The sequence below is a fragment of the Lactuca virosa genome, chromosome 5, assembly GCF_052849685.1.
Source record: "Lactuca virosa cultivar CGN04683 chromosome 5, Lactuca_virosa_CGN04683_v6, whole genome shotgun sequence".
Taxonomy (NCBI): Eukaryota; Viridiplantae; Streptophyta; class Magnoliopsida; order Asterales; family Asteraceae; genus Lactuca; species Lactuca virosa.
Genome location: NC_136430.1, coordinates 407,186,482 through 407,258,570, shown reverse-complemented (window position 1 = coordinate 407,258,570; position 72,089 = coordinate 407,186,482).

Below are 72,089 nucleotides of genomic sequence, written 5' to 3'. Positions count from 1 at the left end.
AAAACGTCTTGTCAAACAGCCTGTTCGTTTATCCCAATAGAAGTGTAACCGTCATGAACCTTCGATGTTAAGGTAAGTCTCTTTCGTCTTTGGGTTTAGAGACGAAGTCATTTGCCAGACTTTCGAAATCATCAGCCTGATTTGGTAGTACTCAGAACCTCAAAGATTTTGTGAGTGCAGTGAGCCAAGAGAATAAGATGAGAAGCAAATTAACGAAAATTTTGGAACGGTGATGTCGAAATATAAAATTGCGACACAAATGCAGTTAAACCCCGGGCAAAGGTTGCTTCGTTAATTATCAAGAGAGATAATCAACTACTTGTGTATGTTCCCGTGAATTTCAATCGAATACTTGTAGAGAAGTATCGAAGGGCTTCTTTTTCAAGGCTTCGTGGGTGGCTTAACTATTTCGTTACATATCAACCTAAACATAAGGTGAGTAATTGTAACCGAAATTACATGTTTGACCAGTGTAGTCAGTGACAAGTATGCTTTGAATTATTTTGAATGTGACAAGTGAAATAGTTGATACTCCAACGAAAATCATATTCAAAGAAAAATTAGATTCAGCTGGATCCTGTTGGGAAAAAAATGGCGTGGGTTTCGACCATTTGATCAAGACCACTCAAAAGAATTGAATATGATTTGAAGCATCGAAGATTGGTACTGAAACAACTGTTTCGTTAAAACTGGAACATAGTTCCCCGTCAATTCCTTAAATGATTTCGTATATTTGGGTTTCACTTTCATCACGGTCTCATGATGTTAGATCATTAACACAGAAGTTTGATATGCCGAAGTCATGATTGGTTTGATCGATGACCTCTCGGACATATGTCATTGTGTGTGAAATGTGTTACAATTTTGAGATGAAAAAGATTGGTTCACGAAATCAATTGTACCTCTGTTATGATTGGACCAAACAGACAACTCGTAACTCATTTGAGAAGAGTAAGGTAGCTCAGGAGACTAATGTGAATGCAAGCCTGATTGGGAAGAAATTTTCATAATGAAAATTTCATTAAGGCTTTCGAAATCACACATTGAGTCAATGGAGGCTTGGGTCGACATGCTGCAGCATGCTTCTAGGGACAGTCTAACTAGTACAAAGTTGTCGAAATTTTACCTTCCCATAGAAACGCAAGCATGACCCTTGTAAACCTTTCGTGAAATCTGTACGAAGAAAAGACAAAGAACAAAATAACAAAAATCTTTTTGATATTTTTGATTTTTCGAAAAGAAAGAAAATATTTTTGTGTTTTCAAGATATTCGAAAAAGAAAACAAAAAAAAATCTTTTTGGAATTTTTGATTTTTCGAAAATAAAATGACAAAACAAAAATAAAATCTTTTTGTGAGTTTTTGATTTTTCGAAAATAAAACTAAGATACTAACTCACGAAAAACATGTGACCGACTGACGAAAATTTTTGACAAACTAACGAAAATTTGATAAACTAACGAAAATTTGTACTCCAAAACAAATTGCTCTAGATATCGAATTCGAAGCGTGTCGAAGCGCTGAATGTGAACACTAACCTCTGAATGGTTAATACTATCAGCCTCTGAATGAAGCAGGTTTGCCTCTGAATCGACCCTTTTGCATAACACTTCATTGTTATTCTTTCGAATTTAGTCCTGGAATAGAATTTGCCTCGATCATTCCCAAACCTGTCAAAATTCGAACAAATGATTTTTCGTCCAATGCTTTTGTCAAAATATCAGCAAGCTGGTCAGTTGTTTTTACAAAATAAACTTCAATGTTGCCATCTTCCACATGATCTTTAATAAAATTATAACGAAGTGCAATATGTTTGGTTTTCGAATGTTGTACTGGATTATGACAAATGCGTATAGCAATTTGAGAATCACAATACAGTGAAATCTTTTTCATATTAATGGCATAATCACGCAATTGACTCTGGATCCAAATGATTTGCGAAGTGCAAGCAGCAGCTGCAACATATTCAGCTTCAGTAGTAGAAATCGAAACACACGTTTGCTTTTTCGACTGCCAACTAACCAACTTTCCATCCAGGAATTGACATCCACCACTTGTGCTTTTTCGATCTAAAGTACATCCTCCTAGATCTGCATCTGAAAATGCCTGAATAAAAAATCCTGATTTCGAAGGATACCATAATCCTAACGAAGTTGTTCCCTTGAGATAACGAAAAATGTTTTTCACTGCAGTCATGTGTGGTTCTCTTAGATTTGCTTGATACCTAGCACAATTACATACAGAAAACATGATATCAGGTCTACTTGCAGTAAGATAAAGCAATGAACCTATCATGCTCCTGTATAAAGTAAGATCAACCGCAGGTGTTTCTAACGAATGATTTAGCCTCGTTCCAACCGACATTGGTACTCTTAACTTCGGGTTGTTTGTCATTCCAAACTTTTCGAGCAAATTCTTTGTATATTTTTCCTGATTGATGAAAATTCATTCTCTGCTTTGATGAATGTTTAAACCCAGAAAATTATTGATTTTACCCATCATGCTCATTTCGAATCGGCTTTTCATCAAATTTTCGAATTCACTAGACAAAGCAGGGTCAGTCGAGCCAAAAATAATATCATCGACATAAATTTGAACAAGCATTAGATGATTCCCAACTTTCTTTCAAAATAATGTGGGGTCAATTGATCCTTGTTTAAATTTCTATTGTTTTAAGAAACTGGTAAGAGTTGCATACCATGCTTGTGGTGCTTGTTTTAACCCATATACTGCTTTATCTAAAATATACACATGATTAGGATATTCTTTATTCACGAAACCTAGAGGTTGTTCAACATACACTGTTTCTTCGAGTTCACCATTGAGAAAAGCACACTTCACATCCATTTGATAGACATCAAAATCTTTGTGAGCTGCATAAGCCAAAAATATTCAAACAGCCTCGAGTCTTGCGACAGGGGCAAAGGTTTCTTCATAATCAATACATTCTTGTTGCGAATATCCTTTTACGACTTATCGTGCTTTATTTCGTACAATATTTCCATCCTTGTCGGTTTTGTTTTTGAAAATCCATTTTAATCCGACAATCGAAACATTTTCAGGTTTAGGAATTAATCTCCAAACCTTGTTTCTATCGAATTCAACCAGTTCGGATTGCATTGCAACAACCCAATCTGAGTGTTCCATTGCAACCTTAACTGTCTTTGGTTCAATTTTCGAGATGAAAACATTAAACATGCAAAATTCTTGATGAGTATTTAATACCTCATTCTTTGCACGAATTTGAGCTCTAGTCAAAACTCCATCTTGTAGAATCCCAATGACTTGTTCTTTCGGATGATTCCTTGTCCATTTCTCTAACGGTGGATATGATGGATCAAAATCCAAAGGTGCATCTTCGTACATCTCTTCATTTTCAGATCCTGCAACAGAAATATTATCATTTAGATCATGAAATTCATCATTTTGATCAAGATTTATTGTTTCAGTATCATCATGCTCCCCCTCGAAATAATTGTTATTTTGATGCTCCCCCTCAACAACATCATTCAAACTGCTCTTCTCCCCCTCGAAAGGATGCTCCCCCTCAAGAGTTGAAGGAATATTCAAGTGCTCCCCCTCCACTTGAGCTTCGCGCATACTTTCGCCATCAGCAGTTGTATCGGTTGTTATTGTCGAATCATCAGTATGTTTCGAAGATTCAGGAGTTTGATTATCAGCATCATTTACTTCAGCATCAGCAGCCCTGTCTGGAATACCAAAAATTAAATCATAATCAAAATCTGATGAATTAGAACTTTCAGACTCATCATTCGATTCATTAAGAATTGGTTTTTGGTCGAAATGTTTTTCTACTTGTTTCACAAAGTAATCATCAAAAGTGAGATTAAATGTCTCTTCAACTTTTCGAGTTTGTTTATTCAACACTCTGTATGCCACTGAATTATTTGAATATCCCAAAAATCTTCCTTCATCAGCCTTAGCTTGAAATTTCGAAAGATTATCTTTGAGATTCATGATAAAACACCTGCAACCAAAAACATGAAAGAATTTGACATTAGGTTTTCGGTTATTGATGATTTCATACGGAGTTATATTAAATCGACGATGAATAAAAGATCGATTCTGAGTGAAACATGTTGTTGAAACTGCTTCTGCCTATAGATATTGAGGAAGATTCGCATATGTCAACATAGTTCTTGCTGCTTCGCAAAGTGACCTATTCCTCCTTTCAACCACACCATTTTGCTAAGGTGTATGTGGCGAAGAAAAGTTATGCGAAATTCCTTTTTCCGTTAAGTACGAATCCATCACATTGTTTGTAAACTCAGAACCATTATCACTTTTGATTTTTCGAACGTTCTTCTTTAGACTCAACTCAATTTTCTTGATAAATTCGATCATTGTTTGAGCGACGTCAGATTTTAACCTGAGAAAATACACCCAAGTGAATCGTGAAAAATCATCAACAATAACCAAAATGTACCGTTTCTTGTTGAGTGTTTCAACAGTTGATGGTCCACAAAGATCAATATGAAGAAGTTCCAACGGTTCAACAATTTTCGAATCAATGACAATTGGATATCCTTTGCGATGATGTTTTCCTTGTTCACATGCTGCACACAAAGTATCATTATCAAACTTTAGTACAGGTAGACCTCGAACAAGATCATCAACGACCAATTTATTCAAATTTCGAAAGTTTAAATGTGATAAACATCGATGCCATAGCCAGCTGACGTCAGAGGAGGCTTTCGAAAGTAAACACACTTAGGGTTTGCCGATGATTGGTTTGATATCAAGAGTAAACATGTTACCATGTCGTTTGGACTTGAGCAAAACTTCGTTAGTTTCAACATTCGAAATGATGATGTCTGCTTCGTTAAACACCACTTGATTGCCAGTGCCCACAACAAGTTGTGAAACACTTATCAAGTTATGTTGAAGACCTTCGACATAAGTAACACGATTAACAGTGAACTGTCCATTCGTTACTTTCCCATATCCTTTTACTTGACATTTGTGATTGTTCCTGAACTTCACAACCCCAGCATTTTCCAAACTCCGATAATCTCGTAAATTCTCCTTTCGTCCAGTCATGTGACGTGAGCAACCACTATCGATGTACCATTTCTCATCATATTGCTCGTTGCATAAAACCTGCAATTAATGAAAGAATTTAGGTACCCAAGGCTGTTTGGATCCTTGGTTATTAGCTTTGAAAATCGAATGAAATGAAGAACCTAAAACCAAATTACAAACTTTGGATTTGAAAGAGTCAATTAAGTCGACATCATTAGGTAAAGGAGTAGAAACATAAGTTTTCGAAGGTTTAGATTTGTCACTGACATTCGCCTTTTTGTTCTCAGTTTTATCTTTCGAAACTTGTTTCCATGTTTTCACATGAATATTTGATTCTTTGGAAGAGAAACTACCATTTGAAGAATCATTCAAATATTTCTCATATGCTTCGTGAATCTGTTGTTGGGAATACTGACGAGATTGAAACATCTTCCCTTGTCCTTCAAGCCAATGATCGATATTCTTCACATTTGATGAACCCTTTGTGTATGACACTTTCGAATTCTGCTTTCCAGAAGGATTTGGAAAATTCGGTTTTTGAGGAGTAAACTTTGCAGATTGCTTGAATTTATCATTAACATTTGTTTCATTGTCTGCAAACTTTCGAAAATTTTCGACTTTTCGACCGTTCTTAAATTTTCGGACATTGTCGAATTTTCGTCCATTCTCAAATTTTTTAAACATTGTCAAAAGGTCGATTTGTTCGATTTAAAGAAAATCGATTTTGATTGTTTGTTGGTTTTGAAAAGGATGAATTTGAAGTTGAAAACTTTTGCTGGCTTTTTGAATGAAAAGTCTTTTGTGAATCATTTGATTGAAAAGTGTTTGAATTTGAAAACTTCACAGACTTATTTTTAGAATCAGACGAAATTGGTTGAGCGGGATTTTCCTTTTTATCCAAATGTTTTGAATACTTTGTTTGTTCAGATTTGGACAACTTATTTTCAAACATTTTGGATTCCTTTTCATTTGACACAACTTGGCAAAAAAATTTCTTTTGTGCCTTTCTTTTTCAAATTCCGTTTTCCTTTGAAAATTTTTCAACACGATCCTTAAATTCGTTTGAATTAAGTTTCACATTCTCAATTGTTTCTTTAGAGTCATGTTTCAAACTTTCTTTTGGATTTTCTTGTTTTACAATCCATTTTCGTTGAGGTTTTTGTCTTTGAAAAACATACGAATTCTTTGTTAGATTATTTTCGACAGTGCTTTGATTTGAAAAGAATCCTTCGTCTGTTGTTTTCTTGTTGTCATCTTTGACCATTTTGTTGAATTCTGGTTTAATGTTTTCAACATTTCCAGTAGTGACAAACACTTGATTTGGAAATACAACATCATCTGAACACTTGAAATTTGGATACACCACTTGATTTGTTTCCAAATAATGGGCTCCTTTTTCAGACAAAACTTTGTCGAAATTTTCAGTGTCCCCAAACACTTGATCAACAACAACACGTGGAATGGTTGGTTCGTTTGAAACAGGTTTGTCAGGCTTAGATTCATTCGAAACTTGGGCTTCATCCTCATCATCACTACTATCTGTTTGACTATCTTTGACACTCACATTGTCGAAATCAAAAACTTTCGATGTTGAGGGTTTGTCAGTTTCAATCTTAACCAACGAATCATTACATTTTTCTTTTCCTTTAGACTTTGATGTGACATTAATGACATACAACTGTGAACAATCGACACTTTCCTCTTCCTCAATTTCACTGATTTCGCTAAAACTATCAGAATTATCATCGACATCAGCAAAATTGGATTGAGAGTCAAGTTTCGAATTCTCAGTTCTTTTCAAAATTTTGATTTGTTCAATTTTGGTTAAGGTATCATTCACAATCTCAACAAGTTCATCAGCATTCAAGTATTCATCTATCTTAACAATACCATAAGCAAATCGATTATCAGGCACTTTATCGAATTATGCTATGGTTTTTTCACAATCATAAGACACGCTATCAATTTTCTCTCTTTCGAAAGCAAGAAAAGGTAATAACTTCCTATTTTGTTCTTTGCTAATGTCAGATGAATGATGCAAAGCAGTCAATTTAGCATATAACCGTTTTGCAGAGTTACAGTAAATGTTTCTTTGTGCTAACAACATTTTAACATCACTGCTTAACGAATCCCTATCACACATGATATTTGTGATCTGTAATTCCAGATACTCTACCCTGTTGCGTTTCGAATCTAACAATTTTTGTGTCTCTTGCAATTGGATGTTTAGTTTCTTAGCTTCGTTACTAGCGGACACCACAATTGAATCAAAGTAAGCAACAGTATCATCAAATGCAATTATTTCAGAATCATAAGCTTGTAAAGGAATGTTAAAAGACTGAAGAATAGCACATACCTTCGTTGTCATTGGAGATTTATCAACACTTTTGGTCATGAAGCAATGACCAGTCACCTCTTCGTCAGAATCTTCCTCCAGCTTCGCGAACATAGCACAATGCGTAGGATTACGCATCTCTTCGTCATCGGATCCGGATGACCAGATCTGATACGTGCCATCTTCCTCCTGTTCACCTCTAGCCACTAATGACAAATTTTTCGCCTTCGTACGCACCTCTTCCAATCTCTCCACATAATACGCTTCGTCCTTGACCCTATTCTTTTTCTCCTCTTTCTTACGAAGCATGCAATCATTTGCCAAATGATTTGCTTCGTTACAGTAATGACAGTCAACACCCAAATCTCCTCTCAGTTTCTTCTCGTTCTTGACCTCAATAACCTTCTCATCATTCTTTTCAAACTTCTTCTTATCTTCTCCTGTAGACTTGTTCACGAAACTTCCTTTTCCCTCACTTTGCTTCATCTTCAGATTAAACGGTTTCTTGAAAAACTTTTTAACTCTGTTGTTCGAGTAAAAAGCTATTGCCTCATCATCCGAATTCATTAAAAACCCCTCTTCACCATCAGAATCACCTTTTTCAACAACTTCTTTTTCATATACTTTTGAAACAAGAGCTAATGGACCTCCCAGACTGAGATTCGACTCTTCTGCCATCTCGTTTACTTCACTTTTGTGAGTTTTCAACTGATTATACAGATCATTTAGAGATGATGTATCGAAACTTTGTTGATTCTTCACCATCATGCTTACACTCCTCCATTCCTTACGAAGTCCCATCACGAAGGTGAGATTGAACTCCATAGCAGACCTTGTGATTCCATAATGATTGCATCGATAGATTAGTTCATTAAGACGATCATAGTAAACTTCAATCGTTTCACTCTCCTTTTGTCTGAATTCTTTCAGCTCCACAAGACATTGCTTAACAGAGTTTATCTTCGTTTTCTCGCTTCCCTGATACTTTTCCTTAAGAGTATTCCAGATATCTTTTGCAGTTTTACAACCACGGATGTAATTGTAAACAACAGGTGGCAAGGCACCTCGCAATTCTCTGAAACAACGCTTTTCGTTGTTCTTCAGCCTGGTGGATTGATCGCCGACTGCAGATGCTGTTCCAGATGGTCCAATTTGTTGAACATTTGGTGGAGGTTGAACAATTCCAGTAATGCAGCTCCAGAGCTCCTCGTCCAAACCATTCAAATAATCCTCCATTCGATCAGCCCACTGATCATAGTACTCCGGAATCAACATAGGAATCTTCGTAGAAGCTCCTAACAGATGAGAGAATGAAGTCATCGTGTTCATGTTGAAATTCGCCATGAATGTACGGATGAGATTTTTCAGAAAAACTTGAAGAAATTTGAATTTGAATGAACAAATCGATTAGAAATTCAAAATCGATTACTCGATTATGCAAATCAAATGCAGAATTAAATCAAAACTGTAGATCAGAGATGATTTTCTGAGTCAAACAGTGGGGAAACTTTTGAGACAAACTTGCGACTCAAAAACTAGAGATTTAACTGAAAATCAGATCACGGTAATGATTCCTGCTCTGATACCAATTGAAGAAGTGATAATCGAGTATGAAACAAATCAGAGTAAATCAAATGTAATTTGAACACGAGAAGTAAATATAATCTGGTTTCAGCTCTATTACTTCCGATGAACACGAGTACAAAAACGATAGTAAAAAGGGTGAACTCTTACAATCACTCTCTGACTCTTACTATCTACTCAGTGCTCAGCTCATATTTATAGGAAACAGGAAGTACAAAAAATACTAAGGCTTAGACGTTAAGCTTCATACAAGAGACACCTTAGCAAATACATAACAAAACATACGAAGAGAACAAAACATACGAAGAGAACAATTAAACAGACTTCGACTGATTACAACATATTTCGACCCTACAAAAAGTATGAAAGTTAAAGGCGATGATGGATGTTTAAAGAATTTCATGGTCGACAATAAACCATAATTCGAGAAGGCGGTTGTACAATCTATTAACCGACTAATATTAGGATCGAATGATGTGTCACTTGCGAAAAAGATGTAAAAATAAGAAAAACTTGTTTTTATCTGAAGTTGCAGAGAGTAAAAGATTTTATGAGATTTGGAATCAATTTACAAATCATGTACTTTGTTATAAACACAAAAGTCTTAATTAGTTTGGGTTTGTATGTTATTCTAACCCAATTTTCAATTTGTTGGACATATATTTGCCATGTTAAAGTATATTCTGCAAGAATCATCACTCTGCAACATGTTTAACAATGTGATATTCTTGACCAATAAATTTACATGTGGGGCCAACAAAAAGTGTATTATATCATAATCATTCTTTGAAAAGTTATCATAATAAACTTTTATTACACTTCTACATTCTAAAAGAATTGGTTTTTTGTTACAAATTTTTTTTTGTATTTTTAAAATTCATGGTACTAAATCATTCACTCTAAACCATGAAGTCTTAAAGAATACTTTAGTAAATAAGCCCAGCACGATAAAAAAATCACTATACTAGCACGTCTATTCTTACACAATCATGAAATCTTGCTTTTACATATTTCATGAAAACTTGTTAGAAACACTTATTTTTGACATAATCATATTCCACCATCTGCTTTTAATGGAGTAAACAATATCCGTATGTCATTCTCCAGGAATACATATACATTCTAAAAGAATATATGATACTAAACATATCTATCAGAAAACCCCATTTATATTATGAAACGAGGAGCAATCATTGACCAAACTAATGTTAGAATTAAAAAAAAATCTTTATAAACCCCTGAATTCTTTTTTTCTTGCATTCTGAAAGAATAAGTCACAAAAATTAAAAGATGAAAACCTGCTTGTGGGGGAGCGACAAAATAATCTCCGTCCACAATTCTTGAGTCTGAAACGCATCTCATTATTCAATTCTGAGTGGCACAGTTGTTGTGGTTTGAATCTTGAGCTTGAAAGGCGTCTCATTATTCGATTCTTAAGTTTGGAGTCGATTATTTCCTTTAATTCTAACTCCTCCATTTCTTCTTCTTATATGTGTATCGTGTTTAAAGAATTGGGGTTATGCTGTCTTTTATACTGGATACTTGATTTTTTTTAGAAAATTGTATATTCATATGATAAATCATCAATGGTTCCCCTGCTAACATGGAATGATATTAGGTGATGGAAAGAAAGAATTGGGGTGTAAGCATGTAAAATGTTGACTTCCATTTTTAACATAGAAGAAGAATGACTCAATTGTCCCTAATAACGTTATTATCAGTCATTTATGTTAAAATTTAAATTAGAAATTAATAAAATCATGATCAATTCTTAACCACCTGATTTTCTAATCCAACAGTCCAGATTCAGTTATACATTCACATAATATTTACCATTCACATTTAATCCTAACTATATATATATATATATATATATATATATATATATATATATATATATATATAGAGAGAGAGAGAGAGAGAGAGAGCGAGAGAGAGAGGAAGGATCATTTGAGAACTCAAAGTTTCCCAAGAACCCGAGAGCTAAATAATAACCGTTAGATTAAAATAATAGAGGGTTAGGATGCTTCGTCGCACTTTCGTAAATATCTGAAAATAAAATGGGGCGGGGGCATCTTATTAAAATAAATCAGGGACATTTTAGGGACATTTAATCACGTCAACTCTTTATGCTATCTCTCTCTCGATCCTCTCTCTCTCTCTCTCTCTCTCTCAACCCTTCATCACACATCCGATCTCAAATCGTCGGATCTCAAATCCTGAAATCATCGTCGAAGTGTGCAGGATGTGAGTATAGTTCATCGAAACATCTACAATGAAGCATTAGGTCGGTCGTTTTCTTCTGGATCTGATCTTGACTTGTCGATTTGGAGAAGATAGTCCTATCGAATGTGCATAGAGTGGAATCGATCATCTACAATGAAGCATTAGGTTGTTTTCGTCGATCGTCTCCCTCCTCCCTTCATCGGCGACTATCAATCCACATTTATTGATCTTCGGCGGTTGTTGCATCATCTCCATGTCCTCCGCGGATCGATCGCTTATTGACTCTCCTAATTTTCCCCAAAATAAACACCACCGTCCACCAGATCTGGAATTAATTGCTAAACCGTAATGCCTTGTCGTCTGAGTTCGTTTCCAGCCTGTCTTCAACCTCTTCTACACCGGATTCCAAGCTGAATTTCCGTCCGATCATCGGAATTCGAAGCCATCAAGGAATAGCTGCCGCCTGCAACCGAAGAGTAAGCTGCAAGAGGTGGAAGACGATGACAGTTACGAAAACGAGACAGAACGGTAGCGGTTACAGACGCGTTCATACCACCAGAGAAACACTTTAATTTCATGTTCAACTTCTCCAATCGTATTTCTAATTGTTTTTATGTTAATATTTGTTGTAATGACATTGAATGCTAATCTCCTCGGAATCAATCAATCAAGCGATCAAGTACCTCAATATTTTGTATTCTAACAGTTTCATAGCACAGTAACAAATGACTGGAGGATTAGTTTCTCCATGGATTCTGGGTACTTTTCTTCCTTCCTCATCCGAATTCTCAACATCGTCGCCTTCTCCGGCTATTTGTGTGTGTCGATCTCACTTCAGAGCACCAAAAGACCTTAAATTTGTTCTCCATGAGGCGCTCGATTCTGCTGGATTCAACACTACCTATGCTAGGGTATTTCTTTTCTATCAATTCAATCTTTTATTCCCATTGTTTTCTTATACTATATAATTCTCCTTCACATCATTTGGCATGACTTTCTTTTCCTTTTGTTATTATACGTTTGAAAAATCTGTTCGTATGGGCTCTGTTAATCGTTAACAGTGTTTTGTACCCTGATAGGTGGCAATTTTCAATCAAAAGTCATTTTTTACAAACTTGAATTTGATACAAATTAGTAAAGATTGTTGATGTCTTAACTAAGTTCATACGGGTTGCAGAAGTTCTAGGTTGGATTCTCAATAGTCAAAGTCAAATATATGATTGATTTTATGATGTGATGAGTATTAATGAGGATCTGTTACATTCATTTGGTTACTTGGGGATAGAGAATTGTCTGAATGCGATGTATTTCCAACAGGAAGCAAGAGAGGGTTTCTGCTCACAAATTCAGAAGTTGCCTGGAATAGAGAGGGAAACAAGCATAATCATCAATAGAGGAGTAGACTTAGGGAAAACAGCTCTTTACATAACAGCAGAAGATGATTCACTCATCTCTCACTCTTTTGTACCACTTCATGTGGATGCATTTATTGACAGATTAGATGATCTTTCTATGGATTACTGCTCACGTTACAGTTCATCATTTAGATCATCTCCTGATAATTTCCTTGAGTGCTTAGAGAGATACATGTATGTTGACAAGGTATATCCATCCATTCATGCTGAAAGTAAATTATATCTTTTCTTTATAAATTGAACCTTCAATTTTTGATTTTTATTTAGGGCTTTCGGAGGAGCAACTCGAGGAATCAGTTGGAGCAACGAGCAGTTTATCTTAATTCAGTAAAAAGACTTGTTTGAAACTTTCTACTATTTATAATATATCTACAGGAAGACTAAGGTGTTATTGTGTGATCAGGTTCTGACTCATCGTGTGGGATCAATGTGTATGCTTTCATTGATATATTCTGAGATCTTGAAGATGCTTCGTATGTGGGGTCTTGTAAATTTTGATGTTGAAATATCTGCACCAAATGATTCTTATGGTTCTCCTAGAGGCTATCTGAAACAGAGAAGTACAGAGTCTGATCATCAACATATCATGACAACTGAATCACTATTACTGAAGGTGGGTTCTGTCTTTTTTGTTGAGATATTCACTTGCAGGTTCATCTACTAATTTTCAGTTCTTTCTAATGTTAGTAACCACGTATATCAATGGTATAATTAGTGTATGGAACTTTGACTTTTTCACTGTTATTTTTTTTAACTTATCTATCATATTGGTTAAGTAGAAGAAAATCTGTAAATATATTTTTGAATTTATGCATATTACACTAGTCTTTTTGTTGATTTGGGAAGTCAGCCATACTATATATATATATATATATATATATATATATATATATATATATATATATTATTCATATAAGTTATTAATCTTTTATACAGATTTTGAGAGACTTGAAGCATGCTTTTTGGCCTTTTGAAGTTGACCAAAGTAAAAGCCCATTTCTAAGAGCAGCAGAGGCTGCTAACTGCTCTGATAGATCAGCATATATTGACAAAAGGTCTCCCTACTCTTTCTCTTAGATAATAGATTAACATTTCATCATATGATATGAATTCCTCAACCTTGTGTTTTTTTTGTATAGTGGGTTGGAGGTTGTATCTGCAAAGGCTGCAAGGCATAGGTTAGAACGTGGTGTTTGGACAAGTGTTCGGTTTGGGGATATAAGGCGTGCACTCTCTGGTATGTACTTTTTTGATGAATTCCATGTCAAATTCCAATTCTAAAATTTGTACTATATGGCTGGATGGAATGGAATGAGTCATTACATTCCCCATTATCATGTTTGGTAGGCTTGTAGGAGTAGAATGAGTTTTCATATAGCTTTTTAAATAATATGTAGATACAAGAATTTCAACACTATTCTATATATTATTTATTAGAGCATCTCTAATTGGAGGCTATTCTATAGCTTATTAGTTATTACTATTTCAATAAGTTTTTGTTGAGCTTAATACCATTAGAGTTAAAGAATATTTTGGTATTTTCTTCAACCTCTTAATCTTCTACTGTGTGATCACATGTTACTCCATCATCTCAATATAATTTCCTTTTTGACCACCATATATAATTTCCTTTTTGACCACCATATTCATATTTTACTTTGTTATATTTCACTACTTGGTCTGTTTTCTTTAAAAATAGAAAATGAATTTGAACAATTTTTATCATCTTCTGTTTATTAAAACTACATACTTGATCGATATTAAATATGACATGTGTCCAAAAACGATAAATCAGATGAGGTGTCTTTATATATATTTTAAAAAAAATAGATGGAGATAAATATGTAATTGTTAAAAGAAACGTTTGAAAAAACTTTTGTGTTGGAGTTGATATGTAACGATAGGCTTTTTTTAAATAAATTTGGTGGAAATTAATGTGGCAAAAATAGTAAGCTATAAAAAAGGTTAACCATTAAGGATGGCATAGCTATTATGACTTATTATCTACAAAACTAGAAAATCAAACATAATAAAAGCTCATTAAAACCCAAATAATATTATAATAAAAAACACTTTCTATTTATTTTTTAGAAGATAAAATTGTAACTTATTGTTAAAGTCATAAAATTCTTAAAAAGATTTGCGTCATAAAATAAAAAAAAGGTTTTCATTCCACACCATGATGGAATAAAAAGGAACACCCCTGCCCTGCCTGAGGAATGAAAGTTAGCAAAATGGAAGGAATCAGATTCCCTCAGGAATGGTCAATTCCATTCCATTACATCAGGCAATACACAAATATTTGTTTAAATGTAGTTTGATACATGTCATTTATAATAGTGTGATTTGTTTTTTTTTCTCTTGAACAACATGTGAGCGGCTTATTATTCTTGAAGCTGATTGTATGGGACTAAGAGATTATGGTGCTCTCCTTTATCACTGTGGATTTTACAAGGAATCCTTGAAATACCTACACTTATATCAGGATTCACAGGTACACCCTACACCACCATATCAAATTGCTACAAAACCCCTTATATTTTCCCTCTTTCCAAAAAACAAAAAAAAAAAAAAAAAAAATAACCATCTTGTCATTTGTTGACTTTTCCATGAAAGCCACTTGATTTTAAATAATAGCTTTTCTGGAAAGTTCATAAATCTCAAACAACTTTCATTGAAAAATCTATGGAAAGTTAATAATTTATTTAAAGCCTTTTATAGAAAGTTACCAAATCTCAAATGGCGTCATATCATGGAAAACTTTTAATTAATCTTTAAGATATTTTTTGTTCCATCATTGATTTCTGATTCGGTGACCAATAAACTAATCCATTAGTATAATATATAAATGAAAATATAATTTTATTGAAGTATTTTGGTTGCAAACTTTACATATGAATTACATGTGATTCACATGTAAATCACATGTAATTTACATATGATTCACATGTAAATCACAAGTGAATCACATATGAATTACATGTGATTCACATGTAATTTATATGTGATGTAAATCACAAGTGAATCACATATGAATTACATGTGATTCACATGTAAATAACATGTAATTCACATATGATTAACATATGACTCACATTTTAATCACATGTAATTCATATATGATTCACTTGTGATTCACATGTAAATATGAATTACATGTGATTCACGTGTAAATCACAAGTGAATCACATATGAATTACATGTGATTCACGTGTAAATCACATATGAATTACATGTGATTCACATGTAATTCACATATGAATTACATGTGATTCACATGTAATTCACATATGATTAATTTGTGATTCACATGTAAATTACAAGTGAATTACCTATGAGTTACATGTGATTCACAAGTTAATCACATATGAATTATATGTGATTCACATGTAATTCACATATTAATCACATGTAATTCACATGTAAATCACAAGTGAATCACATATGAATTACCTCTATATGCACACATGCATTTTGTGTAAGTGTTCTTCGTTAATTATTTTTTAAAATTTTCTTGTGAATTTCACATTTAAATCTTAAAAGATACAATCACATGTGAATATCACATTATAAAATCACATGTGAATCTTACATGATATATACATGTGCGTGTTCTTGCATTAATCAATTTTTTTTATTTTCTTGTAGATTTTGAAGAATTTTTGGAAAATATTGAAAAGGTGAAAAGTGATAAATTGAAGATAATATGGAAATCTTGATATGAAGAAATGATAACACTGTGAATCTTTGTAGTTTTTTTTATATTTTATTTTGTATCGAATAAAATACTTGTATTATGTTTATAGATTGATTAATAAAAATGAGATTTTTTATAATTTACTTACGAATATTATAGTATAAGAAATATGCATATATGCATTTGAAAAATATGCATATATACATTTAAAACGTTGATTTTTTTGTTAAAAAAATGCAGTTTTGAAAAAAATTGCATTTTTTTATAAAAATCGCAGTTTTTTTTTTTTTGAAAAAAATGCAGTTTTTCTGAAAAAAAAAATACAGTTTTTTTTCTAGAAAAAATGCAGTTTTTTTTTAAAAAAAGATGCAATTTTTTAAAAAATATTTTTTTTCATTTTTTTTGAAAAGTTCATGTTTTTTGAAAAAATTTAAAAAATATCCATTTTCTAAAAAAATCGAAAATTATTATTTTTTCTTTAATTAAATCCGAATTTCTGAGCTATTTTGTTAATTTTTAGACATTTATATTAATATATTAAATAACACAAAAAAATTAAACATTAAATGAGATTGGTAAGATGACGATCATGTCCTTAACGAATTACTTTTGATCGAACGCTTCACTTTTAGTTCTCGGGTTCTCGGGAAACTTTGAATTATCAACCGATCCCAACCCTATATATATATATATATATATATATATATATATATATATATATATATATATATATATTAGTCTTATTTTATAGTTATTTCTATAACATGACCTACTACGATTACAATAATCAACTGTTATTAATGGATTTAAATATGATAACATAGAAACAGTGATATTTTTATGAAATCGATGGTACCAAATATATTAATTCATAACTTTAAATAATATATCTTAATGTTTCAAATATTCAAATATTAAAATTTACATATCCAATAAGCTACTAGCATAAAGAAGTCTAATTTATAGAATCATCATCATGCACGAGACATGATCTTTGTAAATGGATTTGCTAGATTTTGATTTGTATGAATTTTAAAAAGAGTGACAAATTTGGTTATGCTTTTTTTATTGACCCTCTTGGTAAGTTTGATAATGGCTGCCGGTGAAACTGTCCTAAGGGCATCCAGTTTTATAAAGTTGAATGCATTGAGACATCATTTTTATACCTTCTATATAATTCTATTAATTTTTTTCTATACTACATTGAATTCTATAAAGTTCAATAGAAAATTACAAAAGCTAATTTATAATATATATATATATATATATATATATATATATATATATATATATATATATATATATATATAAAAGAATAAAATACATTCATTTTTTCTATTGAATAGTTCAATGACTATTGAACTCCAAATCCATTTAATACCAATGTGGCATCCTATTATTGTAGACTTCAATCCATTGAATGACAAATAGACATGTCATATCATTCAACTCTTCCATTGAACTCGTCATTATGGATTCTCTAACTTTTATTTGGTGCATTTGGTCTTACTGAAACGCTAAAGTGCATTCCAATTTTGAGACTTCGCAATCTTCGCTTCTTCAGGATAATCAATCTCTTAGCTATCTATGGATCATTAGTCGCAAGAATTTTGGGTCTCAGTAGATGTGGCATAGGTGGTGTAACCCCGTTATAGAAAGATTTGCATCAAAACTACAATTTCGGAATGTAACCTTTGTTTGATTGCCTGATGTCTTTCTAGTTGTATTTTAATAAAGCTTTGCCGTTATAAGAAACATTTGCATCAAAACTACAATTGAATATGTGGTATAATATATTATAAATTAGCTAAACAAAATAGATGAGATTCATTGTTCTACCACATTTATTTTAAGCAATGAAATTATAAGTTTGATTGTATATTTGCACCGTCCCATGTATAACATAGGACTAAAATTTGTAAAAGTTTCATAATATACTAAATCGGCTGGAGCGTGGACTGAAAAGTGAGTTGTCGGTGTTGGGATAAGCGGTAGGAGTATTGTGGGGAAAAGAATTATGTTGGAGATGATTAGATAGATACGGGGAGGGTGGTACATCATCGAGAAAATCATAAGATGAGGGAGGATAGTCACACCCCCAAACCTGAACGGCGAAAACGTTCGGGGGCGGAGGACGTCATGTGCAGTATCATAACAATTGAATAGTAAAGAAAGCAAACACAACCATCATATACATAATTGAAAAAGTTACATCATTGTAAGCTTTTACATGTTTCAAAAGTCAGTTACAATATGATGTCAATAGTTTTGTTTAACGCCCTAGCATCAAATCTTCAAAAGCTGTTGATAACCTGTTTTACTGGTTTCCTGAGAATACAAGTTATTTGAGAAAAAGTGTTAACATTTAAGTTGGTGAGTTCATAAGTATTTGCATGAATAAAAGTATGCCATTCATTGAAATGAAATCACGTTTATTTCCAGAAAATTCGATATTTTCTATAAAATGAGTTGTAATTCGTTTGTTTATAAAATGAGAGTGTTTATCCCAGAAAATCATATATTTTCCATAAAATTGAATTGTAAACTGTTTGTTTGTAAAGTAATCATATTTATCCCGGAAAAAAACCTATATTTTCCATAAAACTGAACTGTAGTCTTCTACGTTTCCAAGACCGAAAGGTGCAAGTATATATGCCATACTTAGTTTTGTAACATATAGTTTTATTCGTAAATAAAACCGTTTGAAGAACTGTGTATTTATGTAAAATAGCGTACTATCGATTTCACGTAAAAATAACGTATTGTCATTTATCATGTGAGTTTTCATAACCGTGCTGAAAATGAATTGCCTGTCCCGACATTCTTCAGACGTCGAAATGATATGACGTTTGTCACCCATAACCTGCCGGTCGTGCTATAGCTAACAGCAGGGTGGGGGATCATCAGTCACGTATAGATCTATACACAAGTATCACGCTCTCCGAGAGGAGACTCTGGTTATAAAACATGACTTTCATGGATACCTTTGGTAGGTACATTGAAGACGAATGACTCACAAATTTCCAACGAGATACGTGTTTTGTTAAAGAAAATATTCATGCATGTATTTTTATATAATCGTTTCATTGCCCTGAAGGGTAAAATAATGTGAATATTTCTCAACTATACCTATTATAGTTTAAAAGGTATTGTTTTGTTGAAAATGATAACCGTTTCGTTTTAACGTGTTTTGCATATAACCGTTTGTAATTTGGTAATAACGTTATGTCGCATGTTTGATATTCTTACGTAAAAGATACTTAAACGTAATGAAATATAAACCATAAGTTGTATATTAACACAAGTATCTTGTGTTTTACTTGTATTCTCCCCCTTAAAACATAGAAAAAGTTATGAAAATGTAGGGGTATGAACTCACCTCGAATGTGATAGCGGTTTAGTTTACGGGATAGGAGCGGTGAACTTCGATTTAGAACCCGAGACGATAGTCGTATCCTAATGTTTAAACACATATTAATGTGTGAATATTTGAAGAATCAAGAATTTATGTGTTGAGTAAACACTAAATCAATGGAGAATGCTTACCAAAACTTATAACTATAGCTATATGGAAGAAGATTATCTCCTGGAGTTTGTTAACTTTTAATCTTGAGAGAAAAGAAATGTGGTTTGCTATTTCAGAGAGAATTGAGATGATTTCCTATACTTGATGTGTGAAAGTGAAGGAATGATCTTATGTGTGACTTATATATGAATTAAATATGAGAAGGTGATGTGATACTTACGTTGGTAAACACAATTATCTTCTTGGAAAGCTAACCTACTCAATCAAGTGGCACCACATGGCTATAATTAAGGGTAAATTCAGTTTCAAGGAGTAGAATTCGGCCATACATGACCGAATTCCCTTGAACTTATTCCATAAGGTAAGGAATTCGGTCCTAGGAGAAAAGAGAGAAAGGAATTCGGTCTTAAAGTCAAAGAGAGAAGGAAATTTGGTCCTAAGGTCAAAGAGAGAAGGAAATTCGGTCCTAAGGTCAAAGAGAGAAGGAAATTCAGTTTTTGCTTTATTCCAAAGAGTGAATTCGGTTTTGAGTTTGGGATAAAATTCCCCAAACCGAATTCTATATATACATGTGATATATTATGATTTTAAGTTAAGTATTATACCATAGCATGCTCATATACATATTACTTGAATTAGTGTTGACTTCTTTGAGTCCTTAATATATTGTTAACTTGTATTAGCTTATAATAACTTAAACTAACATGGGTTATTACCACACATACTTAAATAAAACCCATAAGTATGGCTCATGAAAGTCATATTTCTATTGCATCCAATTACATTGTAAATCAATTGGTACATGGTTGTAGTTTTAGACTTGAATTGTTCTAGGAAAAATTCCAGTTGTGACAGATAGGAAGAGCGATTTTGGTAGGGAAAGGTGTGTTCTTCAAAGTTAACATGGCGTGAAATGATGGGTTTGCCATCGGATATAGTGTGAAAAAGGTACCCACGATGGTTAGGGGGTACCCAAGGAAAATGGAGGGAATGGATCTGGCAGCAAATGTATTTGGTGTAGTGGCAGAAATATTAGGGTAGCAAAGGCATCCGAAAGTGCGTAGGTGGAAATAGGTTGGTTTTTTTAGGTATAGAACCTTTGTGGATGTTTTATTGAGAATGGTGGTAGTGGGTAATGATGGGTTTTAGGTAAAACAAATAAACTAGAAAAACAATTCCTAAGTTCACATGCAACCTACTTTGGATCTATGTTTTAACTATTGAACATATAACTTTGAATTGCAAAACAAGAACCCTAGAGGAGAGAGGCTAATTTCGAAATTAACAAACTAGGGTTTAGGAGTTACATACCTTTCAATTGTTATAGTAAACAATTGATAATCCTCTTGACCTTGATCTTGATCTTCTTGGAAGCTTAGCACCACAAATGTAATGCCTCTAATGGAATCACACCCAAGAACTAGCAAGAAAGAAACTAGAAGGAGAGAGGATGGAGAGAGTATGCAATTTCGGCCTAGGTATCTTCCAAAGAATAGAGTGGTCCAAAATATGAGCCAGGAGGCTCCTTATATAGCTGAGGGAACTAGGGTTTTGGGAAAACCCTAATTATCCTTTGCTTAGGGCCTAAGCAAAACCCAAGGGCCTTATCTGGAACCCCTTGGACGAAATCTCTAGGGTTTTCCTTATGGATTTCGTCCACCTCCTTCCAAGGAGGTTCTGGAGTCTTCCACTTAACTATCTGATAATTGCAAACTAGTCCCTGCACTTTATAATTAATACTTTTAACCCCAAAATTAATTCTGATTAATTTCTGGCTAACTATTAATTAAACATAATGATTTCTAATTAATATATTAATCTTTTAACATATTAATAAATCATTTATATTAATTTATTAATCTTATAAATTAATATCTCTCCTTTCATAATTTCCTTGTCCAGTTGCTAGGTTGAGGGCAACCCAAAAGGACTGTGCTGCTATCAATTCAAGTACATACCAATTATAGTTATGGGCTTAGACACCTAATCCAACAGTCTCCCACTTGGATAAGTCTGTAACTATAATTGCTAGTATGCCTTCTAAATTCGACCAACAAATTGTAGCTTCCAAAAGCTGCTGCCGAACTCTGACCCAGTCAGTTACGTGTCCTAAGATAAGTGATCATATAATCCTTCGTTCTGCTAGATATCCCTAGACAAAAGACATGAAATGTAATCAATCTCTTTGTCCAGAATCTATGTTTCCCGATTCCTGATTTGTGATGATGTAGGACTTCTAATTGAACACATCAATTTAGTCCTGGCTGGGCCCATCACATAAGTCAACACCAAATCATCGAGGGGCCCACAGATATCGCTTTTCCGGTTAGGGAAAAAGGAACGAATAAACGTTGACTCATATGCTTGTATCTTTTACTCATCAAATTATACATGACAATACGTTTTATAACACCAAGTTACTGATGCGTTTTCGTATCACCAATGTATAACCGACTTTGTAAATTACAACTCATATATCTTCGTTTCAAGATTATAAGATATTATCGTCTCAGTATTACTCGTGATGAATTCCATGAAGTGATACTCTGAGCGAGGGTTTATCCAATACTCAAATCTCAATTTCGGAGTACTCATGAACATTGCAGCAATTCTATTGCCATGTCTATCCTCAGACAATCTACAATCTAGTTCATGACAGTCTTAATTCACTACTTACTTCCAAAAGTACGAGCGACTGTGGAGTTTGAATAATTAAATTATTCGGGAAGTAAAACATGCAAAATATGAAACACAATAACAACCAATCGACAAAAGGCAGAAACCAAACTTATAAATAATACTTTATTATTTAATCACCAAAAGTCAATTACATTTACTTTGTTACAAGTTTCAGAACAAAACTAATCTAACTACTAAAACTAATATCATCTTTCAGTCCTATGCTCCGAGCATGCTGAATATGCTTAGCCCTACTTAGACCCTTTGTGAGGGGATCTGCTGGGTTATCTTTAGATGACACCCTCTTTAATACAAGATGGTCTTCTTCTACTCTATGTCTGATGAAATGGTACTTTCTGTCGATATGTCTGGTTTTACCATGATCTCTCGGTTCCTTTGTCAAGGCAACCGCTCCTTCATTATCGCAGAACAGTTCCATAGGCTCCTGGATGGTTGGAACAACTCCGAGATCTCCGATGAAGTTCCTCAACCAAGCTGCTTCTTTCGACGCTTCACTCGCTGCTATGTACTCTGATTCACAAGTAGAATCAGCCACCGTATCTTGCTTGGAACTCTTCCAAGTAACTGCTCCTCCATTCAGTAAAAATACCCAGCCTGACTGAGAACGGAAGTTATCTCTATCCGTCTGAAAGCTGGTGTCACTGTAACCATCTACTCTCAAAGTATCATTGCCACCAAGCACAAGGACCCAGTCCTTTGTCCTTCGCAAATACTTGAGTATATTCTTAACCGCTATCCAATGAGCTCTACCTCGGTTTCCCTGATAACGACTGACCATGCTCAAAGCAAATGCCACATCAGGGCGAGTACATGTCATAGCGTACATGATCGATCCGACAGCGGAAGCATAAGGTACACGACTCATGTCATCTATTTCCTCATCTGTACTCGGGCATTGAGTCTTACTCAATTTGGTATTGCTCTGGATAGGTAGCTCTCCCTTCTTGGAATTTTCCATACTAAACCTCTTTAGTACCTTATCCAAGTATGTGCTTTGACTAAGTCCAATTAGTCTCTTCTTTCTATCTCTCAATATTCTAATCCCAAGAATATAGGCAGCTTCTCCAAGGTCTTTCATGGCAAAACACTTTCCAAGCCAAGACTTAACTTCTTTCAAGGTTGGAACGTTGTTACCAATGAGTAATATGTCATCGACATATAACACCAGAAAAGTTACTATACTCCCACTAGCCTTGATATACACACAAAACTCATCTTCACTTCTAGAGAAACCAAACTCTTTGACTTTCTCATGGAAGCAAAGATTCCAGCTGCGAGATGCTTGTTTCAATCCATAAATGGATTTCTCAAGCTTGCACACCCTATTGGGAAACTTTGTATCAACAAAACCCTCTGGCTGATTCATGTAAACATCCTCAGCCAACTTCCCGTTAAGGAAAGCAGTCTTGACATCCATCTGCCAGATTTCATAGTCATGAAAGGCAGCTATGGCGAGCAATATCCTAATAGATTTAATCTTAGCTACTGGCGAAAAGGTCTCATCATAGTCAACCCCTGGGGTTTGAGTGAAACCTTTTGCAACCAGTCGAGCCTTGAATGTATGCACATTCCCATCCATGTCTGTCTTCTTCTTGAATATCCATTTGCACCCAACTGTCTTACGACCTGGTGCACTATCAACCAAATTCCAACTTGGTTGTCATACATGGACTTAATCTCGCTGTCCATTGCCTCTTTCCACTTGGAAGCCTCTGGGCCTGCCATTGCTTCCTTATAAGTGACTGGTTCATCTAAGTTAACCAGTGTTCTGTCACTTATGAATGTTTCACCATCTGAAGTAATATGAAAACCATACAACTCAGGTGGCACACTCGCCCTAGTGGACCTTCGAAGAGGTAATGAGTTATCAACTGGTTCAACAGGAACTGTTTCCTCTGGTTGAGTGCTAGTGTCATCTAAGGTTCCTTCATTGGCTAACTCTTGAATTTCTTCAAGTTCAATGGTGCTCCCACTGTCCTCTTTGAATATGAGCTCCCTTTCTAGAAAGACTCCTCTTCGTGCTACAAAGACCACGTTTTCACTAGGCCTGTAGAACAAATATCCAAAAGACTGCTTTGGGTAACCAATGAAAACATATTTCTCACTTCTAGCTGCTAGCTTGTCATGAGTCTCTCGTCTTACGAAAGCTTCACAACCCCAGACTTTAATATGTGCCAACGAGGGAACTTTCCCCGTCCACATTTCATGAGGTGTTTTGGCAACCTTCTTTGTAGGGACAAGATTGAGGATGTGGGAGGATGTCTCTAAGGCATACCCCCAGAAGTGAATAGGAAGCGAAGCACGACTCATCATAGAACGAACCATGTCTAACAAGGTCCGATTACGCCTCTCAGCTACACCATTTAATTGTAGTGTCCTAGGAGGAGTCAATTGTGAGACTATCCCACATTCTTTCAGATAGTCGTTAAATTCGATACTAAGATACTCCCCGCCTCTATCGGATCTAAGTATCTTTATCTTCCTGCCCAATTGATTTTCGACCTCATGCTTAAACTCTTTGAACTTTTCAAAGGTTTCTGACTTATGCTTGATCAAGTAGATATAACCATATCTGCTATAATCGTCAGTGAAAGTCACATAGAATCGATTAGCATCTCTTGTAGTTGATCTGAAGGGCCCACACACATCTCTGTGTATGAGATCCAACAGACCTTCACCTCTTTCACAAGACCCTGTGAATGGTGATTTTGTCATCTTTCCCAAAAGACAAGATTCACACATATCATCTGATTTTAGGTCAAATGATTCCAACACTCCATCCTTTTGGAGTTGGGCTATGCGTTTCTTGTTAATGTGTCCAAGACGACAATGCCACAAGCATGCCTTGTCTACACTATTAGACAAGTCAATATTAAGTACACTATTTCCTAAGCTATCAACACAAGTCACTGTTTCATACACACCATCACAAGGTAAAGCTTCAAACATAAAAACACCATTCTTATAAACAGAAATTGAACCATTCAAATCATTAAAAGAATATTTAAAACCTTGTCTGAACAATGCATGAAATGAAATAATGTTTCTCGTCATCTCAGACGAAAAGCTGATAAACTCCGATCTTGGTTACTGGTGAAGACTTTCTGTTTCCCATGATCAAATTTATCCTTGCTCGCTCTATCTCCTCACTTTCCTTTAGCCCATGCATATCAGAACATATATGAAAACCACATCCTGTATCAAGGACCCATGAACGAGAAGATAATGAGTTATTAGCAGAAATAGTGTAAATACCTGCCGAAGATGGCTTCACTTTGCCATCCTTGATATCTTGCAGATATTGTGGGCAAGATCTCTTCCAGTGCCCCTTTTGATTGCAGTAAAAGCAAACGGCCTCTTTTGGATCAGAAACATGGGGAGTGGAACCATTGGGCTTAGCCTTTGGGCCATTGCTAGATGACCCAGCTTGAGCCTTGCTCTTCCAGTTTTTCTTGGGAGGACCTTTCCTCTTTTTCCCCTTTCCCTGTCCAATAGCCAAGACAGGGGCACTTGCAGGTGTGGAGGGTATACTTTTACCCTTCATCCCTGCTTCAGCTGTCTGCAACAAGTTATGCAATTGGGCCAGAGTCTGCTCAGTATTGTTCAAATGGTAAGTTAGAATAAACTGACCATAACAATCAGGTAGTGAGTTCAAGACCATGTCAATGGCCAATTCCTCATCAAAGTGAATGTTGAGCTTGACCAAACGCTCTATGTAGCGTTGCATTCTTTGCACATGTGACACAACCGATTCCCCTTCTTTCATCTTGCAAGCCATGAGTGACTTGACTACTTCAAACTTTTCTTGACGAGCTCGCTTATGGTACTTTTCCATAAGGTCCTTGTTCATCTCGAAAGGCCAGTAGTCCTCATAGTACCTCTGCAGTTCTGGGGACATGGTTGCCACCATGATGCATGCCACTTTGGTAGCATCATCGTAATGTTTCTTGTAGGCAGCATATTCTTCAGGAGTAGCTTCAGACTCATCAAGCTCTTTGAGCTCCTTTTCAAGAGCATATTCTTTGTTCTCAAAACGAAGCGCCATCTTGATGTTGTGCATCCAATCGTTATAGTTAGAGCCATCCATAACGACTTTGGAGCAGATATTGAGCAAAGAGAAGTTTTGGTTGGAGGAGGATGAAGCAGAAGTGTTTCCAGGAGTAGACATCTGAAAAGAAGGAAAGTTTTAGTTAGATTTCAAGATACCTTAATAAAATAACCCAAAGATATAATATCAAGGTTAGGATCCAACTATGAAGATTCACAACTTAGAAATGGGATGCCGAGATCCAAGAGTAAATTTCATAAAGGTAGGTGAATGACGATTCACCAATTCCACCATTAGACGAAACAAACGAAGTGAAATTCCTAATTCTTCTGAGATACATTGAAACTATTCAATGGCATGTTTTAATCTCAGATTATGCTCTTCTATTTGTGACTGGGATGCCGAGGATCACAAATAAGATGTGAATAACCATGCAAATGTGCTTGGTAACCTCATTGTCTTTATCATTAACTATTGATGTGCTGGTAAAACACACACGCTCCATCAAAATGACAATTATGAGATACCCATTACTACTCTTTATTAGTGCCTTTTAGTGTGCTGGTTAACCACACACGCTCCAATAACGACCAATAAAGCATAATGTGCAATTTCATGGATTAGCATACTTTTCACATTTTTCCTAAAGTAACTAGAGTTGGGATTTTGAAAATAATGTTCTAGTACTTTCTTTAATAGCATTATACTTTTAATGAGAAGTAGTTGTCCTATCAAATCCGTTCTGATAACGACCCTCCACTAATCAAGGGAGCGGTGGGTGAGAGTGGACACCCATTCAACTACCATTTTATAGGCAGTTTCCTTATACCCCCCTTATAGACTAGCTTCGTGAATGAGGCATACTAGCGATTTGACTGACCATATTCTTATACATATATAATATTAAACTTTTAATTATAATACATATATAAGGTGTGTTTTAAACTTTTTAAAACTTTGAGGTTTATATAAATTTCAAAATTCAAACTATTAAATTTAAATTTAAATAAACCAATTAACTAGATTTAATATTTTATCTACTGATTAACTTTTAATCAATTTATTAAATCTTGTAAGGATTATCTAATCAAATTAATCAATTAATTTAATCCTAATCCTTATCCCTCTAAATTTCGAAAATTAGGGTAAGGATAATTATCCAATTAATCTAATCAAGTAACAATTATCCAAAACAAGAAACCCTAAAACTTCTAGCATATTTCGAAATTTACAAGGGAGGAGGCTAGGGTTTTCAAAACCCTAACCCTAATTTTGATTAGGGTTCTTTGGAGGCTAGGGTTTTCGAAAACCCTTTGATCCAAAACCCTAAAACGAAAATTTGGCCTTTAGGGTTTAATAGCTATAAACCCTAATTTGCAATTCAACAATTATAGCAATTCAATTTAAAACAAAACAATGGCTCTGATACCACTGATGGGTTTTAGGTAAAACAAATAAACTAGAAAAACAATTCCTAAGTTCACATGCAACCTACTTTGGATCTATGTTTTAACTATTGAACATATAACTTTGAATTGCAAAACAAGAACCCTAGAGGAGAGAGGCTAATTTCGAAATTAACAAACTAGGGTTTAGGAGTTACATACCTTTCAATTGTTATAGTAAACAATTGATAATCCTCTTGACCTTGATCTTGATCTTCTTGGAAGCTTAGCACCACAAATGTAATGCCTCTAATGGAATCACACCCAAGAACTAGCAAGAAAGAAACTAGAAGGAGAGAGGATGGAGAGAGGATGCAATTTCGGCCTAGGTATCTTCCAAAGAATAGAGTGGTCTAAAATATAAGCCAGGAGGCTCCTTATATAGCTGAGGGAACTAGGGTTTTGGGAAAACCCTAATTATCCTTTGCTTAGGGCCTAAGCAAAACCCAAGGGCCTTATCTGGAACCCCTTGGACGAAATCTCTAGGGTTTTCCTTATGGATTTCGTCTACCTCCTTCCAAGGAGGTTCTGGAGTCTTCCACTCAACTATCTGATAATTGCAAACTAGTCCCTGCACTTTATAATTAATACTTTTAACCCCAAAATTAATTCTGATTAATTTCTGGCTAACTATTAATTAAACATAATGATTTCTAATTAATATATTAATCTTTTAACATATTAATAAATCATTTATATTAATTTATTAATCTTATAAATTAATATCTCTCCTTTCATAATTTCCTTGTCCAGTTGCTAGGTTGAGGGCAACCCAAAAGGACTGTGCTGCTATCAATTCAAGTACATACCAATTATAGTTATGGGCTTAGACACCTAATCCAACAGGTAAGATGTTGAGTATGTATGTGGTTAAAGATAGAGCATGGTGCCAAAAAGAAGGAGGCAACGATGCATGAAGGAGATTGATCTGTACCATGTTGTTGATAGTGCATATAATAATTTCAACTTTTCTGTTTTGAGGATATGTGTATGGGAAAGTGAAATGGTTTTTTGTGTGTAAAGCAAAAGTCCACAGATAATGAGAAAAGTCGTCAAGTAACACAAGATAGTAATCGTGACCAAGTTTAGATTCAATAGGAGAGATCCATAAATCAGCATGTATTATATCAAAAGGAGCAAAAGTAAGAGTATGAGATAAAGAAAATGGTAAACGACAATGTTTCCCTAAGGAACATGCATTACACTTTGTGAGAACAAGATTCAATGCGCGGACAAGGTTTGAAAACTCAAACCTTGAATTAACTTTTAGGATCAATGTCGGCTTCTAATAAGTTGGTCCAATCAAGTCTGGTAAACTAGTCGAGACTTGAAGATAATATTCAACAAAGTATTCAAGTAAGTAAAAATGAAGTAAGATCGAGTAAGATCAAAGTAAAGACGATTTTAGAATAAGTAGAATGTAAGTGAAAGAAATTTGACTTGCAAGAGAGTTAAAAATTGATGAGAAGAGAATATTTTGATTACTTGATGTTCTTGGTATTAAATACATGAAACATCAACTCCTTAAATAGTAAAGAAGAGACATGGTACAAAAAGAGAAAACATTCTAAGGTCTAGATAATACAAAGTGTTTGACAATTCTGACACTTAAAAGATTTACTGAGTTTTTCCTAAGAACTGTTCCATCAACAAAAAGAAAAAGCATCAAATGCTTGTACAGACTCAATCACATCAAAATACTAATCTCGAAAACTACTTCATTTCGGAATTGAACAAGCTTCGAAACATCTTCACATCTCGAACTGAAGTTGACTTCGGATCTGCTTTGGTTCAGATTGCTAGAGGTTCACTTTTTATGAATTAACACACTTGTGATTGAACTTGGAATTAAAATCGGAAAAACTAGACTTAAGCAGATTAAAAACAAGTTCCCGGGTGACCAAAACGATTATGCCAAGTTGACATGAAGAGCAATAGCTTGAGGTGCAGACGTGGGTGAAGTGAACGGATAAAGATCACTAGTGTTGTTGTGCCTCGTGAGGACCTTCTTCGTTATAAAGTCCTTCACAAAAAAACTAGATGGATCAATATCAATAGAGAGGAGATCATCATTTGTAAATTTACGAACATAAACCAAGTTTTTAATGATTTTAGGGACATGAAAAACATTTGCGTAGGTGATAAGAATTATTGGGAAAAGAGATGGTTTCGAAACCTCGGCCACGTGATGGAATATTTATGCCATTACCAACTTGAATTGAATGATGATTACTTAAATGAGATATATGAGAAAATTTACCTGGTTCGTTGATGAGATGAGAAGTAGAGCCTGTGTACATGTACCAGGCGTTGTCAAGAGGATGTAAGTGCCTAGTGTTGAAGGCAGCATCAAGTTGGGTCGGTGTCATAGGCGTTCCATAATAGTTGGAGTAATGAGACTGAGACCCATTTTGTTGCTGTCGGTTTGAAAAACATGGACAAGGTCCAAGGAGACCCGCTAGAGAACTGAGAGTAGTTGTTGGATAGAGGCAGGGAGGAACAGACCTTGGTGTCATTTGATACCATGGTAATGGCCAGCAGTAATTACCGGGTCCAGAATTGGAGAAGCGCCCAGGTCCCCTGCCTCGTCCTCGTTGAGTACCTCGACCTCGCTGATTTTCGCGGTAGTTACCCCAACCCCATGAAGCATTGCCGGTATTATTGTTATCCGGTGAGAGAGAGATGTTGTCAGAGGAAGAGTCAGTCATCTTCTGAGTAACCATGGCTTGCAGTGGAGGGGTGGCATGCTTGCCGCATCGTTTTTCTTCTAAGAGAAGTTGGGAACATGCTTTATTGAAACTTGGAAGTGGGTCGCTTTGTTGTATCAAAGTTGCAACAGTATCATAAGCACCCTATTTGAGACCAGAAATCATTTCAAGGACCATTTTAGTTTATTAAATAGGATTAGAGAAGTTCTTGAGACGTGAGTAATAGTCCTGAACATTGGAGAAGGATTCAAGTCGAGTAGAATTGAACTGTTCTTCGAGGTAGATAGTGTGTGTGGCTCAGTTGTCTTGGTAGATCTCCTGGAGTCAGTTCCATAAATCTTGAGCAGATGCACCCGGTAACATGATCGATTCCCGAAGATCGTAAGAGATAGTGGCATAAATCCATCCACGAGGCATAGTGACCGTCAATTCGTTCAAGGATAATCGGAATGGAGTTTTTGATGTTGTTTCAAGTATAGAAAACGAGAATTGCAAACAATATTTAATCAAGCTTCACTTTGATTAATTGGAAAATAACTCAAAACCAAATTGTAATTACAATCTCATATCTCCCTATCGGCTAAACAAGATGTGTGTGTATGTGTATTATATATATATATATATATATATATATATATATATATATATATATATATATATATATATTCTAGTTTACCAACTTGTAAATACAATTGTATTAGGACTCTATAACCAACTTGTCAAAGTCCCAACTTTACTTGGTCTCCAAGCCCTACTCGACTTAGGATTCCAACAATCACCTTCGAATCTTTAAGTCCTTCTAGAGACTTCTTTGATCCCGATCAAGCTCCGCATTTCCTTGAACTTGGTTTGAGCTAGTGGTTTTGTAAGAATGTCTACCTTTTTTTCTTCACCGCGAATATACTCCACCTCAACTTGTTCGTTTTCAACACAATTAAGAATGAAGTGAAACCTCATGTTAATGTGTTTACTCCTTCCATGAAAAACGGGATTCTTCGTTAGTTCAATAGCCGACTTGTTATAAACTCTTAGAACCACCTTTTCTTGAGATTTGTTCATGATTTCTCCTAGAAAATCTTGAAGCCATATTGATTGACATACGGTTGCCGTGGCCACCATGAAATCCACCTCACGAGATGATAAAGCAACGGTATCTCGCTTTTGCAAACACCATGCTTTCGAAGATGACCTGTAGTAGAAAATGTGACCAATTGTGCTTTTTCTGTCATCTGGGTCAACGTTGTGACTACTATCACTATAACCAATGAGTCGGTTTTGTCCCATCCAATCGCGTATTCCATATCGGGTTTTGTTTACAAGAGATATCTAAGGCATCCTACCACCTTTCGATATTGTGTTGGGTCAATTTTGGGTTCATCTTCGTCCTTCGACAATTTATTTCCTGGTTCCATTGGAATGTAGGTCGGATTGCAATCATGTAAACCGGCTTCTTTTAGAATGTGTCGAGCATACGCTTCTTGATTTATAGTAATCCCTGATTCTTCTTGTTTAACTTCAATGCCAAGATAGTAAGCTAATCTTCCAAGATCTGACATCTCAAAGTTCTTGGACATCTCTAATTTGAACCTTTTGATCATGTTCAAATTTGTACCTGTGACAAATAAATCATCAACATAAATTGCTAAAACCAACAAGTTAGCTCCTTCATTTTTCCGGTACACTGATGGTTCATTCATGCATTTTTTAAATTTCATACTCTTCAAAATCCCATCAAGCTTCGTGTTCCATGCTCGAGGTGCTTGTCTTAGACCATATAGTGCTTTCATAAGGCGATACACTTTATGCTCATTACCTTTCTTTATATAGCCTTCCGGTTGTAACATATAAATGGTTTCTTTCAATTCTCCATGCAAGAAAGTTGTTTTAACATTTAAATGATGAAGCTCCCACCCATTAGTAGCAGCTAAGGCTATAAGAAACCGGATGGTTTTGATTCGAGCTACCAGAGCAAACACTTCTTGAAAATCAATACTGGTTGTTGCACGTAACCTTTACCAACCAACCTTGCCTTGTATTTATTAATGGTGTTGTATGCATTTTTCTTCAATTTAAACACCCATTTAAGTCCAAATGGATTTATCCCCATAGGCTTGTTCACGAGAGTCCAAGTATTATTCTTGTTTATCGAATTGATTTCCGTTTCATGTCTTTGACCCACTCTGGTTCTTTCTTCGCCTCTTCAACCTCTACCGGATCGTCATTGGTTGTTAGGAGAAGTTCTTCGAGATTATCAAGATCAAGCCCATAATCTTGAAATCGTTTTGGATGTACTCTTGGTCTCTAGGGCCTTCGGTTTGCAACTCCTTGTTGAACATTATTATTAACCGGACTTAGTTGTTCATTATCTTGTACTTCTGCTCCGTCTTCAAGCTCGTGATCCGATTCATTCAGTTCAACTGGATCATTGTTCACATCATTTCCTTAGTTGTTGTTCGACTCGTCTCCTGGTTAGTCCCATGGTATTATGAATGAGCCCGGTTCTTCATTGTTGGTTATTGCTTCTTTAAACCAATCCCACCCTTTGGTTTCATCAAAAATAATGTCTCGACTCACGATTATCTTTTGTGTTGTCGGGTTAAATAACCGATAAGTTATCGTACCCGGTACGGAACCAAGATGTACTAGTGGTCTTGATCTTGCATCTAACTTCTTGAGATTTACCAGTTCAACTTTTACATGTGCTAGACACCCAAATATACGAACATTTTCTAAATTCGTTTTTCTTTTATACAACTTCTCATATGGAGTTGTATCACCAAGGACTCGTGTGTAGACGCGATTAGTTAGATTTGTAGAGTGATTTATCGCTTCTCTCCACAAATAGTTTGGAACATGCATTGCCTTCATTATAATTCATGTCATGTCCATAAGTGTTTGGTTTCTTCCTTCCACAATTTCGTTTTGTTGTGGTGAATAGGGGGCGTTAAGGTGGCATTTGACTCTGTTTTTTATCACAAAAAGAATTAAACTCGAGAGAAGTAAACTCACCTCCTCGGTCATTTCTAAACACTTTCAAAGGCTTTCCAATTTCATTCTCTACCAAAGCTTTGAACTTTTTGAAGTGCGTAAACGCCTCACTATTCTCATTCATGAGATAAATCCACATAAATCGTGAAAAGTCATCAATTAGTGTGAAAACATACCGATTTTGACCCTTGGTTGTCGGCATGATCGGACCACATAAATCACTGTGAACTAGTTCCAATGGTTGTTTTGCTTTGTATCGTCATAGTCGGGAATGACTTTCTTGTTTGCTTGCCCACCAAGCAAGACTCACACAATTAATTCTCATGATCAAATTCACGTAACCATTTAACTAGACCCTTCTTTGACATCTTTTCATTGACTCGAAATTGATGTACCCAAGTCTTGCATGTCATCGCCACGTATCTTTACTTAGTCTCAAATGAAGACAAATAGGTACTCCAATTTGTAATTTTATTTTATAAAGGCGGTTTGGAGTTCTTTGTACCGTCATTAATAAGCAATTGTCGGCATCGTGCGTGGTCAAGCCCATAACTATAATTGGTATGAACTTGATTTGATAGTAGCATGGTCCTTTTGGGTTGCCTTCACTTTAGCAACTTGACAGGATGACTTAAGGAGAGAGAGGTTAATAAATGATTTATTTATATATTATGAAAATAATATATTAATTAGAAATTATATTATTTAATTAGTATTTGATCAGAAATTAATTTGAAATTAATTTTGGGATTAAAGGAACTGATTAAAAGAACGGTGACTGTTTTGCAAATCATTGATAGTTGCAAAACTGGGCTGCTGGACTCCTTTAGAATGGAGCGGACGAAATCTATAGGGAGGCCCTATAGAAATCATCCAAGGCTTCTAGAAGAGGAGGTCCATGGACTGCTTAAGGCCTAAGTAGGAAATTAGGGTTTCCACCTGAAAACCTTAGCAGCCTCAGCTATTTAAAGACCCCTTCACCTAGGGTTTTCGGCCAACGCTTAGAGCATAGAAACCCTAGCCGATTTTCTACATATTCCCTCCTCTCTCCTCTCATCCTCTTGCTACAAGTGTTTGTGAGCCATTAGAGGTGCAACATTTGAGGCACTAAAGCTTTCAAGAGTCAAGATCAATCAAAGAATTCTTGTTATTACTATATAACAAGCAATGTAATCTTCATAACCCACTTTATATATGAATTTCGAATTATATATGCTAGATCTAGGGTTATTGCTTTGGAATTTCTTTTGCATGTTCAACTAGTGAAAAACTTAGATCCAAAGCAATTAGGGTTTCATGAACACATAGGATGTAGTTATCCTCCTAACCCATCATTTTACACACGGATTATCTCTGGATTTAACCCTCCCGATTATGCCTTCATCAAGTTCGGAGAAAAATGACCGGTTTCCTGTAATGTGATTGTTCGCCCTATTATCCAAATACCAAACATCGTTATCTTGTGAGTCGTATCGAGATGGTATCACCATTTCTTCGTTTTAAAACACGGTCCTCTGTAAAAATACAGCCGCATCGGTATCGTCAAATTCGGCAAAATTACTTTCTTGTAATTTTTGGATTCGATCCGGGCATTGAGACGCAAAGTGGGCCAGTTTATCGCACTGGTAACAAATAATTTTGGACCGGTCTTTCTTATTCTTATTTTCTGGTTTGGGTCATTACTATTGATGGGTTGGTTGTTACTATTGTTGGGTCGGTTACCATTTGACCATTTGGATTTGTATTGGGTCGATCCATTTGAACCACTCGACACATTCGACTGATTATACCCACACGTCGATCTTTTTTCTTGCGTCTTCCCCTTCGCTCCTCCGTGAGACCCCGACGATCCACCACCACCACTGGACGATTTGGCTAACAAGACTCTCGATTGACCATCTCCGTCATCGACTTCCTTGATTCTTTCCTCAGAGGCCTTTAATCGCCCACTACATCTTCGAAACCGGTTGTCTTAAAGTCCAGTACTTGCTCCAAATAAGCGATAATATGGATGAAATTTCTCGGTACCGATTTTATAAATTTCTTGACCATCTTGGGTTCTTCAATCGATTCACCAAGGGATGCTGCTTTAGAGGCGATGCCAACTAGTTTCCCTGCAAAAAAGAATCGATCGATTTCGAGTCAGACATCCTCAATCGGTCAAATTCTGCCATCAAGGTTTGTAACCTTGCCTCCTTTACACGATCTGCACCCACATGTCTCGTTTTGATCGCTTCCTAGAGTTGTTTTGCAGTATCCACATCTCCGATTTTCATAATTAAGTTCTCTGGTATTGCCTGATAGAACAGCCCCATTGCAAGGTAATCCTTCTCCTCGTTTTATTTGATTCTTGGATCTATTATAGTCCATGCTTTGTGAATACGCAATACTACCTTCATACATAGTGCCCAAACTGTGTAGTTTGTAGAAGTGAGCATAGGACATTAAACAAAGGTCGATCCAATTTCTTTCACACTCACCGGAGAGGCTCCTACTCCTATTTCTCCATCCGACATGTAGACCTAGCTCGTCAACAGGTAAGTAATTTGATCTCACATCCTTCGGTTCTTGGCTCTAATACCAATTCAAGTATAGATAACGAGAATTGCAAACAATATTTAATCAAACTTCTCTTTGATTAATGGAAAATAACTCAAAACCAAATTGTAATTACAATCTCATATCTCCCTATCGGCTAAACAAGATGTGTGTGTGTGTGTGTGTGTATATATATATATATATATATATATATATATATATATATAAGTAAGTTCAAATAACAAAAACAGTAAATAGTGTGAGAACGTAAAAACACTATGTTTATGTTGTTATTCTGTAATTAATGTTGTATATGTGTATTGTTGAAGTAATTCTAATATGAATATTAATGTTTGATTATTCATATATTCATTAGAATGTTATTATTCTATTATAAATTTATATATGTGCATTTTTATAGTAAATTCTAATTTTAGTTTTAACCTGTGACTATTCATGTATTCATTGTTGAATAATGACATAAAGTTGTGGATACAAAATTCATTGCAGAATAATAACATAAAAATAGTGTTTTTACGTTCTCACACTATTTACTGCTTTTTATTTTAACTATCCCATATATATATATATATATATATATATATATATATATATATATATATATATATATATATATATATATTCTAGTTTACCAACTTGTAAATACAATTGTATTAGGACTCTATAACCAACTTGTCAAAGTCTCAAGTTTACTTCGTCACCAAGTCCTACTCGACTTAGGATTCCAACATTGTTGACACCGAATGCTAAGTGAAAAAGGTGTTTTTGAGACTGAGAAAGAAGAATCATCAATTGCAGGTGTTCCCGTCATAATGAAAGAAGACAATGAGAACAGAGGGAGTAATTGGCGGTAGAAGAGGCGCCGTATCGAAGAAGCAAAATAGGGTTTTTAGGTATACAGCTTTGATATCATAATACAAAACGTATTTCCCTTGTTTTTCCATTAAATCCAATTGAGTATAAATACAATAAATTGATATCCCTCTATTCTAGGAAGAGATCACAACCAAATATAAAACGCAATATACATATATCTCTTAATGCAAAATACTGGAACAAAAAAATGTAGTGGGATTTTCTTTTTGAATGTACATTTTAATCGATTATCTGAATGTGCATGCTTTTATAAAATACTATCGCTTTATATATATTAACAAGAAGAACAATTAATGTCTATTAGAAAACTAAACAATTCCAGTTATCCTTTGGCTAAGATGGTCACCTACTCACCTTGAAACGTTTTTTTCAAACAAAAAAACAAACCCACATGCCAACGTCTTAAACAAATTAATCTATTGTTTAAAAATTATATAAAGAACCAAATGCAAAGAATGTACGATATATATATATATATATATATATATATATATATATATATATATATATATATATATATATATATATATATATATTCTGACACACAATAATTAATAAAAACAAAATAACCTAAGCATATATATATATATATATATATATATATATATATATATATATATATATGCTTAGGTTATTTTGTTTTTACTAACTATTGTGTGTCAGAATGCACAGATTTGGACCACCGGATGGAATAGAATCAAAGGTCATGATCTGAGAGTCTATGATATTACAATAGGGTAACATGTACCATATAATCACACAAATTTCGGCATAAGGGTATTTTAGTCAATTAACCTATATTAAAAAAAGTAAATTTTCGGATTTTTACGGATAATTAATTCCATTATTTTTAAAAATCTGAATATTTTAAATTAATTCAAATTTAAAAATCTGATTTTATTCTGTCAGAATGACAGAATGCCAACCATAAAGTAGTAAATATATTTTCGATTTTATTCTTGTAGAATATATTTAATGCAGATATTTTTGATAATTAACCTGATATAAGAATTCTAGATATTATTCATATACATCCAAGTTAGGTCTATGATTTTATTCTTAATACACATCCGAAATAAAATACAAATTCATACATATTCTTACATACTAATATCCTTATACATTTTAATATAGTTATACATATTCTAACAGAATATCCACTTGATCTTCGCATATATACTTGTTGTTGAACTCGATTCCAAATATTTCTCTTGTATGATTAATATTTAATTCTTTCTCCATGCAATTCTGAAAAAATAAGATACATTACTCATTAGTATTACCCGTTAAACAAATATACTTGTTGTTAACAAACATTCTCAAAGACATTTTAACAGAATGCATTTATATAAATAAATCTGACAGAATACATTACAGAATACACTTAAATAACATTCTTTTACGAAATCTTTTACGAATAATAGGCATCAAATCGATGAGTGATACTAACCTCATTCTAAAAGAATTTTGTGTTTTCTCATTCTGAAAGAATTTACAGGTTTGAATACACCAAAATAACATAACTACACATATTAACTTCAATTCTAAAAGAATATTTCATTTCTGTTTGTAATTTTAACAGAATATTATCTACTTTACTTCTAACAAAATATTTCAACACATGTATAAACATGTTATTGTAATTCTAACAAAATAGTATGTAGTTTAGCTTAACATATTCTAACAGAATCTTCCCAATAAGTCCAACATATCAAACTTGTCTCATTTACACAAAAACCTTCTCTTTTTGACATTATATCAAACACTTGGATGGCATGTTTTATTATCAACATTGAAAAAATGCAACAGTAGAAGCAACATTCAAAAGCATTGATAAACGAAAAAAATGATTCTTGATTCTCGTTCACTTCCAAAATCACAACTAGTATATAGAAAAATTGAGTGCAATTGATGCTAAAAAGATAAAATACTTTCTGATTCTTATTTGGATTCCAAAATGGATGAGTAGATAAAAGAATGGACCTTAATCGGCGAGTGTTACTAACCTTAATCATGAACACAAAACCATTGGATGATTTCAGCAACATCAAAAGGAATCGATGGATTTTAAAGACTTGATATCTCTTCTCTCTCGCCATGTCTACCTACTCGTATTTGGTTATAGATACGTATTGAACACAGCTAGATGAGCATTCAAATCAGATTTCAAAAAGGAACTGTTTTAATCGAAGAAGTAGATGGAAGATGGTCGATTGTAAAATCATAAATTAGGTTTAAGAATTAGAAATTGAGTTCAAGAACATACCAGGGATATGATGTTGGTGTACGATGACAGCTATCGACCGATTTCGGTGATGGAATACGAAGCCGACGAAGGAGAGGGAGGAAGAAAAAGATACGACAGTGGCAAGATGAGGGATACAGTCTGTGAATGGTCGATGGTTATAAAGAAGAGATATTAGGTCAACATATATTTATTTTGTTTCCTTAATTGCAAGTGCAAAAAACCAGAAATGCCCTTTTTGAATTAATTAATTATTTAATTATTTGCTAATTTGTGATTGGTGCATTTAGGAACATAATAGTTGCTAGAAACATTTGAACCTACTATATATATATATATATATATATATATATATATATATATATATATATATATATATATATAGGGAAGGGTTATACGGAAAACAAAAAAACCTAAAAATAATAAAAATGCATAAAAAAAATACGTAGAGATCACAAAACTTTTTTTTGACCTTAAATATGAAAAAATCGCAGCTTTTTCTTCAAATTCGCTGAAAAAAAAATAAAAAAAATTGATTTTTTTTTTCAAAAAAAATTTCAACGAATTTGAAGAAAAAGCTGCGATTTTTTCATTTATAAAGTCAAAAAAAAGTTTTGTGATCTCTAAGTATTTTTGATGCATTTTTATAATTTTTAGGGTTTTTGTTTTCCATAGAACCTAAACCTATATATATATATATATATATATATATATATATATATATATATATATATATATATATATATATATATATATATATATATTAGGTTATTTTGTTTTCACTAACTATTGTGTGTTAAAATGCATAGATCTGGACCAACGGATGAAATTAATCAATGGACATGATTTGAGAGTGTATGATATTACAATGGGATAACATGTACCATATAATCATACAAATTTTAGTAAAAGGGTATTTTGGACAATTAACTACATTTATAAAATGAAATTTTCGGATTTTTAGGGATAATGAATTCTCCTAACTATTTTTAACTTTTGGTTTAGTGCTCATTTGGTCACTTAACTATTTTTAAGTTATAAAATGTCATCAAACTTTTGACTTTGTGCTCATTTAATCACTTAACTTTTGTTTTGGTCACTTAACTTTTAGATTTGTGCTCATTTAGTCACCTAACTTTTAAAATTGTGCTCATTTAGTCACTAAACTTTTAAAAAAATTTAAAAGTTTAGTGACTAAATGAGCATAATTTTAAAAGTTAGGTGACTAAATGTGACCAAACCAAAAGTTAAGTGACTAAATGAGCATAAAGCCAAAAGTTTGATGACCTTTTAAAACTTAAAAATAGTTAAGTGACCAAATGAGCACAAAACAAAAAGTTAAGTGACCAAAAATGACCTAAACCCTTTTAAAAATCTGGATTTTTTTAATTAATTCAATTTTAATTTTAATGTAATTTTAAAACATAACCGATTTTATTCTGTCAGAATGTCTATTTTGTTAGAATGATGTTCTTTTAGAATTTTATTCTATTAGAATATTATTGAAGAATAACAAAATTCTTGAATCCGATGTTGAAAAATAACAACATTCTAATATATTCTTATACATCTGAACTTAAATACAAATTCATACATATTCTTACAGACTAAAAATCTTATACATTTTAATATAAATATACATATTCTAAAAGAATATCAACAAAAATGAATTAAATTCTTAAAAAGTAACAACATTCTTAAGTTGTGAGTATGATCAAACTTTATTCATTCTTCAAGTTATTCCTATTAGGTCTTCAACGTATTCTTCCAGCCATTCCTATCATAAATACAACAAAAACTAATAATGGTTGAAAACATGTTACTTGCAATTAACTATCACTTCATATATTCTGGTAGAATACATAGAATATAACAGAATACATAGAATACATTCTGGCAGAATACATCTATTAGAATGCAACAGTAAAATTCTATTAGAATGCACACTTATCAACTAAAAATTTTTCCAACATATAAATAATAAAATTCTATTATAATGCAACAATACAATTCTATTAGAATGCAACAGTAGAATTCTATTAGAATGCATTATCAACATATAAATGCTAAAATTTAGCAGAATAAACCAAATTGTTTGTAAATGAAACTGTTGAAGGTGTTTACTTTAACAAAATGTATAATGTCCATATGAATTAAACAATCAGGAACGGGATTGTGATACACTAAATTATGTGCATAAGAGTCACATAATAGAAGAAAAAGGAACAAACACAACAATTAATCCATATTTAACTCACTGATTATTGGACAAACTATTTAATCCAATTTCATCCAACGAATTGTAAAATATATTTGAAACTTGCACAAAGATACAGATGAAGTTGGAGAAATTTTAAACAATGAAAAAACTCACAAAAGTTCTCATCTTCTCGGCGACAACAAGTGGAAAAGCACCTTCTATCAGAGGGTTTTCGAACCCTAGAAATTTCGCAGCTAGGGGATATTGTTTTGACGTCAACCACCGTTAAAACCCCTTGTTCTCTGATTCATAAAGTTGGTGGTTCGACGATGGTGTGGGGTGGTGCTACTGCTCTAGTGGTGTCAAAATAAGAAGAGGAGAAGGGTTTTCGGGCCTATGAAGAGAGAACAAGATGATGGTGGTTCTGCACAATGATTTTTAGAGAAACAGGGAGAATCGATGGTAGTTTCTTTTGTTTAATTCATATGGACATTAGTCGGCGATGGGAGAAGACGATGGGAGAAGTACGGTGGGCTAGGGTTAGAAGAGGGGATGCCGTATAAAGGAATTGTTTTGTGATTTTGTAGTGTTTATTAACAGAATTTCCATATTTAAAGGTTATTAATGATTTTTATTATTTGTCATATTTATCATAATTAATATTACTATTATACCCTTTTATGATTTATTATTGAATTTATTTTTTCTTAATTCTTATTGGTTGTTAGAGGCACACAATACTTGTTGGAAACATTTGAACACACACATACACACACACACAAACATATATATATATATATATATATATATATATATATATATATATATATATATATGTTGAGGTTAAATAGAGAACCATAATTAACAAGGAATCAAGGAAGCAATCGTGAGCGTCGAAATCATAATGATCAACGGCCAATGAAATAGATATACACTTGTACATTGGACGTACACACACCTTATTATACCAAAACATCCACATCCTTACCAAAAAACCCACCTTTTTTCGTTTAAAATTTATATTAGGCCACATTTTTTATCGAAAAAAAAACCGAATATACTGTTTTCTCGATTTTTCGTCCTCTTTCCATAGAGATCCATGTTGATATATATAAAAAACGAATTTTTTTTCTTCGAAAAAAATTCACTTCATTTTGTTAGTTTTTTCAATATTTAAGTTTATTTTTATCAATAAAAAACTAATTATACCAAAAATATTAATTTTTTGTACTCTATTAATAAACATCAACACCGACTTAAAAAAAACTCTATCAGTGTAGATTCACACTGTGAATATAAACTGTAAATATTTCAATTTTTAACATTCACAATGTGAAAAAGCTCGATCAGTTCAGATTCACATTCTGAATCTGACTTACTATTATGCACATTGTGAATCTGAGAAGGTTCACAATATGAATCGGAACAGGTTCACAATATAAATCTAAACAGGTTCACAATGTGAATCTGAACTGAAATATCGTTTTTTTAACATGAAAATGAATCTATGTTTAAAAAGTACCCAAAAATATGAATTTTGATATATTTATTAATTTTTTTTTCTATAAAAAAATAGACCTTAACTTTTCAACAAAGAAAATGAAGTGGGTTTTTTTCAAAAAAAAATTTTGATTTTTTATATATCATCATGGATCTCTATGAAAGAGGGCGAAAAATCATGAACAACGGTACATTTGGTTTTTTTTTTGATAAAAAACATGGCCTAAAAAAATTTAAACGAAAAAAAATGGGTTTTGTTATAATCCGGTGCATGTGCGTCCATTGTAAAAGTTTACAACCCTTCCTTTTGTCGTTGATCGTTTTAAATTTCGGAGCTTTGGATTGGTTCATTGGTTCCTTGATAAATAATGGTTCTCTATTAAACTTATATATATATATATATATATATATATATATATATATATATATATATATATATATATATATATATATCAGTGTTGTAAAAATCGGTCTAGGCGGTCGATTAATCGTTAGGCGGTCTTCAACCGAATAGGATTAAGGCTAATCGGTCGGCTTAATCGGTTTTGGTCAAATGGGGTCAAAGTCGGAGCTAGACGGTTCTAATCGGTCCTAGGCGGTCGTAATCGGTCCTAGGTGGTTAAATCGGCCAAATTATCAAATTTTTAAATATTAAACCAAAATTTTCAAATTTTACAACACTGATATATATATATATATATATATATATATATATATATATATATATATATATATATATATATATATATATATATATCAGTGTTGTAAAAATCGGTCTAGGCGGCCGATTAATCGTTAGACGGTCTTCAACCGAATAGGATTAAGGCTAAACGGTCGGCTTAATCGGTTTTGGTCAAATGGGGTCAAAGTCGGAGCTAGACGGTTCTAATCGGTCCTAGGCGGTCGTAATCGGTCCTAGGTGGTTAAATCGGCCAAATTATCAAATTTTCAAAATTTTAAATATTAAACCAAATTTTCAAAAGTTTATAGTATTTCAATGTTCAACTAATATATAAAAAAATTCAAAATTTGTTTTTACAAGTTTTTCTCCAAAATTTTCAAACATTTCTATGTTTTCAAATATATAAATACCCAAATTTTCAAATTTACTTCTCTTTTCTTATATATATATATATATATATATATATATATATATATATATATATATATATATATATATATATATATAGAGAGAGAGAGAGAGAGAGAGAGAGAGAGGAAGGATAATTTGAGAACCTATAGTTTCCCGAGAACCCGAGAACTAAAAGTGGAACGTTCGATTAAAATTTTTAATAGCTTAGAGTAATTGTGGCGTAATTATAATTATCACTTGTTTAAATGGTATCTTAGACATTTTATAAATAATCACAAGGGCATATTAGGAATTAAAAATATCATTCATAATAATCAATTTAACAAATTAAATAAACCCACACTCACACACACAAAAACACGTCTTCTTTTCCATTTCTCTCTCATCTCTCAAGTTCTTCACAACAGCCTCCCCACTTCTTCATCTGCCTCCTTCCGATGAAGCTCTCCCCGTGGCGATCTCTCCACCTTCGATATCTGCCAAAAATACTGCCATATTGAGGATCAAATCGACGCACAGACTAAGGATCACTTCAATTTGACGAGGATCTCATACGAATCTAAGAATCAATCGATCTGCAATTTAACGTTGTTAACCAGATCGACGAAGCTTTGTTCTTGGTTGCGTTTATCAATGGTCGATTCATTTGAAAAATCTATTTTTAATTTAAAGCAAATCAACTACAATCGATGATATTTTTGTTTGATCTTTCAAATAATCACAGTCATGATTCTATTATGCTCCGATCGATTCATGCATAAGTGGTATTTCTACTTTTAGAGTAATTGATTAAATGTTGCTCAAATCTATTTGCAATTTTCTCTTTACACACAACCAATGATTCTCTGTTTATGTATGATTCTCATTCTTCGTCATCTGTGCACTGTTTCGCCAGATTTTGATGCTACTTCTGGATTATTAAGAATAGGTTTTCTGTTTTAGTTATACTATAATTTGAGTTTGATTGGTTATTAAGGTGATTTAATAGCAATTATATTATTTTCGTGTAGGAATTTGTTTTTTCAATGCTAATTGTGCTATCTAACAGCTTCTGAATAGGAATCACCACCGATTCTTATGTGCTTTATTCGATCATCATCATTGTTGCACCTGCATATCTTAAACGTCTGTTTTCTGGTTTTTTATTTGACTGGACTGTGTGTTTTTTAATGAAAGACTATGAAGTTTTTGAATGATAGCATAGAAATTGATTTTGTTTCTTGTAGGAATTAATTAGTGGAATTGTTGGATATCCCAATCCAAATCCAGTTACCCATATTAACCAATCTGAATAGCTTAAATGGTTTGAACCATAAAATTGGTATTTAGGTAATCCAGTTTTCCAAATAAGTAAAATAATCCTTTTTTGTGTGTGTTTACTTAAATCTAATCTACATGTTCAAGGTTTTTAATAGTTGTTGCACAAAGAAAACCAGTGCTTCTTATTGCATCAAATTCATCACCTAGTTCTTCCACCTAATAGTTTCTCAAATCTGCAAAACAATAAGCATGGATTTTTTTTCTTGATACATAATGTGGAATTGTCAATAAAACAACCTGTATGAATTATTGTTGCAGCACTTTGGAATTGCCTTATGAAGTATAAAGCTCTCAAAAACTTCAACTTTCCTCAAACAGAAACCATTTAGTTGCTCATTCTGGATAGATCAATCGACCAGGTTCGTACTTCATACATTATTATATATTCCTATTGCAAATTTGTTGTTTTTAATTTTTCTTATTTTTTTCTAGATTGCTTCTGTTATTCACGAATGGAGATCTGATGCCATGTGCCATGATTTACTTAACATGGATGGGAATAAATATGTTCATGAGGTTAGTCTCTGTTTCTAGGCATGGATTGTTCATCGAATTTTTTTTACCTTTATTTTATGGTGAGTCATGTTGTATTCTTTTGGCTTCTAATATCTTATTTAAAATTGATTTATAACTTTGAAAGTATATTTGAATCTTTGATCTTTATTTTCTTTCTTAATACAACTCATGGGCAGTTTTTTTTACTTAATGGGCTTAATGAGTTCAATGCTTAAATTTGGACAACTATGGTTGTTTCTTTTTTACTTATCTAAATTTACAAAAAGTTCAACGTTCTAATTACATTCGATTCACATGTAAATCACATATGAATTACATGTGATTCACATGTAAATCACATGTAATTCACAAGTGAATCACATGTAAATCACATATGAATTTCATGTGATTCACATGTAATTCACATATGAATTACATGTGATTCACATGTAAATCACATGTAATTCACATATAAATTACATGTGATTCACATGTAATTCACATATTAATCACATGTAATTCACATATGAATTACATGTAATTCACATGTAATTCACATATGAATCACATGTAATTAACATATGATTTACATGTGATTCACATGTAATTCACATATTAATTACATGTGATTCACATATTATGGTGAGTCGTGTTGTATTCTCTTGGCTTCTAATATCTTATTTAAAATTGGTTTATAACTTTGAAAGTATATTTGAATCTTTGATCTCTATTTTCTTTCTTAATACAACTCATGGGCAGTTTTTTTTTTACTTAATGGGTGTAATGAGTTCAATACTTAAATTTGGACAACTATGGTTGTTTCTTTTTTACTTATCTAAATTTATAAAAAGTTCAACGTTCTAATTACATGTGATTCACATGTAAATCACATATGAATTACATGTGATTCACATGTAAATCACATGTAATTCAGATGTGATTCACATGTAAATCACATGTAATTCACATATGAATCACATGTAATTCACATATGAATTACATGTGTTTCACATGTAATTCACATATGAATTACATGTGATTCACATGTAAATCACATGTAATTCACATATGAATTACATGTGATTCACATGTAAATCACATGTAATTCACATATGAATTACATGTGATTCACATGTAAATCACATATGTATTTTTGTGAGTGTTTTGGTATCAATCATTTTTTTTTAATTTTCTTGTAGATTTGGAAGAAATTAGGGTGAATATTGAAGAGGTGAAAAATGATACCTTGAAGAAAATATGGAAATATTGACACGAATACATGAAAACGTTTTGAAATTTTTTAGCATTTTTTTGTTTTTTATATTTTATTTTGTATCTAATGAAATACTTATTCTATTGTGTTTATAAATTAGTAAATAAAATGAGTTTTCTTATGATTTCCTTACAAATATTATAGTATATGAAATATGTATATATGCATTTGTAAAAATATGCATATATGTACCAAAAATGTTGATTTTTTTGGTTAAAAATTTATAATATTTTTTAAATATTTCTGTTTTTTTTAATTTTATTGATTTTTAAATGCTTTTAAAAAAATACAGTTTTTTTAAATTAAATATTTTTTTTCAGTTTTTTTTTCATAAATTCATGTTTTCTATAAAAAAAATAAAAAATCTGCTCTTTTTAAAAATAATTGAAATATACTATTTTTTGAAAAATCCGAAAATTTGATTAATTATGTAATTTTTTTAGATATTTCTATTAATATTTCCAATAACACAAAAAAATAAACATTAAATGAGATTGGTATGATTACGATCATGCCCTTAATGAATTAGTTTTGATCTACTGCTCCACTTTTAGTTCTCGGTTTATCGAAAAACCATGAGTTCTCAACCGATCTGTTTGAGATATTTTCTTAATGATTTAACATAATTGATTTATTAAATTATACTATTCTATGTAAATCTTAAATAACATGATATAAAATATCTAGCTTTTTATATTAAATGATTAAAAAATACATCACATGGACGGGTATTTGGATATGATTGTATCTTATTATTATCCTCACGGTATCAAGTCTTTACACAAGTACCTATTTCCTAAAGGATTGTGGGTTTTTGTTGTTGAAAATGTATTGTTTAGAAGTAGAATTTAAGGAGTGTATGCTAGTCGTTTAAAAAAAGATGGCATCTTAGAATGTGTTTGGATAGGGAAAAAAGAGGATATTTATTGTTTATTGTTTATTACCACCGCAATAAGTTAAGTTTAAATGTTTGGATAAGAATCTTTAAAAATCAGCTTATTGTGGTAGGAATAAGCTAAATAAGCTGATTTTAATAAGCATCTCCCACCTTGCTTATTGCTTATTTCCACCGCAAATAAGCTAATAAACTATAATCTAATTTATCCAAACACACCCCTTATGTTTTTGTATTTTGCTTTATTTACCATTTTTTTAAAATATTGAGATTAATTTCTATAATAGACGTGGCATGTGAATTTGTTTATTATTTAAAAAAAAAAAAGTCAAAATCACCCTCTTATAAAATGAGAGGTTTTTTATATTTATAAATAACAATAAAAAGCAAATCTTTCTTATTCCCACCATAGACATGCCCAATCCAATCAAACACTAACTGGGGATGATGTTTAAAAGTTGGGGCATATGAGAATGAGAATACGATGTGCATTCCATAGTCAATTAAAAGCATCTTTTTCAAAAATATAAATATCAAATGCATGCATTTTGCTTTTGCTAAAAGGTCATACCCACCATAATATGGTTTGCCTTTTTCTTACAAAATGCATGAATCTTTCCAAGATTGTAAGAGTTGGTAGTTGTTGAATTAACCGATCTTTCACGCTATTGGTATTCATGTGACGCGCGTCAGTTTTGTATGATACATGTTGGCAAATAAAAATATATGTTGATAGTTCATTATTGTTATTGTTAATAGTGTCGTAAAAATCGGTTTATGGGGTAATAAATCGGTTCTTATATATTTGGTTGTTCTCATCCCTCTACGAGTAATGGTAATCAGTCATGTTATGCAGACTCGGTCAAAGTCGGTCAATAATTAGGCTTATTGCAAATGTTGTAAAACTCGTTAAGTTTCCAGGGCGGTCAACTAGCGTCTAGTGAGTATTCGGTCTAGGCGGGAAGTACTAGGTGAGTATTCCGATTTGATAAATTATATGATATTAATTTTACAAAAATAATATATATATATATATATATATATATATATATATATATATATATATAATAAATATAACAAGTTTATTAAATATTATAACAAAATAAATGAATATCAATAACAATTATAGATTTTTTTTCTTAAAAAAAAAGTCAAAACTTCGCACTTTTTTGATTTTTACCGATGTTTTCCAATTTTGACCGAGTATGACCAAATCCTAGTTTTTTTGCCGATTTCTAATTAGGCATACTGGCCCTTACCCAATTCCGATTAATCAGCCACCTAGACCGATTTTTACAACACTACTTATTTCTCATTCATTGGATTTGACGCTCATTAATGAGTTTTGACCGTCATAAATCGGTCAAAATTCGCAAAATAATCAAAATAGATAAAATAATAATAATAATAATAAACTAATGGGCACTAGCAGTTCGTTAGTCGGTCAAAATTAGTAACATAATCAAAAATATTTTTTTTTTAAGTTTTTCTATAATATAAAGTCTACCGCTTAATTTCCTACTCTGATAAATTCTTTGACCTTAGTCGAACGACTAACTATTTTAATAACATTGATTGTTAAGTAATTACATGAATGGTCCTTGTGGTTTTTGGATAGTCTTGTATGTTTGGTATCTAACTATTTTGTCACTTGGAAGGTGCATCTTGTCACACCCCAAACCGAAACGGCAGAAACGTTCGGGGGTGGAGGACGTCATGTATAATATCACAACAATTGCATCATACTAATCAAAGTAAACACCACCATTACATTGAATAAGTAAAATATTTACATCTGTTTGATACATAGTTTGTATACATCAAAAGTATAGCAAAATATAAAAGACGTGACTCTATACGCTTCGTCTTCTCAAAAGCCTGCGGGAGTATCTGTCTACTGATTTCCTGAGAATACAAACGGTTTTGAAATGAGTATCAGCATTAAAGCTGGTGAGTTAATAAACAATGTTTTTGCAATGAAAATCTGTTAATGAATCTGCGAAATTGTTTGTATGTTTCCAAGAAAATCCAATATTTTCTTTTATAAAAGTGTGATGTTACCAGTTCCTTCTATGACCACTTAGTTCATACTAGTTATGTATAAACCAATATCGAATAGACAGATGATTATATGGATCTGCCCTAAGCCCACAACCAAACAAGGAATAGGAAATGAGGCGGAAACCACACATTCCACAAAAGGGATATGTGCATGTGTGCATGTGTGTTAAGTACTTGGTTCATGTATTGTTCTGAAAACTATACAATTGTACTTGTGAGTTGAAAACTTCCCTTATGCTCAGCATGTTACAAAAGGGATAAAATATCTAAATATTTTATAAAATGTGGTGATCTTCTGGTTGTATCAATTGCATAATTTTTAATCCTGATGAAATTATGTGTATAGAGAGTTCACAAAAACTATTTGTATTTGGCTTGTATTCCCCCTGAAAACGTTAAAATAGTAAAAACATAGGGGTATGAAGTCACAGTTGGATGTGTGTATGCCGAACAACGAGACTGGAAATGAGGACCCTCGAGTTGTTGCACGTGGAGTTAACGGAATCCTAATAATATTTAAACACATATTTGTATTTAAATTAGTGAATTCATTAGTTAAAGTGTTAGAAAAGCACTTGCCTTTGGTTAAGGAATGTTACCGAGACTCGATCGAAGTGGAAAAAGTGGGTTTGCAGCCAAGATTCACGATATAGGGCTGATTGCGGCCGTGAAAGGACTACGACCGTGAACTGTTCTCGGCCGTGAACTGTTCTCAGCCGTGAACGGTTTACTGCCCTTGAATGGTTTATGGTATTTGAATGGTTCACGGTCTGTTCTTGGTATTCTTGGTGAAAATATGAAGGTTTGAAGGGTTCACGGCCGTGAACTGATTTCGGCCCTTGAAGATATGAAGATTTGAAGGGTTTACGGTCGTGATCTCAAGAACAGCAATGCTTGATTCGATTAAAGACGGATGTTTGATGCTCCAAAACGAGTTCTAAGGTGGATTGAGTGATAGATGAAGAGAAAACTTGGGTTTTTCGGGTGGTGATTTTAAAGAGAGTGTGTGTGTGTGTGTGTTCTCGGCCAGAAAAGTATAAATGAGGGTAGGAACACGTATATATAGGCTGGGTTCATGTTCGGTGGTGGGGTCCACCAACCGTGATCGGGTTCACGGTCGTGATCTCCAATCAGACTGGATTTTGTTGATTTTCGAAGAAAACTGGGGTTTTCGCGCGATTTTGGTTCCGACTCTTATATAGAATTATATAAATTAATGATTTTCCAAACTATAAGAATTTCACGGAACAAAATAAAATTCAAAATTTATTTAACGGAATCGGGCTAACGTTAACGGAAAAAGTTTCGGGTTGTCACATCATCCCCTCGCTAGAGGGAATTCCGTCCCGAAATTCTAACATAGAATATAAATCATGGACTCGGAAAAAGATGAGGGTACTTCTGTTGCATTGAATCTTCTCGCTCCCAAGTGAATTCAGGTCCCCGCTTTACATTCCAGCGGACCTTCACTATCAGTATGCGACTTTGTTTTGTTTGTTTGACTTCCCGATCCATGATTTCGACGGGTTCTTCCACGAAATTAAGGTTCTCGTTGATCGGTCTCATTAAGAGGGATCACAAGGGTTTCGTCGGATAAACACTTTTTAAGGTTTGACACGTGGAAGACGGGATGTACGTTGTTAAGCTCTTGGGGTAAACGAAGTTTGTACACTATTGGACCGATCCTAGAGAGGATCTCGAATGGTCCTATGTATCTCGGATTCAGCTTTCCACGCTTTCCAAAGCGTATCATGCATTTCCAGGGTGATACCTTCAATAGAACGCGGTCACCAACCTGGAACTCCAAATGTTTTCGTCTCTTATCGGCGTAGCTCTTTTGTCTATCTCTTGAAGCCTTTAATCGTTCTCGGATTTGTACGATCTTTTCGGTGGTTTCTCGGATGATTTCTGGGCCAGTGAGAGTGCTATCAGGGACTTGACCTTTGGCTAGCTGTGTGTCACCCACCTCAGCCCAGCACAGAGGAGATCTACACTTACGGCCATAGAGGGCTTCGAATGGAGCAGCCTTGATGCAAGTGTGATAGCTGTTGTTGTAAGAGAACTCGACCAATGGCAAATGGGTATCCCACGACTTACCAAAGTCGATAACGCACGCTCTCAGCATGTCTTCTAGGGTTTGAATGGTTCTCTCACTCTGCCCGTCTGTCTGTGGATGATAAGTTGTGCTCATATCCAGCTTAGTTCCAAGACCCTTCTGCAAAGATTGCCAAAATCTCGAGGTGAATCTGCTATCTCGATTAGAGATAATGGACACAGGAAGACCATGCAGTCGAACTATCTCTTCGATGTAGATTCGGGTCTGTCTCTCCATCTTGTACGTTTCCTTGATTGGCAGGAAGTGGGCAGACTTGGTCAATCTGTCGACGATTACCCAGATAGTGTCATGGCCACTCGGGGTCTTGGTCAGTTTGGTAATGAATTCCATTGTGATTCGTTCCCACTTCCACTCAGGTATTTCTGACTGTTGAAGTAGACTTGAGGGCTTTTGATATTCCACCTTCACCTTGGCGCAAGTCAGGCACTTGCCCACGAAGGTAGCAATTTCTGCTTTCATGTTTGGCCACCAATAGAGCTTTTTGAGATCTAGATACATCTTATACGAACCTGGGTGAACAGAGTATCTAGTCCGATGAGCTTCGTTCATGACAACTTCCCTGTAACCACCGAACTTTGGGGTCCAGATCTGGTTCATGAAATAATAAACTTCATCTCCATTGACTTCTAAGTTCTTTTCCATTCCCCTCAAGGCTTCATCCAACATGTTCGCTGGTTTCAAAGCTTCCAGCTGAGCCTCTCTGATTTGTGTGGACAGATGAGAGTGGATAGTCATTGTAAGTGCCTTCACTCTGCGACCTGAATACTCTTTTCAGCTGAGGACATCTGCTACCACATTGGCTTTGCCGGGATGATAGCGTATTTTGCGCTCATAATCATTGAGTAACTCTACCTATCGTCGTTGCCTCATGTTCAACTCTTTCTGATCGAAAATGTGTTGTAGGCTCTTATGGTTGGTGAAGATGGTGCACTTGGTTCCGTAGAGATAACGTCTCCAAATCTTTAATGCGAAGACCACTGATCCCAACTCCAGGTCGTGAGTTGTATAATTGACTTCGTGTGCTTTCAGCTGTCTCGAGGCATATGCAATGACCTTTCCTCGCTGCATGAGCACACAGTCTAGCCCCTGATTGGATGCATCGCAATAGACCACGAAGTCCTCTGTCCCTTCTGGAAGAGGCAAGATAGGTGCGCTGCATAGGGCTTGCTTCAGAGTCTGGAACGCAGTGTCTTGTTTTTTTCCCCAACTAAAGGTTACACCTTTCTGAGTCTGGGTAGTAAGAGGTTTAGCAATCCTGGAGAAATTCTGGATAAACCTGCGATAGTAGCCAGCAAGACCGAAGAATTGACGGATTTCTGTGGGTGTCTTCGGTGCTGACCAATTCTCAATCGCTTTGATTTTGGAAGGGTCCATGTGTATGCCTTCTTTGCTAACCACGTAACCGAGGAAGGTTACTTTTCTGATCCATAATTCGCACTTTGAGAATTTTGCATATAGTTTCTCCGCCCTTAGAGTTTCCAGCACTTGCCTCAAATGTTGTCTGTGATCTTCCTCACTCCGAGAATAGACAAGTATATCATCTATGAATACTATCACAAAATTGTCTAGGAAGGGGTGGCACACCCGATTCATCAGATCCATGAATACCGCAGGTGCGTTGGTTAAACCAAAGGGCATTACTACAAACTCGTAGTGACCATACCGAGTTCGGAAAGCTATTTTCGGAACATCACTCTCCAGGACTCGTAGCTGATGGTACCCTGATCTTAGGTCTATCTTTGAGAAGTAGCTGGCTCCTTGGAGTTTATCGAAGAGGTCATCGATTCTGGGTAGAGGGTAACGGTTTTTTATGGTAATCTTGTTCAATTCACGATAATCTATGCACATCCGAAAGGACCCATCCTTCTTTTTCACAAATAAGACCGGGGTTCCCCAGGGTGAGGAACTTGGTCTGATGAATCCATTGTTGAGTAGTTCATTGAGCTGGCTGGATAACTCTTGCATTTCTGTTGGCGCTAGACGGTAAGGGGATTTAGCTACGGGGGTAGCTCCGGGAATTAAGTCGATTCGGAACTCGACTTGGCGCTCGGGAGGAATTCCGGGAAGATCTTCAGGGAAGACATCAGGAAAGTTGTAGATTTCAGGGATGCTCTCGAGGTCTTTAACTTCCTGTTTCTCGTTAACGACATGGGCTAGGAATGCATGACACTCCTTTCGTAGATATTTATGGGCTTTGATGCATGAAATGATACGAAGGCTAGAACTGAGTTTATCACTATAGATAACAAAGGTTTCGCTAGATGGCAGATTGAGACGAATGGCTTTATTATAACAAAGAATATCAGCACGATTGGGGTTCAACCAATCCATGTCGATGATGACATCGAAGCTTTTTATGGAAACTGGCATAAGATCAATTGGAAAAGAATGGTCGTTTAGGGTAAGGGTACGGCCTATGAATACGTCGTTAGTGCTCTCTTTCTTTCCGTTAGCCATCTCGACAGTAAATGTTTCGGTTAAAGGTTGGGATTTATGCTTGAGAAGATGTTTAAATGCATGACTAACAAAACTCCTCTCCGCACCACTATCGAAAAGAATACATGCATAAGAGTTATCGAGGAGGAACGTACCTGTAACTACGGTGGGATCAGCGAAAGCTTCCTCCTGGCCCATAGTTAGAACCCTCCCTGTGTTTCCAGTAGTTGTTGCCTTGGGGCAATTTCTCTTGAAGTGTCCGGTCTCTCCACAACCATAGCAGGCTTGGCCTACTCCCGCTCCGGTACCTTGATTGGTTGGTTGGACTGGTGTCTTGCAGAAACGAGTTGTGTGTCCCTTCTTGCCACGGCTGTTGCATTGAAAATCATGGCAGGGTCCGTGATGATGAAAATTTCCCTTGTCGCACCTTGGAAGAGTACCAACATATCTACTGGCAGGTGCTTGGGCGGTTGGAACAGCAGCAGGAGTATTAGCAGCGTGGACTGCCACTGTTTGTTGCTTTTTGGAGGGCTCCTGCAAAGACTGGCCCTTACGCTTGTTCCAAAACTTTTTCTTCCCACCACTTGCCTTTGGTGGTTCGGGAACGGCTGCAACTGTTTCATGATCAACCCCGTGATCTATAAGAGTTTGTGTTAGACACTTGGCGCTGTCAAAAGTGAGAGGTTTAGCAGCTAAGACGTTCCCTTGAGTTGGGGGTGTCAATCCCCATATGTACTGCTCAATTTTCTTACTCTCCGGGGTGACCATCCCGGGACAGAGAAGAGCCAGGTCGCTGAACCTAGCAGTGTATGCGGAAATGTCGGAACCTTTCATCTTCAGGTTCCAAAGCTCATGCTCCAGCTTTTGCATCTCACCCCTTGGGCAGTACTCGGCGAGCATCAGTTCCTTCAGACTTTCCCAACTTATAGCATTAGCCACTAGCAGAGTTAGGGATTTGACTCGGCTATTCCACCAATTCAATGCTCTGTCGGTGAAGGTGCAGGCGGCGAACTTCACCTTGCTTGCTTCGGGGCATGCACAGATTTTGAAAATTGATTCGATCTTCTCGAACCAGCGGGTTAGGGCAATGACACCTCCATTTCCATCGAAGGATTTGGGTTTAGCGTTCATGAAATCTTTGTAGGAACACTCCTTCTGGTGTCCCTGACTACCATCAAGATTTAGGGGATGGGTACCACTTCCCGATCCGCCAGAGCCGTCAGGATTGATCTGCGACATCGTGGCAGCCACAGCGGCTGTAACTGCTGCCGGGAACATGACAGGATCAAACTGAGGATGTGGCGGCGGTGGAGGATCATTGTTCTTTTGGTTGGGTCTCTTCTTGGGAGACATCTTTTTCTAAAAGATACAAGGGGAAAATGACGATAAGCCTTCTAAATTGGTCAAAAGTCAGATACTTTCGAACAAGATATATCTTAATCCTACAGCGTTAACAGAGATCTACAATAAAAGTTTACTAACCTAAACAAGGAATTGCAGGTCTTTCATTAGAGAGGATTAGTACTATTCGTAACAATTCTGTGTAGTGTTATAGAATTATAAAATACTCCTATAGTATTTTTACTATGTGCTTCATTAGTATTGGATTTGGTGAGTTTTAGACTTGTCGCAACATCACAGTCACTCCCAAACACATGTTGGTCATATCTCGGACAAATATAGTTGATTATGTTATATTCGCCCCACATATGATTACATAACTATTCAGGTTTAACCGTAGGGCCCAACTCGTCCTAAATACTTTTATGTAGTTCTAACTATGATATGGTTTCTAGCATATGTGTATACTTGTATACTTATTGTAAAATACTTAAATTTTAAAACTATACTTTTAGTTTCAGAGCGCTTCGGCCCCCTTTTAGTGTTTATAGTTGTATACCATGTAAGGTTCGGTATACCTAGTTCACTATAAACAATAGCTCTGATACCAATCTGTCACACCCCCAAACCGAAATGGCGGAAACGTTCGGGGGTGGAGGACGTCATGTATAGTATCACAATAATTGTATCATAGTAATCAAAGTAAACACAACCATTACATTGAATAAGTAAAATATTTACATATGTTTGATACATAGTTTGTATACATCAAAAGTATAGCAAAATATAAAAGACGTGACTCTATACGCTTCGTCTTCTCAAAAGCATGCATGAGTATCTGTCTACTGATTTCCTGAGAATACAAGCGGTTTTGAAAGGAGTATCAACATTAAAGCTGGTGAGTTCATAAGCAATGTTTTTGTAATGAAAACCTGTTAATGAATCTGTGAAATTGTTTGTATGTTTCCAAGAAAATCCAGTATTTTCTTTTAAAAAAGTGTGATGTTACCAGTTCCTTCTATGACCACTTAGTTCATACTAGTTATGTATAAACCAATATCAAATAGACAGTTGATTATGTGGATCTTCCCTAAGCCCACAACCAAACAAGGAACAGGAAATGAGGCGGAAACCACACATTCCATAATCTATCGGATATTCTTCATATCTAACCCGGGTGCATAAACTAAGGAATTATAGAATTTACTATGAGTGTTTGTTACTGTATCCTGTTGTAGTATATGAAAAATGTTAGTTTGTATGCTTGGTTACTACCAGATGTATTGTATGGTGAATTCTGTATGAAAACCTCTGTATAGAATGTTCTGTATAAAAAACCATGGCTACCACCAGTATGTATAGTAGTTTTGTTACTTAAGTAAAACCATATATTCAAATTCCCTGGAATCCTCCAGTTGTAATGTATGATAGTTCTATTAATGAAAATAAAACTAATTGAAGAAATGAATTTCCGTAAACAAATGGTTAGTTTATACTATTGTGAGTTCGTATAACCATGGTTGATATGACCTAATGACCTTTACAACGTTCTTCAAGTGTCGGATATATGACATTTGTCACCTCAGGCATGCCTGCCTAACTGTAGCTAGCAGTTCAGGTGTGGGATTGTCAGTCCCGAATAGATCTATTCACAAATCTCACACTCTCCCTCCAGGAGACTCTGGTTATACTATGTTAGGATTTAGTTCAGTACCCCGAAGGGTACAAATTGAAGTAGTGTCTCACAATCCTATATTAACTAGTTTGTGTGTTGTTTAGTATCGTTCTCTTGTACTTGGAATCGTATGTATACTTTACAGAGTAGTAATAATTATACTTAAATAATTATTTAGTAAGATACTCTTGTATCCAGAAAGTAGTGGTGTATACCATAAACTATATCTGCCAAAGTTTATATGATTGTTAATGTATAATCCTGAGATGATAAAACTGTGTATTGAAACCCCAAACTATACCTATTATAGTTTGCATGTGTGCATGTGTGTTAAGTACTCGGTTCATGTATTGTTCTGAAAACTATGCAATTGTAGTTGTGAGTTGAAAACTTCCCTTATGCTCAGCATGTTACAAAAGGGATAAAATATCTAAATATTTTATAAAATGTGGCGATCTTCTGGTTGTATCAATTGCATAATTTTTAATCCTGATGAAATTCTGTGTATAGAGAGTTCACAAAAACTATTTGTACTTGGCTTGTATTCCCCCTGAAAACGTTAAAATAGTAAAAGCGTAGGTGTGTATGCCGAACAACGAGACTGGAAATGAGGACCCTCGAGTTGTTGCACGCGGAGTTAACAAAATCCTAATAATAGTTAAACACATATTTGTATTTAAATTAGTGAATCCATTAGTTAAAAGTGTTAGAAAAACACTTGCTTTTGGTTAAGGAATGTTACCGAGACTCGATCGAAGTGGGAAAAGTGGGTTTGCAGCCAAGATTCACGATGTAGGGCTGATTGCGGTCGTGAAAGGACTACGACCGTGAATTATTCTCGGCCGTGAACAGTTTACTGCCCTTGAATGGTTTACGGTCTTTGAATGGTTCACGGTCTGTTATTGGTGTTCTTGGTGAAAATATGAAGGTTTGAAGGGTTCACGGTCGTGAACTGATTTCGACCCTTGAAGATTTGAAGATTTGAAGGGTTTACGGGCGTGGTCTCAAGAACAGCAATGCTTGATTCGATGAAAAGACGGATGTTTGATGCTCCAAAACGAGTTCTAAGATGGATTGAGTGATAGATGAAGAGAAAACTTGGGTTTTTCGGGTGGTGATTTTAGAGAGAGAGAGAGTGTGTGTGTGTGTGTGTGTGTGTTCTCGGCCAGAAAAGTATAAATGAGGGTAGGAACACGTATATATAGGCTGGGTTCATGGTCGGTGGTGGGGTCCACCAACCGTGATCGGTTTACGTCCGTGATCGGGTTCACGGCCGTAAACTCCAATCAGACCGGATTTTGTTGATTTTTGAAGAAAACTCGGGTTTTCGCGCGATTTTGGTTCCGACTCTTATATAGAATTATATAAATTAATGATTTTCCAAACTATAAGAATTTGACGGAACAAAATAAAATTCAAAATTTATTTAACGGAATCGGGCTAACATTAACGGAAAAATTTTCGGGTTGTCACACATGTGGTTTGGATTTGTTTCGAATTTGGTCCCTAACAAACACAAAATGACTATATTACCTACAGTTTTTTTTGTACTTTTTATATTTTTATTCATTTACTAAGCGTTCATCAACATTAAACTTCTCTCTCTCTCTCTCCCTCTCCCTCCCTCTCTCTCTCTCTCTCTCTCTCTCTCTCTCTCTCTCTCTCTCTCTCTCTCTCTCGGCATAACTTCAATGTTTGTATTTTCCGTCAAGCTTTAACAAAATATCGTTTTAAGTCATGTGTGTATATAATATGAATAAAATCATATATATATATATATATATATATATATATATATATATATATATATATATATATATAATACACAAAACTATCACCAAGTCACACCTAACGTTATTGTCGTGGTTTGCCATGGCTCGAAAAAGCTTAGACGTTTCACATTGTCGTCAAGTCACACATAACGTTATTTAGAACCTTGACATATATATATATATATATATATATATATATATATATATATATATATATATATATATATATATATATATAAAGGAAGCATTTTTTCTTTCACCACATTATAAAGGAAGCATTTTTTTCTTTCACCACATTCATTTGAAACTCCCGTGTATTTTTTCTTTCACCATATTCATTTGAAACTCTCACGACTTATCAATTTCTTTCTAATAATGATTATAAGTTGATTAATAATATTAAATAAATATCAAACCTAAAGTATAATCATATATAAACTAAATTTCAATATTAAAAGAATATCTTTACTTCTACTTATGAAGTTATGTTTTTTAACTTTTTACATATTATACTTAATTTATTAGTTTTAATATATTTTTGGGTGTAAACCATTATCATTTTAAAGCTACAACTTTTGAACAATTTGTATAAAATATTTAAATTATAAACTTAAATATAAATTATAGGACCAACTTAAATATAAATTTTAGTTTAACTTAAACAACTCAAATAATATTTTGTAAATAGTTAAAATTGATAAATTATAGTGTCTTTCTAATAATGATTATAATTTGGTTAATAAGGTTAAATAAATATCAAACCTAAAGTGTAAGCATAAATAAACTAAATTTCAATATGAAAATAATATCTTACTCTACTTATAAAGGTATGTCCTTAACTTTTAACATATTATACTTAATTTATTAGATTTAATATGTTATTGTATGTAAACTATTATCAGTTTAAAGCTACAACTTTGGAATAGTTTGGACAAAATACTTAAACTGTTAGTTTAAATATAACATTGCAGTGTCAACTTAAATATAAATTTCAGTTCCACTTAAAAAACCTAATGTATATTTTGTGAATAGTTAAAAGTGATAAATTGTAGTGCTAAATGCAAAATCTAAATTATAATATCAAATTAACTAAAATATTTCCTAAAGATATTTGTATAATCGTTACAAGTTTTAAAATAAGTAGCTTAAAATAATTTACAATAACAATAGTTAAAAATAAGTCTATATAAATTATTATATTGTTACCTATAAAATCAAAAAGCAATGTATGATGTTTTAAATAATTATAATGATAGAAATTAAAAAGTTAAGAAAATAAATTTTAAAAATTTAGTTAACAATAACAAAAACTATAAATAACATTAAGCCATATATAATATTTAATTTTATTCATGAGTAACTCACGGGTAGAAGTCATTTGAACGGTTGTGATTATACAGTTATAATAGATGTATATATTATTATATAATTCAAAATAATCAATATATTATATCAGTTTAGTATACGAATTATTATATCAAATTTAACAACAACGTTATTGTTATATTTAAAAAAAACATATATTTGTAAAGATTTCAACTATATAGGTGTTTCTACGCAATGCGTGGGCATTCGCCTAGTCATACATATTTATAAAGCTAACATTTTTTCTTGAATCTCATGCATTTGAAACCCCCATAAAAATTTGTCAACACCTCATGCATTTGAAACCCCCATACCCTTTCACCTTCAAAGTAATTAATCACACATAATCCCATTCCAAGAAAATCACACACTCTATAAGTTCAACACCTCATGCATTTGAAACTCCCACACCCTTTCACATTCGTTATATATGTAGTTATATTAGTACATTTTTCTTACAAAAAGTCGTCATTTGGTTGAAGATATTATGATTCAAAAGTTTTCATATAGTTGAAGCATTCACGATCCAAATATGATGATTTGAAGAAATAGGTTATGTCGCATTGATGGTAATTGTAATATGATTTTTTCTTTCAACCAAAACAAATGAAGCTTTTCTATTCTTTCTTTATATTCAATTTCCCATTTGATCTTTATATGTGATTTGTATGTATTACTCAATCTTGAATGTGACTCTCCAAACATCAATGTTTTGCTTGGAATATCTTTCTCATTCTTCTTTTTCAAGAAAAACATTTTGATTGCAGGTTAGTGAAGAATTGTCATCAAGTTTTTATGGTTGAATGGTGTTAAATAAAGAAAGAAGATTCAGAAAACGAATATAGTTTTTTTTTTGTTTGAGCAAAGTAGACGAATGTTAGTTTTTTCTTTTGATTTAAACGTATATTTATGTAACATTTTTATTTATATATTCAACCACCCAATGTTCTTATTTATTTGAGTATAGTTTTTCTATGTTGATTATGTTTATTTTCTATTATTTTTTTTGTTGGGTTATCCTACACAACATATTGACAAGACAATATTTAAAAGATAATATAATTTTTAACATTTGATATGTAATTATGATGACTTATCATAATATGTTCTTCATATGAAAACAATTTATCCATATTAATACGACAAGAATTACATATGACATTTACGAAAATATATATTATATGTGATTTGTTTAACATATATATGCACCTATGTATGTTATAAATTTATAATTAAATATCTTTATGTTTAATAATTGAAGGGATTAAAATGATGCATCAAAACCAATTATTTAGACGAATATAATAATAATAATAATAATAATAATAATAATAATAATAATAATAATAATAATAATAATAATAAATACACATTTCCAAGTATCGTATTCATTTGAAACTCACACTACAACTCAAGAGTTTTCTAATTTATGTATATTTATTAGTTACAACTCAAGAGTTTTTAACTTATGATTATTAATTAGTAATCACTAACAACTTTTTATTTTCCTTTCTTTTATAAGGTTGTAAAGTTTTGCTCATTAAAAACATTAATGTATTTGAAGAGATTTGTGATTTAAATATGAAAAGTTAATATAAATATTATAATAAATGTTTTAGTGTTTTTATGTTATTAAAAGTTGTAGTGTTTATTTTTCATAAATTTTATTCTTCATTGTATATATATCTTTTTTAATACAAATGTTATAATAGATGTTTTTGTATTTTTATGTTACTAAAAGTTGTGGTTCATATTTTTGTTCATAAATTTTGTTACCCATTATATATAGATTATCATACGTTTGATATATAATTTACACAATTTTAAGCGGTTTATAACATTATCAAATAATTGTATATATCACAATGACTTAAAAATTAAAACTATAATCATCATATCATACTATATTATAAAGGAAACATTTTTTCTTTCACCAAATTCATTTGAAACTCCCAACTTTTCATATTTCCATACAATATGCTTAATTTATTAAGGGAAATCTCCAGAAAAGTCCTAAAATTTTACCCTTATTTACGAAAAAGTCCCAAACTAAATTTTGTTTACGAAAAAGCATGAATTACCGGTAAAAATCGCGATTTGACCCCTTTTTACGGTTTACCGGTTTATTACTTACTTGTTTCACTAAAGTCCCATTATTTTACCCTAATTTGCGAAAAAGTCCCAAAATAAAATTTACTGATGATTTGGCCATTTTCCTCATGTAATATACATTTTATCGGTTTCATTGATGACCTAGCCACCTAGTCATTAAATTAATTGATAAGATGGATACGATGAATTATATAATGCTACATTTACTGTAAAATTTGATATCCATCTTATCGGCTCATTTATGACTATGTATCTACGTCAGCAATGAAACCAATAAAATGGGTGTTTCAAAGAAAAAAGGGCAGAAAATGAGTTAATGTTTGATGAGATGGATATATTGGGTTACATAAGATTAGATAAACAATTTGATATTTCTTATAAACGTAAAAAATAACGCAGTTGTTGTTAGTTTATGGAATTATTGTAGTCTTCGTTGGATGCATTTTATGTTCCAAAAAAATACACAATACATCAGGATATCAAGTTTTATGCTAAACATAACATTATATAACTCAACATATCCATCTCATCATCTCATTTAATGACTAGGCGTCCGGATCAACAATGAAGCCGGTAAAATGTATGTTACATAGAGAAAATGGCCAAATCATTAGTAAATTTTATTTTGGGACTTATTCGCAAATTAGGGTAAAATAATGGGACTTTAGTGAAACAGGTAAGTAATAAAACCGGTAAACCGAAAAAAAGGGTCAAATCACCATTTTTACCGGTAATTCATGTTTTTTCGTAAACAAAATTTAGTTTGTGACTTTTTCGTAAATTAGGGTAAAATTTTAGGACTTTTCTAGAGATTTCCCATTTATTAACTTAAATATGCTTTTAGTTGTAAACATTATCATAAATGGAAGAATTTGTGACTTGTCAATATGATATACTTAATTTGTTAACTTCAATATATAGTTGAATAAATAACCTACATTAATATATCAAATAAGCTTAAAAATTTAGTGTAAAATTTAAAACCTAAAGTAAAATATCAAATAGTGTTTAAAAAAAATTTAATATATATTTTTTAACATAGTTAAAAGGAAAACATTAAATATAATAATAATAAAAGAACATAAATTGATTAATCGAATTAACTAAAAGGTGTCTGAAAACTATATTCTAACAATATATTTTTAACATGCGTCGCGCAACGCGCGAGAATTCGTCTAGTATATTTATAAAGGAAGCATTTTTCCTTTCACCACATTCATTTAAAACTCTCATGCATTTTTCCTTTCACCACATTCATTTGAAACTCTCATGACTTTTCAATTTCTTTCTAATAATGATTATAAGTTGGTCAATAAGGTTACATAAATATCAAACCTAAAGTGTAATCATATATAAACTAAATTTCATTATTAAAAAAATATATTTACTTCTATTTATAAAGTTATGTTTTTTAACTTTTAACATATTATACTTAATTTATTATTTTTAATATATTGTTGGATGTAAACCATTAACATTTTAAAGCTACAACTTTTAAACAATTATAAAATACTTAAATTATTAATTTAAATATAACATTACAGGGTCAACTTAAATATAAACCTTAGTTAACTTAAACAACCCAAAGAATATTTTGTAAATAGTTAAAAGTGATAAATTGCAGTGTCTTTCTAATAATGATTATAATTTGGTTAATAAGCTTAAATAAATATCAAACCTAAAGTGTAACCATAAATAAACTAAATTTCAATATTAAAATAATATCTTTACTTCTACTTATCTAGTTATGACTTTAACTTTTAACATCTTATACTTAATTTATTAGATTTAATATGTTGTTGTATGTAAACCATTATCAGTTTAAAGCTACAATTTTTAAATAGTTTGGACAAAATACTTAAATTGTTAATTTAAATATAACATTACAGTGTCAACTTAAATATAAATTTCAGTTCCACTTAAAAAACCCAATGAATATTTTGTGAATAGTTAAAAGTTATTGTAGTGCTAAATGCAAAAACTAAATTGTAATCTCAATTTAACTAAAATATTTCCTAAATATATTTTTATAATCGTTAAATGTTTTCAAATAAGCAACTTAAAATAACTTACAATAACAATAGCTAAAAATAACTCTATATAAATGATTATATTGTTACCTTTAAAATCAAAAAACAATGTTTGATGTTTTTAAATAATTATAATGATAAAAATTAAAACGTTAAACAAATAAATTTTAAAAAATTAATTAACAATAACACAACTATAAATAACATTAAACCATATATTATAATTAATTTTATTCATGAGTAACTCGCAGGTAAAGGTCATTCAAACGATTGAGATTATACAGTTATAATAGATGTATATATTATCATATAATTCATAATAATTAATATATTATATCAATTTAGTAAACGGATTATTATATTAAATTTAACAACAATGTTATTTTATATTTAAAAAAACATATATTTGTAAAGATGTCAACTATATAGGTCTTTATGCGCAACGCGCGGGCATTCGACTAGTATGTATGTATGTATGTATATATATATATATATATATATATATATATATATATATATATATATGTGTGTGTGTGTGTGTGTGTGTGTGGTGTCCAACAAATAAATAACGCTAAACATCGCACACTAGATAATGTACAAGGGCAAAGGCATGGAATACATAAATATTGGTTCAATTTATAACTATATAAAATCACTTTGTAAAAGCACTCTTAAAACAACATTAAAAATAAAAAAATAGGATTTTAGTCTTTTGGTTGTTTTAAAGAAACTAAGTTATACTAAAGCAGTAAAGCTTGTAAATTTCAATTAAACAAGAAAAGAGTTTGATTCAAATCAACGAGAAAAAGATGGTTGACATTGACATTCACCACATAGATATCTAGTTAATATATCATTAGATGTTATGCTACAATAATTGTGATTTAATTTAACTTGGCTATAGTGATTTATAAGCATAAACTACATCAACTTTTCTTTGTTCTTAAAATGGCTAGAGAAACTCATAACACATTTCATTAATCGAAGTCACAAACTTAATGAAGCATGTAATTTATGAAAATTAATTAGCATTATTTTTTAAGAGTCACCAAGTCCATAAGGTAATCAAAATGCTTCTATTACCATTATGGAGGAAATACTTTCATGATTTTGGTGAAATGAAAGCAGACACATAAACCATGTGTTGCTTGTTAATTTGAAGATCTATTACTTAATTAAGAAATTAGTCAACTAATTAAAATTCATTCATCTAAACTCATGATTAAGGGCATGTAAACATAAAAAGATGTTTGACTAGAAAATTGTAACATCCGAATTCTTGGAGGTGTTTAAATTTAATGTATTTTGGATTTTGGGCGGTACCACGTCGTGGTGAAGGCATCCTACTACGTGGTGATGGTCGATGTATCATGAGTTTTAAATGACCGCCACGATGTGGCAGCTGTTTAATGAGTTTCCCTAACATCCGGGGTTTGCACCCTATTTAAGGGAATGTGATGGCTAGGGTTGCTCACCCTTAGCCTCCATCATACTCACTCAGCCTCTAGCAAACCATAATCTTCATTTTTGTTCTCTAAGCTTTTTATGTTGATTTTTGGGGATTAGAAGAAGAAAGAGGTAACTTCTAGACTTGTATTCAGCAAGCAACTCTTCTTACCATCTTATTGTGCATCTTCTGGACTCTTGTAAGTCCCCAGGTTCCAGGATTTTTGGTTTGTTGTGCATAGATCTAGGTTTATATGCCTTGACCTTCATGTCCTTGATTATTAGGTGGTGAGATCTCATAAATTTTGCAACTTTATGAATATCTAGGTCATTTTGGACCTTTGATACTTTGGATCTGGAGTAATATTGAGTTTTAGCATCATGCATGGAAGATTTAGCCAAAAATCATCATTTTGACCTAATAGAGTCCAAGACATGCATTGGACATGCATGTCTATAAATTAAGGATTTTTATGTTGTTATTTGATGTTAGATTCTGGAAATGGGGATCTAGTAGTCTTCAAGAGAAAGTGCTTAATGGGCTAAGCCAAGTTAGGTTTTGCCATGTTTAGATCTAGAAATGGGATCTCTATCCCTTAGAGAGTCTAAAGGGATAAAGTTGGAAACTTTATCTACTTGGGTCTTAGAATGGACCAGATCTGGCCTTTGGAGCCCTTAAGATCAAGGAAATCGACTTAATCATTAAGTTGTTCGGATCCCAGTGCCCACGGCACAGACTTAATCCATTAAGTTGTTGGGAGCCCAATGCCCACGACATGGCCTAAGTCTCCACGACATGGCAGTTGGGTTGAGACTCACATGTTTTGTCATTTAGTTGCCACGACGTGGCTAAGGATGGCCACGGCATGGCAACCTGTCTTAGTTGACTTTGACATTGACCGGTGACTTTGACCAAGTTTGACCCAAGGGTATTTTAGGTATTTTGAGTTGTATTTGAGATTGGTCACTATTTGATGAATAGGTGACGGGTAGAGCTGATGTTCGGAGCTAAGACCTATTCAACGATTGGTTCGGACTGAGAGGTGATTTTTCCTCACTGTACTTATGGGTCGAAGGCACCAATGTCGGTCCACTAGGTTATGTATCCGGGTATATAGGATGATGATATGTTGGTTATATGATAGATTTGTAGATCTGTATGATTACCTATATTTCTTGGATATGTATTTATGTTTATCTGTTGTATATGTCGACATATTGTGGTTGGGTTGAGGCGGTCCTGCTTTGTGCTGAAGGTCAAGACACTCGGGGCGGTACGGATATGTTGTAGACCCTGCGAGGCGATCCAGTCAGAACGAAGGTCTGGAGAGCGGTCCAGATAGTTTGTAGGCCCTATGAGGCAGTCCAGTCACGCTGAAGGTTCATATTTGCATGTTGTTGTTTGTTATGTTGTGTGGTGGTACTTTGGGGGAACTCACTAAGTTTTGCTTACAGTTTCGGTTTATTGTTTCATATACTTCAGAGGATCATGGGAAAGCGAAGACATTATCGTGCACATCTTCCTATTTCTATGACATTGGATCTTAGGATACTCTGATTATGATTATACTTTTGAAACAATGGTCTTTTGTAAACACTTTATGGTTAATGAGTTGTTTTTGAAAATTTTAAATTTTTATGATTTTTGGGATGTTACACAAATACTTCCATAAACTTTAACCACAAGTTCATAACAATCTTCAAAATAACTAGTTGTCCATGGATTAAACCAACATCAACCAAAAATAAACTTAGCCTATTGTGGCTAAGATTAGAGAAAGGTAAAATACTTTAGTAGTACCCAACATTAACAAGAGGAAAATGAGATGAAATCTAAATCATCAAGTGTTATTCATATTCCCTTCAAAGCTCCCAATTCTATAGAGAAAGTGCTCTAAAATTTGGTCTCAAATGTGTAAGAAAGATACCCACCAACCATCTATAAATAGCTACCAATTGGGAAATCTTCCCCTGTTGTGTTCACTCGGTCAGGAATAGATGTCACTAAGACTGAGTGGAATGTGTTGGAATGCTTTTTGACTTGCATTCAAATGTCTCTTTCAACTTGATCTTATATTTCCTCTTCTTTTGACTTCCCCCACTGGCTACCTAAGCCCAAAATTGCTTTCTAGAAACTCCAATACTAGCCCAATCTCCTCTTCTTCAAGTCCATGGTCCATAATCATCAATTTTTCATAAATTAATTAGCCCATGTTTGCACCATATTCAAAAGTCACCAAGTCCAATATTCTTCAATCTATAAGTCCATTTGATATTTTCATTCCCCGATCATTCTTTCTCCACGCTAGTCTTCTAAAAATCTGAAATTTAACACAAAGACTAGAAAGTACCCAATATAGATAAAAAAAATTTAAAAATGAAAATACGCATGATGATTAGCTAAAATTGAAATGAAATATGCTAAAATAAACTATAAAAAGATGTAAATAAAATGAACATATATATATATATATATATATATATATATATATATATATATATATATATATATATATATATATATATATATATACAACCATATTATCACACAACGGGGTCCCCTCCTTTTTCCTTCTCCGACTAGACAACTGATCTCCCATCTCCACCTCTTTCATCTTATCTAGCGATTTCAAAAAAATCAAGTAGACAAATTCCAAAAACAAACTTGATGCAACCTCTCTAGTGACCCTTGTGAGAAATCAATAAGCTAAATCAGAACCACCATCGTTGATTTTCAAATAAGGAAATCTCACACAAAAAAACTCACCTTAGATAAAAACAAGGACCATACCCCCCCCCCCCCCCCATCGATTTGGAAACCATATATACCCTACCACTGGAAACCATGTATGGAGGTTGTAGAGATGGAAAAGGGTGGTGTATATCGATAACTTTTATATATATATATATATATATATATATATATATATATATATATATATATATATATATATATATATATATGTTCCACCCATTGTTGGAGATCGAGAAACACTGACATCGAGACTGAAAAACACACGTGTCTATAGTTTTAAGCAAGTTATAAAAAGGTTTCAAAGGGTTTTTGTTGAAAACAACCAAACAGGAGGTCATGGAAAAGGGGTATTGGTGAACTCTTATGTAGGTGAGCTTTAAGTTGCATTAGATAGAGGTCTGTGAGAGAGATGGGAAAATGGATATTTCATTTATAAAGGGGTCATATTTTTGTTTTTCATATTTATAAATATTAAAAAACAATAAAATTATATATATATATATATATATATATATATATATATATATATATATATAATTATAGTCATTTCATATATGGAAGAGAATTAAACCGAAACAAAACCAAACTATGAGGATGGTCTAAGTTAAAAAAATTGATTTAGGGACCAAACACAAAGATTACCCCAAACCATATAGACAATTTGTGTAATTTACTCTTATTGTTATTAACTAAGGGTTGTCTCAGTTGAAAATATGTCCATTGAAAACATGGTAGTGGCACATATAATTACATAGAACTATATGTATTAGACATTATGCTCAAACTTAAAAGAAAAATTATTTATTTAATAAAGATTAATTTTTTAATTATTGATTTATCTAGTAATAACTAGAAATTAATTAGAGATACTAATAATTAAAAGCCAAAGGTTTGTATTATGGTAATGTTACTATAATTGAGCAAATCTTGGAGGCTAAAAAAGGTTCCTCAAGGTTTTTACTACATATATAATAGATCTAGGCAAGACCAAAGGAGCTTCTAAGAAACTCTAAAATTTATCAATCACCCTCCCCTTCTCCCTTTCCCTCCTCCTAGCCAACGGCTATAGGAGAAAACCATAAGGGTTTTGGTTGATATTGCTAGGCTAGGAGTACAAGGCATGCGATTATGTTAGAGGGATTCTACTTTGGATCCTAAAGCTTCTTGAAAACTAAAGGTATTCCTTAACATTTTGGTGTAGGTTAATTATGGTTGTTATTAATCGATGAATTGGATCAATGGTTCAATCATAGTTTTTATTTTATATCACTTCCATTACAAGTTTTATTTTATATTCTATAAATTGTTTTATACACTATGATCTAATAATATCGTTGTTAATGCAACATATACCTTAGAAATATTTAATGAAAAATAGTAACGTCTTTTTAGATTAATATTATGGAATTTGATTAAATATTGACTGGAAGATGAATTTTGGGTTTGAAATTATTTTATTAGTTTTTGTACAATCATTTAATATTTCATATGGTTAAATAAGAAATTTGTCGAATTCCATATTTGTTGTCTTCTGGATCTTGGTCTTCATTTTCACCCTATTGTCGTTACTAAGATTTAGAAGAAGATTGCATCTCTCGAAAGTGTGGGTGGGGTTCTAGGGTCTACTATTCTCAATACAAAAATTAGATATAGGTTGCCTCTCCCGAAAGTGAAGTTGTGGTGCTACGAGAACAAGGTCTATAGTGCTCAATACAAGTGTGATGGTACCAAAGGCAAGGTTAATGGTGCTGGAACCAATATTTATGGTGCTCGGCATAAGGTATGTGGTGCTTGGCATAAGGTGGTGTACGAGCCAAAATTTGTGGTGCTTGATAGAAGGTATGTGATGCATATCCGAAGAATTTATAGGTGATGATACTTTATCCTTGATGAAGATCCTTGGTATAAAGAATCCAATAGAGGTGTTTGCCAAAGTTGTCACATTAAAGAAGTTATAGTTATAAATGGGTTCAATTATCCTTCCATATACTTAAAGAGAATGAGCATACTAAATATAGATTGTGTATATAGAGTTTAGTCTTGGAAGGAAGAAGATTGGTTGATCAACTTCTAAGTGGGAGATTGTTTAGTTATAGAGCCTAATCTTCCCATTAAACTCGCTTCAAAGGTCTGTGGTGGCAGGCTGGTAGCTATGACCGCAATTGTGGTGTTGTCTGTGGTGCTATGAGTATAATGTTTATGATGCTTGACCTAAGATCTACGGTACCCAAACCGAGGTTTGCGGTGCTTGATCCAATATGTGGTGCTCGGCACATAGTTTGTGGTGCTTAATAACAATGTATGTGGTGCTCAATGAGCATGTATTGTTTGGATTTTATTCAAAATAGTTTCAAAAACTCAAGATTTTGGCAAATGAAAGAATTTAAAATTTGAATAACATAAACCTAGATTAAACCAACCAAGGATATTCTTGCAAAAATTGGAAAGAAAAACATCAACCAAAGAGGAAGAATAAGAAAGACAACCTTTGAAGTCCTTTGAATCCTCAAGAGAGACTTGAATGTTGATGTATAATTTAGAGTAGAACTCTTTCCTTTGTGGACACCAATAATGCTTCAACTTGATGTAGATGCTAGTCCTTAAACTCTTAAGATCTTAAGCTTCAAGTTCATATCAAAATATGAACTTAAATAGAGCAAATAAAAGCAAGTATTCTCCAAGTAATGAAACAAAACTAGAGAGAATGTAGAGATCAAAAGGCTTACGGTTTTAGCATGGGAAGAAAGAAAAGAATGTAAGCCTTTTCTAAAGCCTAATATTTACACAAAGGTCTTAATCCTTTTAGACAA